This window comes from Anarhichas minor, unplaced genomic scaffold (genome assembly GCF_050575085.1).
Source record: "Anarhichas minor isolate MPS153535 unplaced genomic scaffold, ASM5057508v1 ptg000073l, whole genome shotgun sequence".
In the NCBI taxonomy this organism is placed as follows: Eukaryota; Metazoa; Chordata; class Actinopteri; order Perciformes; family Anarhichadidae; genus Anarhichas; species Anarhichas minor.
Genome location: NW_027466519.1, coordinates 6,991,304 through 7,057,608, shown reverse-complemented (window position 1 = coordinate 7,057,608; position 66,305 = coordinate 6,991,304). Strand labels below are relative to the sequence as shown.

At 42.3% G+C, this 66,305-nt stretch overlaps 5 protein-coding genes across 6 annotated transcripts; 1 reads left to right on the top strand and 4 right to left on the bottom strand.

Moving 5' to 3' along the window:
* Positions 1-13,356: 13,356 nt before the first annotated feature.
* On the bottom strand, positions 13,357-28,472 carry fech (ferrochelatase). Its single transcript, XM_076079782.1, has 11 exons — positions 28,275-28,472; positions 26,650-26,740; positions 26,235-26,354; positions 24,656-24,804; positions 24,083-24,217; positions 23,801-23,907; positions 23,338-23,436; positions 23,005-23,112; positions 20,583-20,747; positions 19,729-19,788; positions 13,357-17,031 (listed from the first exon to the last, which is right to left on the bottom strand). The coding sequence occupies exons 1-11, from the start codon at positions 28,312-28,314 to the stop codon at positions 16,894-16,896; spliced, it is 1,212 nt and encodes a 403-aa protein (XP_075935897.1). The 5' UTR covers positions 28,315-28,472; the 3' UTR covers positions 13,357-16,893.
* A 3,054-nt stretch (positions 28,473-31,526) lies between these two features.
* On the bottom strand, positions 31,527-42,011 carry nars1 (asparaginyl-tRNA synthetase 1). Of its 2 annotated transcripts, none has more exons than XM_076079779.1 (15): positions 41,837-42,011; positions 40,442-40,524; positions 40,173-40,238; positions 39,806-39,898; positions 39,557-39,646; positions 38,361-38,439; positions 37,591-37,661; positions 36,815-36,901; positions 36,402-36,623; positions 35,912-36,111; positions 34,606-34,741; positions 34,256-34,369; positions 33,611-33,742; positions 33,257-33,388; positions 31,527-32,201 (listed from the first exon to the last, which is right to left on the bottom strand). In XM_076079779.1, exons 1-15 carry the CDS (start codon positions 41,856-41,858, stop codon positions 32,070-32,072), a joined length of 1,659 nt encoding a protein of 552 aa, XP_075935894.1. In that variant the 5' UTR covers positions 41,859-42,011; the 3' UTR covers positions 31,527-32,069. The 2 variants fall into 2 exon arrangements, with proteins under 2 accessions (XP_075935894.1, XP_075935893.1); XM_076079778.1 differs by having other exon boundaries at positions 41,816-42,010.
* A 367-nt stretch (positions 42,012-42,378) lies between these two features.
* LOC142935411 (tripartite motif-containing protein 16-like) lies at positions 42,379-45,357 on the bottom strand. The gene has a single exon (XM_076079780.1). It carries the CDS (start codon positions 44,596-44,598, stop codon positions 42,967-42,969), a length of 1,632 nt encoding a protein of 543 aa, XP_075935895.1. The 5' UTR covers positions 44,599-45,357; the 3' UTR covers positions 42,379-42,966.
* Positions 45,358-45,619: 262 nt separating this feature from the next.
* txnl1 (thioredoxin-like 1) lies at positions 45,620-50,377 on the bottom strand. Its single transcript, XM_076079705.1, has 8 exons — positions 50,114-50,377; positions 48,882-48,978; positions 47,925-48,098; positions 47,540-47,662; positions 47,184-47,253; positions 46,851-47,023; positions 45,960-46,064; positions 45,620-45,874 (listed from the first exon to the last, which is right to left on the bottom strand). Exons 1-8 carry the CDS (start codon positions 50,209-50,211, stop codon positions 45,845-45,847), a joined length of 870 nt encoding a protein of 289 aa, XP_075935820.1. The 5' UTR covers positions 50,212-50,377; the 3' UTR covers positions 45,620-45,844.
* Positions 50,378-53,438: 3,061 nt separating this feature from the next.
* On the top strand, positions 53,439-56,168 carry LOC142935556 (L-rhamnose-binding lectin CSL3-like). Its single transcript, XM_076079987.1, has 8 exons — positions 53,439-53,739; positions 54,175-54,225; positions 54,374-54,512; positions 54,851-54,966; positions 55,085-55,135; positions 55,424-55,547; positions 55,816-55,935; positions 56,047-56,168. Coding segments are annotated over exons 3-8 (540 nt in total). The 5' UTR covers positions 53,439-53,739; positions 54,175-54,225; positions 54,374-54,384; the 3' UTR covers positions 56,048-56,168.
* Positions 56,169-66,305: the final 10,137 nt, after the last annotated feature.

Here is a 66,305-nt window from a genome sequence, read left to right as displayed (position 1 = left end):
ACTATTACGACTATGTTCCTTCCTAGGTTTTTGCAATATGCGATTTTTATTTTTTATTTTATGGAATTTATGTTTTCTTTTTAATTGTGAATTAATTTAAGTGAACATATTTGTTGCCAAATCTCCCTCTGAACCCTTTTTCCCTTAATGATTAGCTTTGCCAAAGTTTACATTGTATGTTCCCTTTTCTTTCTGTTCAATGCTGTATTTATTTATGAGGTGTTTTAGAACACGCTAGTTTTGTACTTAATAATTTAATGTTATTTAATTAGATGTAATTGATTTTTTTATGGATATTTATGAGTATTTAAGAATGTTAGTTGCATCAAAGATGCAGTGCTTGTGCCAGGCCTGTTAATTTATTCTTAGTTGGCTTTACTTTAAAAAGCAAATGAAATGTTGTTTTATGAATGTTTAGACTTAATGACAGAACAAATGTAGGAATGTCAGATTAGACTTGCGTACTTCTGAATGTCAACACTTGCTCTCACTTTTTAAACAATCTAGTTTTGTTTTTTTGTCCTGGTTGTGATTTTTTTTTTTTTTCGAAAATGAAAACAATCTCTTTAAGACAAATAGCCTACCGAATAATGAGCACTGCATCTGTTTTTCTTTTCCACCTTGGGATTTGTATGGCTAATTTATTGGTTGTTTTGCTTTTAATTTCTTTGCCTCCTGCTGACTATTGTTGAACAAGCAATGAATTTCAGACTGACGTTCTAGTGACACTTGATCAGGTGAAGTAATGGCCATGCGTTGACATAAACTGACTCACCAAAGATAACCGGAATCCTTGAGAGGCCAACAAACGATGTGTGTTTACATCCACGCAGCTCTACCCTGGTTAAGGTCTTATTCTTACATTGACATAGTAAAAATGGTATACAGTATACACATAAAAGCACCATTTTATTCCCCAAAAAGAAAGATTACTGCATTTTAGAATCAAACAGATTTCAGTTCCATGCGATGTCTCAAACATCTGCTAACTAAATTTAACAATATCAAAAATGCTCTTTGGAGGGCTAAAGAGGACATGGGTAGCAAAAACTTTTATGTGGACTGCGGTTTTTAAAGTCTGGAATTCAGCATTTTCTTGTATTTTGGGCCGTGGTAGCGACCTGTCAATCACAAGGTACCCCCGCCCTAAAGCATACTCTGCTTTATGGTCTATTTGACTCTAAATGGACCATCAATTACTAAATGAACATCATGCTGTATTGAAAAAGACTTGAAACTAGAGATTGAGACCATAAACTCATGTTTACAATGTTTACTGAGGTAATTTTCTAATAGACTTCTATACAATCAGACTTCTTTTTACAACCAGAGGAGTCGCCCCCTGATGGCCATTAGAAAGAATGCAACTTTAAGGCACTTCAGTATTGGCTTCACTTCTCAGAAGCAAAGGTTGCCACGGTGGTCCATGGTGCGCACCACAAACTTTAAACCGTAGCTTAACACTAAATTCACTATTTCGAGTTATTCAATTACAAGTACTGTCACTTTATTACACTTTCTATCAATCCTGGTTTCTTTTTTTTTTTTTTGCGTTTATTGCAACAAATAAGTATTTTCCTTTTGCCAGAGCATTTTGTGAAGGGGGTGTATTCAAGCTAAAACAGGGTGTTTAATTGCTCGTTAGTGTCTGGTGTACACTTGGGGACTCAACAAGCTGTTTCTGACAACATTTTGATGATCACCAAATAATTATGTCAAGCTACCCAAGCGATTAGTAATGGTAAGAATATCCTCTCCAACATTCCGTAAAAACAATGCTCATTCCCAACTTTTTCTACTCTGTGTCGGTATAAGAGCTTATCCAGGTTACTGTAAACAGAACGTGATGTTAACACACACCACCTCGACAGGAAAAATACCTGCTGTGTTTCCCAATTGTTCCCCGAACATCGATGTGTGTGTGTGACTGCGTGAATGCAAACACACCGACTTGGTTCACTCGTTGAGGAAGGAAAAACTGAGGAGTCCCTTAAAGCTATAGCTGCTTCCAAGAATGACTTTGTTTGTGTAAAAAGAAAAAAAAAACCTTTCTATTTCAATAGTGAGAACCAGAGAGGCTACCTCGCTGACTTTCCATTTGTCCTTTTAATCGTGTTGATGAAACCAAAGAAACCAAAGATTTTTTGTCCTCTTCAGTGCGGTCTGCGCTCAGCTCCGTGCGTTTGCGCTCTCACCTCTTAATGGTGACGCCTCACGTCGTCCTCTTTTCTACATTCTCCTTTTCTCTCCCTGTCCTCTTTCTTTCTCTCTTCTCCCTCCTTCTCTCTTGGCCTTGCACCGTCTCGTCTCTTCAAAAAGAAATGTGTGTGAAAGGGTGAGAGGCAGGTGTAGCGCGGGGTCCGGCTGGATGCTGGATATCAGGGAGTGCATAAGCATAAATACTCAAATCTACATTTGTTTCTGGCTAATGAGCCTTAGAGCAGAGTTTCAATTTGTTCTGATCCAGACACCCACATCCCGTTTCTTCATAAACAAGAAGCTGTCACTGGGCTTTATTCCCAACAACATGCTCCTCTTCTTTTGTTCTGTTTGTACTCATCTTGCTACAGCAATTAGACGGCTGATTGGTACCAGCTCTGTGCTGCGTAGCAACCACAGTGATCCAGCGCTGCTCTGACCCTGTGAGTTCACGGCTGAACTTTTCCGTTTGATTGGTGGCAAGCCTGATAAACTACTCGTGGCCCATATAACTCTGTAAAGTCAAATCAAATTGGAAGAGGAGCGTGGCTAAAAATCCAAATATGACTTTGATACTGTATGTCATTCCAAAGGGTAACCAGCACAGTAGAGATCAGGGAGGGCCACGACGATTGTCATCCGTTGTTGCAGTGCAAATAATCATCATCCCCACAAAATATATATTATACTAAAGATACTCTATGGACCTTATACTTAGCAGACACGCCTGGCTGTAAAAGATTCAAGAGAAAGATTGCCGATTCAATCGTACCCAAAAAAAAAACACCCGCTGTATAAAGACCTTTACAAGCATTTGACTTAAAAATCAAATGGCGCAAGAGCAAATTTGTGGCTTGTTGGGGTTAAAGTCTGTTGCCAAGTCAGTTTTCGGACTTTTACTTTTCCAAAACCGGGTCAAAACAAAGACGTAGAGAGCGCTTTTGTTGCAAAGTATGAGATAACCTCGGATGAGTGCCTTGCTTGAACCAAAGCGACGTCTAGACCTCTCGGTTCTCTGCTCTCTGGTACTTTGCCATGCAATCAACGCAAAGAAATCCAGAGTGATTACCAAAAGGCTTCACGTTCTGTTTGACTTTTTCACTATCCCTTCCCTTTTTATTTGTCTCTTTTTATTTCCAAGCTGGGTTTTGATCTTTTTTTTTCATTTTTTTCAGCTGGTCATCTTCTCACAGCTGTCCAAAGGAGACACCGAGTCCGATCTGATTTCCCTCGTGTTTTTACACAGACTTGAGATGATAAAACTGCAGCTACATTGGCTGAAAAAAAAGAAAGTAAAATGCAGAAATTGACGTTTGGCATTTGAAAAAAGAAATGGAATAATACGAATAAAACCTGCGCTTAAAAAAAGACTTTTACAAAATATTTACTTTTATGATTTCAACATAAGTATATTTTCTTTGGATCACAGGATAGGCAAAACAAAAGTTGTTCTCTCGAGATCTGGAATAAGCTAATGTCTCAGGCTCACCTCATCATCATCTTTGTCCGCACAGAAACCAACTGTATTTAAAAACAAATAGCTCCTTGAACCCAGCTCCTTCCCTCTTCCTTCTCTTTCTTCAAACGGTCGGAAAGCTTTAAATGATGAAAAAACCACGGAGGCAAACTTGTGCGAGTTGTGCGCAGACCGCGCTCTCTTTACCAAACTGTTGCAGATATACCTCATAGACACTAGTGTTAGGATGATGTAATAATAGCGTATGTCATAAATTATTCACTTGCTCTTCTTCCTTTTTTTTTTTTGATGGTGACTGTAACTTTAAAAACCAAACAAATGTGGGGAAAAAAAGCTTTACACATTTTTAAGTTGTTTTTGTAATCGTTAAAAAGGTGCGCTAAAACCAAAAATGAAAATTGCTTGTCTTCTTCTATGCTCTCTTTCTTGTTGATGTATTACTGTTTTTTCTCTCCTTCCCATATGCCGAGGATTGAGGGATTTATAATTTCAAATCTTTTTTTTTTTTTGGAGGGGGGGTGGGGGGGGGTCTCTTGGTTGTTTTGAAGGGGTCATTGTCCCCTCATGTGGAATCTTTTGGGATTGGGAACATTGTTGGAACGACGCCCAGAATAATACAGGCTTCTTTGATCCATCGGTTTTGTTTAAGATCCAGCCACGTTTCAGTTGATTTTCATGCATCATTTGTTTATTATTTTAACTCTAGTCTTGGTGTCCTTTGTCTCCTGTTCTAAGGCTAGCATCGCCGTTACATTACCCATACAGCAGTGCTATAGCCCAGATTTTATGCATGAGTATATTTACGATTAGCTAGCCGTGTAATGCATTGTGATACTTATTATTAACCTTATTATTATCATCCTCTCATTTCGTTTCCCACAGTGTATGCTATACACACGGAACTTCGGGTTGCATCCGGCATTAGTGTGACGTTTGACCTGCTGATATAAATCTTGCAAACTGTTTAGATCGGATTCAGAGGGCGAGGCGTCAGCGTCTACACAGAATCATCGTCACCGTGAGGTGCACCGCGAGCTACCGACAGTTTACGGGTACATTTAGACACCAGCTGTTGTTGCAGGGGAAGCACAAACGCTTTTGACTTAACTGAAAATGTGAGAAAGGAAAGATGTTGTTCGCCGCCGACTGACAGCAATCTTAAGCGCAAGGCGGCGGCAGCTTGGCTCTGCTCTGTCGTACTTTCATTTAGCCAGTCCAAGCTTTAGCCAGGTTATCTCCTGTTCATACCGGCTCCCAAACAAACAAACACAACTTTTTGAGCGATTTTATTAATTCATGTTCATATATCTGATCTTTCCGGTGGCTTATCAAAATATTAGCAATCGATTTTAAACCAACTGCCCGACTAAAAAATACCCTATGCCCCTAATACGATGGACACTTAGGTGCTGTTTGCTAGTAGTAGGACACTTTGAATGAGAGTGAGAGAACAAATGGCCCAATGAACAAATTGAGAGTAAAGGCGAAAAACAAAGAAATCAACAGTTTCAAAGGTAAATATCAACTCCACAAGTTTGAAAGGCCAAAATAAATGTTTAGTGTTCATGCGGTGTTAGTTGAGGGAAAACCAAAGTACCTTTTAGAGCCCTTCCAGTCCTGCTCGTCTTCCATTCCTGATTAGCTTCAAAGCATCAAGCAACTTGAAACCTTGTTGGGGTTTTTTCTGATTGGAATATATTTTGAAAATGAAAAAAATGGGCTATCAAATTGCATAATTTTGTAGGCTTTTTTCTTTGCTGTAAAGCAATTCCTGTACATTATCATCAATATAATGTTTCAGGACTTTCGTTACCGGGGCTCCGTACTGAACAAATCAGATTAAATGAAATATGATATGCAGTTACAGTTAGAACAAAACAAACATTTTGATTCCTGCAACACCAACAGTGAGGTGTCAAAGGCCAAAGTGGCAGATCCATCAGTATTTGAACAAAATTACAATCAGTGCACTTATGAAGTTTCTATAGGCATCCAACACGCTACCCCTCAACTGTATCGGATTACTTATTCAAGCAGTTTCCACCCCAAACATTAGGCTTGACCTTTGTTTACTGACCCTTTCTTCTCCTTTTCTTTTCTTTTTTCTTTTTTACCATTTTCTTACATGGTTGTCATACAGTAATCAAAAATCAAATGATGCATTTTTATTTTAGACATTTGGTTAGAACAGAAAAAGAGAGGTGACTGAAAAGTTGTGGTGTGGAATAAAACGATGATCAAACATGAAGGAGCTATTGGGAGAATTACTGTTGTTCCACTCTATGTATAAAAGCAGAAAAAAAAATCAATAAAGAAATCACGATGGTCTTATCCATGTACAACTCATCCTCCTGTTATTTTTTTCTCTACTAGAAATATCCTGATGGGGAAACACAATCGCGGGTTCACACGCTTAGATTTCACATTTGGGGATTTTAATAGAGAATAAAAAAGTACATTTCCATCTGGAATGTGGTGGAGAAGAAATATACAATAATATGAAATGAAAACACTCAACCAAAGTAGAAGTACCTCAAAACTGTACGCACAGTACGAGTTACTGTATTAAAGTAAACACAGCAGAATAGCCCTCTAGAACTATTTGGCTAGCATGGCTACGTCCATCGCTCCCTCGAGCCTCGTCTTGAACACAGTCCGAGTCTTTTGGGAGTCTTGTTGGGATGTTGACATTTGTGGCGCTGTAGAATGTTTTCATATGCAGGTATCGACATTGTTCGTCATTTCCTATTCTGCCATCAGCAGTGCCACCAATATAAGGGGGAGACCTGATGTTAAAGAGACAATGTGTGTAGGATTCGGTGTCTTCTAGCGGTGCGGTTGCAGATTGAAACCAACTGAATACCCCTCGGCTCACTCCTCCCCCTCCAAGACTGCAGTAATGTGAGCAAGGAGGGGCAATCCTTACCATAATAATACTTCTTCAGGAGCAACGGAAGTCAGACAGCGGCTGGCAGTACCTCGGTTTTGCACTCTGTGGCTCACTTTACCGCAGTTTCGAAAGCTGTAAACAATGAGCAGCGCATGGAAAAGTCTTGGCCCGGATATCTACTGGCTACACCCAAACTCCAGAGGTTTTGTAGGTGTCCATATTGCTTTTTTATTAGAATTTTCGCAACTAAAATTTAAAGGATATTCAATCAAATTAAGGGAAAGATCGTGGTCCACAGAGACTTTAGACACAACGTGTTTATTAACATTGAAAACAAAAACCATGACCTTTTCCTCACCTCAACCATAGCGCTCATTTTGCCTCGACCTACTTGGGGGAGTCCAGCCCGGTCTCATTCCAAGGGCGTGAAATACCGACATTTTGTCACCGTGTCTGATATGAATGTACAAGGTTCCTTCCAGGGATTGTATTTGACGCATCAGGCTTTGAAGTTACTCCAATGTAAAGCCATCCGCGGCAATATCAGATGCTCAGAGCAACTGCGCTGGAGGTCAGATGACGTAGTATAAAGAGCAACAAAGTCCATGTATAGAGGTGGACCGGTTGGATGGATGGGTCAAACAAACACAGGACTTACACCCAGTGTCCAGTGTGAAATCAAAAGTTGGCTTATTTAAGTTACGCAATGTACTGAATTTACATAACTTAGGCAGCTGACCGAAGTAACGTAACAAACTCACTTATTTTAACCCAAACCACGGACTTTTACTAAACCTAACCAAGTCGATTTGTTGCCCAAACGTAAGTGACGCCAATTGGTACCCAGAGCGAGAACGGGTTGGGGAGTCAGGATAAGAACCTCTGTCTCTGGTGTCAAGATACTGTCCTTTGTGTGCCTGCCATCTACTCTGACCACCCTCCTGTTTGTAATTTTAAAAAGTGTCAGATTTTGACACCAGAGAACACAATTCACATCCTGTCTCCAACCCAACAATCGATGTTGGTTTGTCTGAACCATTATGACTTTATCTATTTCGACCTCTTGGTCGTCCCAGGGTTGTCGCCGTTGGTGCAATACCATTCAAGTGCTTTGAGCTCAGTTTAGATGATCTCTTTTTCCCTCTTGTTTAGTTGAAACTTAATAAAATGAAATCCAAAACACAAATAGACAAGGGCAACATACTGGTTTGGTCTCTGCTTCTCCTTGATATCTCTCTACATTTGCTGCAGCAAACTAATTTCCCCGCAGAGATGTTTAAAGTAAAATTTTCTTTTATAAGTCCAGTCAGTCTCTCTTCTCACCTGCTCATTTTCCCTCTTTTCTTTTCAACCAATCTATCCATCAATCTATCTAGTTTGTCCCGTCTCTGTCTATCATGACTCTCTCACCCTCTGTCTCTTTCTACATCTCTTGCCCCCTTCATTCTTTCTCTTCTCGCCCTGTGTGTAATCATCCCAGCGTCCATCTCCTCTCATCAATCCACCTCGTCACTTCTCTCCTTTAACCTCCCCCTCTCCTCTTTTAATCACTCCGTCCCATCCTCCTGCTCCTCTTCCTCGCACCGTTGCCAGGGAAACAGCGGCCCACTCTGTAGCTGTTAATCTGGTGACATTGTCTTTCTATTACCCATGGGTCAGATGCCTGATAAGGAGGACAAAGGGTGGGAAACCAAACGGCGACTCACTTTAAACGTTTGTAAAATGTTGGTCTTCATTAACGCAAGTGAGTTCTGCAGGGGGGGGGGTAGTTACTGTGTTAAACAGATATCTTCCTCATTGCTCTGAGTGCACGCATACAAACTCTGCAGAGATATGAACAAGCTAATCCAGTACAGCAGACCTGCAACAAATCCTGTCTTTGTGAAGCTCACAATGTTCAGTTTTTTTTACCCCATCTGATAAGAGTTGATTCAATCTTGTGCTCATTTTGGCCGATGTTGTTGTTGTGTGTGTGTGTGTGTGTGTGTGTGTGTGTGTGTGTGTGTGTGTGTGTGTGTGTGTGTGTGTGTGTCACTTTAGCCTTGAAATATCCTGGCACCCTTCGCGTCCTGTCCACACGCACCACCTCAAACACTGGAGACGTGGAACCATTCATTGGAAATTTTATCTTGAAAATAATGCTGGCTCTGGCCACCCCTGCTGTCAAAGGCTGGCTTGCATACTGAAAAATGAAACCGGTATTTGATATATATACAGTATATATAATGGGATATATCTTGTAATGGGACAATAGACTGTATTTAAGAAGTGGACGTAGTCATGGTGACGTCATCCATTGGTTTGTGGACTGCCGTTATGAAGCCTCAAGTTCTGCGATTTTGCCGTCGCCATCTTCGATTACGGCCGTCGCCATGTCGGCTTTTTTGCAAGCAATGAATGGAAGTTACCATATTTGGAATGCAGAGCAGTGACGTAGACTCTGGTAGCGACCTGCCAATCACAGTTAGCCCCGCCATAAAGCATATTCCGCTTTATGGTCTATTTGACTCTAAATGGACCATCATTTGAAACTAGAGATTGAGGCCATAAACTCATGTTTACAATGTTTACTGAGGTAATAAATCAAGAGAGAAGTAGAGTCATTTTCTTATAGTCTGCTGTACAATCTGTCTTCTTTTTGCAACCTGCTGGTCAATAGAGAGAATGCAAGTTTTTAGAGACTTCAGCATCGGCTTCACTCGGCAGAACTGGAGGTTGTCGCCTGATTGGGACAAACTAAATCTTTCTCTAACATAGTAAATATTATGGCAAATGGTTATTGAAATGTTCAGTTAATCTACTTCAGTTCCCTTTACACTCCGTCGCCAGATCATTGGGCCTCATGCAAGAATCACCCGTATGAACAGATTGGTTCTTTAGCTTGTGGTTGGCTTCGCTATGATTACGTAATCCGTATCTGCCATTTTCTTAGTCAAGTCTAGCGGGGACACAGAGAAACTCACGTTGGCTGAGCTGGCAACAAGCTTGAAAATGTCTCACTTTAAGCCAAAGAGACAAAGTTCAAATCTGTGATAATCACCAATTGAACCTGTTTCGCTAAAGCTAGCTATCAAACTAGCTTCTAATAGGGCAACCTACAATCACAACGACTGTAGAGATGTCTCACTCTGTCAGATGATTTGAGCATGAATGTGGTTTAAACGTTTTAAATGTTCATTTTCTGCTTGATTGTCCACATGTTTGATACCACACTTCCTGATTCCTCCCCCCCACCTTTCCCCCTCACATAGAGATGTGAGGGAGGGAGCTGGAGAGCCAGCTCCCTCCCGTTTTTTTTTTTTTTTGCTGAGTTAGCATGTAATGCCCTGATCTTTCCTTTACTTTCTCTTTCCTATCCTGAATTGTTTTTCACATTCAACTGTTTAATTACTGTCCACTCATCCTTCTCTCTCTCCCTCCTCATCTATCATCTCTTCTCCTCCTGCAGTTTTTATATTTAACATTTTCTGTACTTCGTCTCCTCTCTGTTGGTCTGCCTCCTCGATTCCTTCCTTTGTCTCCACCCTTCTTTCTCTCCCCGTCTTTCATACTTCCTAGTTTACCTCTAATGCTTTGCTTCAGTTTTGTATCTACCTCACCATCCTTCTACCCTGCCCTCTTGCAGGGTAGGGTTCTTCCTCCTCTCTGTTCTCCCATTTTCTTTTCTTCTAATTTCTCCTTTTCTTTAGCCTTCGCTCTGTCTCTCTCCTTCTGTGTAGAAATCAATGGTTGTTCTCTCAATAGGAGGTCAAGGGGGTTGCAGTCGCTGGCGTCCCGGCTTTTCAATTACTAGCAGCCTGCAGTCACCACAACACACCCAACCACACACACACACATACACCGTTTTGTCCTGAACAGCCCTTCCCCCATTGAGCTGACCGGCCGCCAGACAGAGAGGACGGAGTAAAGATTTCAAAATGAAAGGAGAACAGTTTGGATGTTGAAAAGAGAGGGAGAAAGAGAGGGGTGGAAGTCAGAATGAAGGGCAGTGGAGAGAAAAGAGTAACAACACAGAAGAGCAGGAGGAGAGTGAGGAGAAAAAAAGTGGATGAGGACGTCCCTGAGTCTTCTTATAGGTCCTGTCGTCTAAAATCATCTGTGAAGGCTAGGGCCTTTAAAGGTACTAGATACCAACCAAAATAACCTATTACCAAGTAGCATTGAAAATTTTCCAATCAAAAAATACCTGCAAATTATTGTTTTCGTGCCCAGATCTAGAAAAAAAAAATTACAATTTGTCCGGTTTTCCTCTAAGCCAATCAACGCAAGCGTTAGTCAATCCAATGCAAGGTGTGATTGGTCCACTATCACAGCAGCACACAGGGAGGTTGCCTGCCCGCACACACCCCTATGAACGTGGAGATGTCTGAGTCGGCGGCTTGCAGCTAACGGAGTTAACAACAGCAACAGTGCTTAAAGAGCGCCGTGGGTGTTGGGTAATCAGCGGTAACCGCAGTGTGAGCACTGCGTTGCCACGATCAGCACACACAGCGGGACACACACATTAATATGATGGGTATTGAATGAAGTGCTAAATCGCAGCAGAACAGAGCCACTAAAACCTGACAATTGACATGAGGACCAGGGGCGGAGCCAGTCGTAAGCATTCGGGGCTCAGTCCAAACCTAAGGGGGGTCCGAGGACATCCTTCCTCAGGCTGATGTTTTAGACCTTTTACCGCAGCTATATGCATTTTTTAAGCCATTTGAGATAATAGAATGCCGTAAAATCTGGACATAATTTCGGGAAAAAATAAGAGTGAAGGGAAATGACACACATGTTTAATGTGGGTGAAAACAAGGGAAAAACAAGGCAAAAAGCCAGTAAGTTGATTTGCCACACAACAAATGTACAGGTGTGTGATAGGGGAGGAGCTCTAAGACCAGAGGGAGGGGTGAGTAAATGTGAGTACAGAAGAGAGAAAACAAAAGGTGAGAGGAGAAAATAAATGGAAGAGACAAGAGGTCAGAGGAAACGAGAGAGGGGAGGAAAGAAGGAGAGAATGAAAACAGGAGACTAGAGGATGAGAAACAAGAGATGGTGAGAGAAGAGATGATGGGAGATGTGGAGGAGGAGACAAAAAGACGAGAGGTAAGGAAAGAAGCAAAAACATGAGACGAAGAGAGGAGAGGAAACCAGGTTGAGAGAGAGGAGACAAGGATACAAGAGGAAAGGGAACAGATGAAAATAAAAAAAGGTCAGGGAGGTGGACGTGAGGAAAGAGAAGGTGCGGAGGAAAAAAAAGAAGAAGAAATTAAAATGAAAAGGAGAGATTGCAGCTGGCTCAGATGCAGGGGGGAAGAAAGGGGGAGGAGGAAAGGGGGTGCCCAGCCCGGCAACCCTCAGGGGTTATTGGGTCGTGGACAGCCAATCTCTCTCAGCTTAATCAACAGCAGCAGAGGTGATTGCAACACCGCAGGGGGACTGAAGAAAAAAAAAGATGGCGGGAAGGGGAGGAGGAGAGGTTGAGGTGGAGAGAACGAGATAGGAATGAATGGGGAGGTGTGTGTGGGGGGGAGATGAGAAAAAGATTGGAAAAATAGGGAAAACGGGGGTGAGGACGGCAAGACAGGGAGGAGGTTGGAGAGCGAGCAAGACGAAGGGGGACGACTGAAGATTGGAAAGGATAAGAGGGAGGAAGGTGAAAAGGAGGGTGTTTGGGGGGGAGGAAAAAAATAGATGCAGGAGGAGGGAGGGAGAGGGAAGAGGTGGGAAAATTATGGGATGAAAGGGGGGAGAAAACGGTTGAGGGTGTAGAGAACATAAATAGAGGGGAGAAACAGACAAGAGCGTTATGGTAAAAACTCACTACAGTGATAACTATTTATCTTGAGGACATGAATGTATTGTGTGAACTCAAAACCACATATCTCAACCTCAGTGTGGCACCAGTGGAAAAGTCCATGGATCACTAAAGTCAGAGGGCCTCTTGGTCTGGGAACATGAAGGTCTATACCAGCTTTTGTACCAATCCACCCATCCTTAAATGTGGATACATTTCACAGGATTCGTATTACAGTAGATTTGACCTGCTGGTGGTGCTAGAGTTTGGCAAAATTGTGTCCATGATTAAAACAAACCAGGGGAGGTTGATGGGTCCGTCTGTGGTCTTTCAGCCAAAAGACCGCAGTTCGTTCTTAATGTGAAACGAGAAACCTACGTTCATTTGTTTGTTGCGGAACTTGCGTACTTCAGTTACGGCACTTCCGTAGTTTTTTTCAACCCAAACGTCAATCTTCCCTAAACCTAAGTAATCACCATCTTTTTCCTAAACCTAACTTAGTTGTTTCCTGTGAACACAGAAGTTTATTTTGAAAAGACTGTATGCATGTGATGAGCAACAATTGACACGTGTAGTAGAAAGCACGAAAAACCAGTAACTTTTCATGAGATATCATACGAAAGGTTGTATGAGGATACTTTGCCAGACCTTAACTAAAAGGTCACTTATGTTGGCGGTGAATGTTAAAAACCGTGGTCAATCCATCCATCCACTTATGTTTGGGGTTTAGCAGGGGATTCCAGATGTCTCTCCCCAGCAACGTGTTCCAGCTCTTCTTGGGGAACCCTGAGGCGTCCCCAGCCCAAACCAGATATCCAATCTCACAAGCGAGTATTGGGTCTACCCCGGGCCCCTCCCGCAAAAAAAAAAAAAAAAAAAAAAAAGAAAGAACCGTCCTGGTCTACTCTGATCCCCCCCCAAATATTACTCTCACGATCAACCATCCTAGATGACATTGCATTTCTTGTATGTAGGGGCTTAACACAAAAAAACACACAAACACTTACACCAGTTTTTTGTTTTTTTATTGTATTTTATATTTGAGGAAGACTAGTCATTATGTGTAATCGCACTGCTAATACTACGTGTCTCAAATATACATATAAAAAAAACGTGTTGTAACAGCGGAGACGAGATGATTTGTGTGGTCTGGAACACAATCAAAAAGACAAAAATAAATAATTCCAAACAACAAAAAAAGTATGCTCGAGCTGGAACAAATCTGTAGCGTCTTTATTATATGTACAACGCAAACTCTGCAAATTGCATTTGTAGCTACAGACACGGAGCACACAGATTCGTCAAAACAGACACAGAAGATAATTAAAAATAAATATGAAAACGTGTTGGTGGAGAGAAAACCCGCCCGTCACAGACATTAGCATGTGTTCCTGCCTTGACCTGAACATTTTGCCATCCCTGGACAGATTGGACTATATAGTATAGTATAGTATATAGTTGTATTAAAGGGACAGTTGAGTTTTAGAGGAATTGTACCTTTGTCTCACAGACATGCAGTTTGACTGTATCGTATCACAGCGAGGTTAGCTTAGCTTAGCTTAATGTCTGTGGGATCAGGTGGCAGCTCTAGACAAATGCTCCTTTAAACAGAGTTGCCACTTGAACACACAAACATCCAGTAATTGAGCTAAGCTTTGCTAATACCACCATTAGAATACCTTCAGTTATGCATACAGAGACATAAAACAAAGAACTCTGGGTAAAAGCATTCCTCGAAGACAAAACCATCCCCTTCAAACCTGTGGAAGAGCACTGAAAGCACAAGGTAACACTGTTTGTATTGAGTGAGAATATGAGTTGAAACATCAATGGCAATCACATCCAGAAGCACCAATGTACGCTGTCTGTACTGACTGGTAAGAAGGCTGATCCGAGTGCGACAAGCTCCTGCAAAAGCCAAACACAAGTTAGCAAGCTAACTAGCGAGTGTTATTTTTGCAGATGTATTTGCGCACATTCGGAGGAGAACTGGAGGAACGGGAATATATTCCGACCTGGGAGTGTTTGTGCATTATTCCAAAATGGCCACCCCCATTGTTAGCCTTGTACTCAATCCCGACGTATAAGTAGCCTATATCAGCTACGTTTTTAAATCAAGTTACTTATTTGTAGCATTTCCATCCCATGTGACACCAGATGTACACTTCTTGTCAAATTTGAAGCCATTACGGTTGTTATCAAGTGGCTAAATGAGGCTACAGAGGTTGTCTGGGACATTGAACTGCGTTTTTACGTCGACTAGTTCAGAATGTGTAAGTATCGTAAACGTTTGCCACTTATTTTCCGCAATAATCCCAAAAACCCGTGGATCCCACTGGGGGAACCGGGACGATGCTTACTCCAGGTTAACCTACAAAAGAACGTCATCCCTGCAGGAATCTATATTGGATATTTTCTTTTATGCAACTGCAAGTGACGAGCGGTTCAACGCGGAAAGAGAGCCTTCGATGGCCAAGTTCACAGCAGGGATATGTCAATTCAGATTTCGGGGTGGATTCTTCCCGTCAGCATTTTGGTTAAGCACATGAAAATATAACCATAAAGTCCAGTATTTCTATATAGCCAGTGTTAAAGGCACATCATCATGGCATAGGAGGACCAAAACAGTAAAGGGGAAAAAGGGCCAGAGGTCAAGTTACTACCCACAAAAAGTGTACTCTTAATGAGGGAGTCTCATCCCGAAGGGGATCAAACTTGTTAGCTTCAAGACATTTAATGGAGCTGTAGCACCTGATGGCAGAACAAAACTTAAAAAAATGTATTTAGTTAAACCTATGAACCTATACGATTAGTTTTTTCATATTAAGTTGCTGCACTTTGATCAGGGAAGTGTGAGTGGATGAAAAGAAGACTGTGTTGAAGGTCTAGGAAGACCCAAGTCAGAGTCAATCTACATTAAAACTAAACTCTTATCCTACACTTATATCTGTGCTACTTCTCTACACGGAACACATACGGCATCTTGCTATTGAAGGACTATTACAGCGTCATTGTAGTTTTATGCTCTTCTACGCTCTTCCTGCAGGGACATTGTTTCCTGCTCTTATCACACCTACAAGGACATAATATTATCAGCATTAAATTGTACTATCACTTTAAATTGTACAGCCTATACAGTACATATACAGCAGTTAACAGTTAACGGAACCAAAGGTTCCCGTTAACCGCTAAATATATCTAAAAATCAGACATCTATTTAGTTGAATCAAAGTCTTGGATCAGTGTTGAACAGTAGTATCTGCACACAATTAGCTCAGAGCCTCAAAATGGCTTTCAGTAACTGGGCTGCATATTTCAAGAGGTGAGAAGCAAAATTTTCCCTTTTCAGTTTTTGATTTGTTACCAGAGGCAGATAGAAAGCAAAAACAATTAAAACAAACATTGAATTTGTATAGTAACTACATTTTCTCCTAGCTTGTAAACCATCATAACCATCCATCATAAACCATGTAGAAATCACACTACGTTCGGTTTTTGTTCGCTCTGTAAAGCCCCGAGATAGAATAGATGCAGGATTAATGCAATAACTGATACTTATTCCTTAACTTAAACCTTAAAGACAACTCTCCTGATTCCCTAAAGTAGCCGTGCACTTCCCTCTAGATGGCGCTGTTTCCCTCTCTAAAGCTCAGTGGTATCCACTTATCAGGCAGCAGCGTTTTGAGTAGCACCATCCTCCTCCAATCACATTGCGAGGATTGCAGCAGGACGGGCATGGGGGGGGGGGGGGGGCAATGGCGGGTGAGAAGGAAGGGGAGGGAAACAGCCGTCCGACCGAATCCCTTGTGAGTGGTGTTGTCGTCGTTGTCGTAATGGCCGACCGTTATTTGTTTAGCACTAGCATGAATTGAAACAGGGTCTCTGATGGGGGTTTGCAGGGGCTAAGCGAATGGAATGTAACCAAGGGAACTGCAATAAGAAAACAAAAAGAATAAAAATTAAAGACAAAAACTAGTGCAAAGCACTTTCCCTGAAGCTTTGATGCGAGCGGTTTCTGCAGTGTCAGCACTTTTATCGGCAAAGATTTTTCAACAATGGTATCTGCAAATCCTTATTTGTGTTAATGTGTGTGTGTGTGTGTGTGTGTGGGGGGGGGGTATTTTCAAATTGATGAGCATTTTGCGTATTATTGATCATATTTGCATCTTTCGACATCCATTGAAATGAATCATCAATCTCAATCCGTCCATTTTTTTTTCTCTACAATGTCTATTCCTCTGATTATTAAAATATGATTTACTAAATGCTAACTTGTGTTTGAGTGACGCATTTTCTGCCCTGTAATTATTTCCCCCATAAAGTAAAGTACTTGCTGTGGTTAAACGACACGACGAAAACAAACGTCACCATGTATTTGCAGAAACCATTTTGTCCCGTTTACGGTGTGTGTGTGTGTGTGTGTGTGTGTGTGTGTGTGTGTGTGTGTGTGTGTGTGAGTCATCCGTTTATCGGAGAAGGCCTCAAGTTTCTTCACAGGTAGCTTTGCTGCATGCAGGAAGGGCACCTGAACGTGCGTGTTTGTTTCTATGAGAGCGGCTGGTTGGCGAAGAAAGCCTTGGTCTCTCCACAGGTGGGGTTGGTGCACAGCGGGCAGCGGAGGGTCAGCTGACGGGAACAGGGCTCTTTGGACTTCAGGTGGGACTGGACCAGGTCCGCAAGAGCCTGGACAGGACAAATGGCATACAGTTAGTATTGAGACAGAAATAATTAAGAGAGTTGCTCTCTTCTTTAGCTCTGTGAACACCGGGTTGTTTTGTCAGACAAACCGGTTTAAGATCGTAAGTTGAACCGGAGTGGCAAACCCGGAAATCAAACCAGCTCTAATAAGCGCGTCCCTTTTTTGTTTTTCTCATGCACACGCAAGAGGGTGATGTGATACACAGACTGTACGTTAGAAGTGGATAAAGTCACCGTGACGCCACCCATTGGTTTGTGGACTGCCGTTTTGAAGCCTCGAGTTCGGCATTTTGGCCGTCGCCATCTTGTTTTTTTGCAACCAATGAACAGAAGTGACTATATTTGTACGGCGGAGTGACGTAGAGACATCGTATACGGCTCTGGTAGCATCCTGTCAATCACAAGGTAGTCCCTCCCTAAAGCATACTCTGCTTTATGGTCTGTTTGACTCTAAATGGACCATAAATTACTAAATGAACATCATGCTGTATTGAAGAAGACTTGAAACTAGAGATTGAGACCATAAACTCATGTTTACAATGTTTACTGAGGTAATAAATCAAGAGAGAAGTTGAGTCATTTTCTCATAGACTTCTATACAACCAGCTTGAAGGCATTTCAGCCTCTGCTTCACTTTTCAGAACCAGAGGTTGCCGCCTTGATACACATTCCCTCCAATGGTGTCACATTAATCCACTGATCTATAGGAGAAGGTAACAAACCAAGATGCACAGTAATGGGCCAGCAAAAAGCAGGAAATAAGAAGACTACTTTACCCACTTTTGTTAGACCTCAAGGATACACATTATGTACCACGGTGATTTGCACTGAATATAACTTTAGTCTGTTTCCAAGAAAACTGCACTTTAAAAGCCTTCCAGTGGCTCGAGGCGCACGATCCCTCGGTTTCCTAGCGGGCTTTTATTTTGAAATATTTGCAGGTGTTGAGTTTAATTTACAGAAATGTAACCGTGTTCAGAGAAACTGCTCGAGGTGAAACAACTGGAAAGAAGTAGTGAATAAAAACAGTACTTGTGTTAAAAGTAATAGTCTGGCATTTTGGGAAATAGGCTTCTTTGCTTTCTTGCCTTAACGGTTAGCTTAGCTTAGCATTAAACTGGAAACAGGGAAAAAAATGTGTTAATCAGTGAGCTTTAAAATGTGCTGGTAGGCAGATGACCATTGGACAGATTCAGGCTAGCTGTTTCCCACTGTTTCCAGTCTCCACGCTAAGCTAAGCTAACCAGCTGCTGGCTGTAGCTTCATGTTTACCTGAAAACAACTGACAGTGGTATAAATCGTCTCATCTATCTCGACAACAAATTGAATAGAAGTTTTTCCCATTTATGTTGAAGTATTCTACAACTAAGAGTATGACATGACTTTTGTTGTTCTGATGGAATTACTACTACTGTGGATATTTGCATTATTCTGAATCAACTATGCGGGCTATTAGAGTGCAAACAATCCTCCACCTCATTGTTTTTTACCTGACCTTTATTAGATTCGACCTTCATTTGTTTGTGCCGGTCATGGCTATTATTCGATTCATATAATTATTATTCATATAATAAATGCCTGTACTTGAGGCTCTGGCTTTTGTAAACACGTGTTATCTTTGAGTCAAAAGAATAATCCGAGAGAATTCAAAGGTAAGAATGTCTAAATAAAAATACAGTTAGTAAGCTGATCGTACAAGATAGCAATCTGAGCGGGGGGGTTATCAGAAAATAAACTCTTGACACCAGCCGGGCTCTGCAGGTAAAAATTGTGGTGAATGTATTTTGCTTTATTTTCCAGCCGGCTGCTGCTTGCAGACGGCTGCAGACTGATGCTGCTCACTGAGAAACTAAAACCACACCAAGGAAACCATCCTTCAGTAACTACCAACTAATCATCCTCTGGATATTGATTTATACACTCTCTCTCTCTCTCTCTCTCACTCTCTCACTCTCACACACACACACGCGCACACACACACTCAGAGACTTGGCGAGGGGTCTCTGAGCGCAGCGGGTTTGACCAGCCAGCCAGACGGGCGGTTCAGTTCTACTGTAGTCAGCTCTAAAGGTTCCCATTGATCTGCCCCCTTCCTTTAATAAACTCTGCGCGCACGCACACACACACGCACGCACGCGCACACACACCTGGAGGAGTTGCCTGTTGTGAGAAAGGTTGCGGGGTTGAGGATGAAGGGAAGGAGGGAGGTTGGAAGGGAAAGGAGGGAAGGATGGATGTAAGAAAGGAGACGAGAGAGAGAGAGAGGAAAGGAAGTAAGGAAGGAGGAATCCATGTATTGACCATCTCCTGCGCTGGAGTTCACTTACTTCACAGAACCTTCTGCTGCCGTCTCCTTTTCTATTATTAGAGCCCTTCCTGCCTTCGTACAGTCTTCCCTCCTTTTTTATTTCTACTTTCTTCTACTTTTCTTTTTTGTGTTTTAATCATCTTTCCCGTTACCCAAACTTATTTGAACATTTCACATTCTGTACCTTCCCGTCTCTCTCTAGCTGAAAGTCTGTTCTTGTTTGTTAAATACAGACATGCTCTTTCATGAACAAACTTAAACCTGCCGCTCCATTTTAAATCCCATTTACATGAGTTGATAGTTAGCTACTTCATGCTTCGGCCCTTAATGTTTGTAGACATGATGAGTGAGCAGAGTGTGTGTGTGAAACGTACCCTCATAAAGAGAGGGTTCCCATTCAACGACTCCGCTCTCCTGATGTTCTCCACCCCGCACTGAAGACAGAAAACAAAGGCAGAACAAGTCGTTGGCACACATGTTTATAACCGAACCAAACATGCAAAGGCACCACAGTTCATATGAATTAAATCAAAACGCGTTCGGTGTAACAAAGACCTCTATATCTGTACTGGAAAAAAATAGTCAAGATAATGATTTTTTTATTTATTTTTTTATTTTTATTTTTTTTTAAATCGGGAACTTCAAGAAACAAAATAATTGTCTTCTGAGTGTTCCAATTATTTTCAACAGCGAGTTTCATTTTGAGCGAAGCTCCTCTCGACTGTGGAAAAATGAGAACATGTTTGCAAAGTGAGTACACTTTGGACTGACTTTATATTTTAGATTACGGTTAAAAGCTTGGGAATGAATTTTGAATAATGTCACGGTTCTCACAAGTATAGTAGTACAAACGATTGTGTGTGTGTGTGTGTGTGTGTGTGTGTGTGTGTGTGCGCGCCTTTGTGGCACCGCTCACATTGATTGGTGGTCACCTCACTGGTGCCTTTACACACACACACACACACACACGCACACGCACACAGGAGACATTAGACACACACACACACACTTTTGCAACATCTGGAGTTAAAGCATCATTAATTGATCCCAATACGAATTAACTCAAAACAAGAAAACAAAACAAGGACTGTTTCCAAAATGCTCGCTGCTGGTGCATTCACGGTCGCTCAGCTGAACAGCGTCCCCTTTTTTAGATGCAACAAACAACCACATTATCTTTTCGCAAAACACGCCTCTTGCTCATTGTCCAGTGTTGGCTCTTCCTTACCTCCTCCCCCAGCACCTGTCCGTACTCGATGTCCAGCTCGTGTAGAGTCTCTATGTGGTCGGAGGTGAAGGCGATGGGCACCAGCAGGATGTTCTTCTTCCCTCTCTCACACAGGCCTTTGATCACGTCGTCCGTCTGGGGGCCGAGCCACTGCATGGGCCCCACCTGAATGACCAAACACGAGACATGACAACCGTTCAGGTTCACTGTGGTGGAGATTTGCGGCTCCCGTTTTTGTGTCATCGTGATGCAACGGTTCGTCCATTTGTTTCTAACTGCTTTGATTCCAGACCTGGTCCCTTTTGATCCTTTAATGAACGCATGACCTACCGCCACCTTGAGGACAAACTTTACAAATTGAACTCCACTACTGGGGAGGCTCTGAGAATAGCTGAATCATCAGCGGCGATGGGCCATTAGAAGGACTGAAGGATCTTAGGGTGCTTTCACACCTCACCTTTTTGTTTAGTCCAAACGAACTCGGGTCCGTTTGTCCGGTTAGCTTGGGCTGGTGGAAAAAATGCAAATCAAACCCTGGCACGGTCCAAACAACCGAACCGAGATCGCTTGAAAACATTTCGTTTGTGGTGTGAAAGCAAAAACTAACCAACTACAGGATTTTATGATGCCAGCTATGAGATTTTAGCATGATTTCAAAAGCTAAACTACTATAATTGATCTGTGTAAGGCCGTGTACATAACCTATTTATGCAAACACGTATGCATGTCAGCGCTGGTATTTCCCCTGATTGATGGGTCAAACAGCTGTTGAAACTGCTCTGCTTGTACACATCCAAAGCATTCGAGTGCTAACCTTCTGTCAGTCACTGGGATTTGATTTGCTCACATGGGTCCTGATGATGCAGGATGACTATCGGCACAACTGTCCAATAACCGAGTTAACTGGTCAGCCTCGGTTATACTGCGGCTGACCACCGTCATATGATGAAACTTACGTCACGCAGACCTTCTCGCACTAACAATCGTGGAAAGTACACCTTTGGCTTTAGTCTCTACAACTGCATGTTTACTCCTCTTGCTTTATTTGTGAACTATCCTTTTTTTTTTCTTGGTCCAGACCAAATGAACTCAACCACAGGTGTGAAAAGTCTTGTTAAATCAAGCTTGTGAGGTGTGACTTCACACAAGTCACACCTCAATTTAACATGACTGCCCCATAAAAGAATTCCACTGGAAGTGTCTCATTTTTCAACGAGCAAAATGTTCGCCTTAAAACATAATGTCTGGTTTATTTTCTGCTTAACGGGTAGCCAGCAACACATCCCAGTCCTCCTCACACAATAGAGACCTGATGACTAAGAGCTGTGAGGTTCCTGCTCTAACGGTTCACAGTATTAGATGGACCGGTGGCTCCATCTTGTGGCTTTCCAAGCAAAGAAACATCGTGTGACAGCAGCACTGAACTACACTCGAGTTAATCATCCTGACAAAGTTGTTGGTACATAATTATACATACTGTAAAGGTTTCTGCTCACCTGCAGTGATGTGCAGCATCAGAGTTTGTGAATTATTAATAAATATAAATACGTGGCTGCAAAATCCTTTCAACCCCTGCTGTCTGATACCTGCAGATTTACTTAAAAAGGTCAAATGTCCGGTGATGTTGGAGCCATGACACTATAAATGTCTTCCTGGTTTCAGCTGGTGCTTAACTTTACTTTAGAGGCACAGGAGGCTATAATCAGTATTTCTATAATAACATTGTGATTGTGATCAAGTGAAAGGTGTGGCTTGTACTGACGAACCGACAGATAATTATCAGCTTTAAGGTGAGTTTCAGCTCATTGTCTAGACGTCTGATTCGCTCTCATCGTGTCGTTATCAGCCGCAGCAGGCAGGTGAACAAACAAACATACTGTACACTACCTGTTTAGCAGAGACTAGCTGGTGGACATAATGCATATTATATCATTAGATATGTCCCTCACTTGTAAATCACCAACTGTTTGCCATGAATTATAAAGGTGATGATATGCCAACGTTGTGTTCATTACTTGTTTTTACTGCCTCCTGGTGGCCAAAAAAACATGTTACTGCAGCTTTAAATGCAGGGTTTTGTAAATACTGCGCACTCTCTGCTGTGGTACTGGGAAACAAAACCGATAACAACATTTCAGTACCAGTCACAACTGGTGAGCGTTTTGTTGGTACCTAATTCATACAGTTAAATGACACTGTGGACAGCAGGCTGTATTATATAGTGTGGCCCAATAAGGTTAGGACAGATGCAGCATTACACACTGACTGTTCTAGTACTGCTGGTTGTCTTCGTCACGGTTCAGTTTCAGCGAACAACCCTTCCCCGCCCCTTTGCTCATGTCTGTAGGTCCTGTTTGTGTGTGTGTGTGTGTGTGTGTGTGTGTGTGTGTGTGTGTGTGTGTGTGTGTGTGTGCACACTCACCCTGGACTGCCATACTAGTCTGTAAGGGTTACAGTGTCCCAGTCTCTCCATGACTCTCTGAACAGTGGCTCCCACTTCCTGAGGATACGGATCGCCTCTGTTTACAACCTGCACAGGGAACACAGCAGTAGCACCGTCAGTGGGAGTCATAGACGGTGTATAAGGAGTGGACGTCGTCATCGGGACGGCACACATTGGTTTGTGGACTGACGTTTTGAAGCCTCGAGTTCGACAAAGTCATTAGTCGCGTCACTAGTCATGCAGGCTTGTGACAGGCAGGGTCTTAATATATTAGTACCAGTAGTGTCAGCACGAGTACTTCATTGTACTTACAGCCATTGGAAGTGAGTGTGCTGAGAAGAGAATGACAACATCGTCCCTCTTGTCTTCTGGAAACTTCAGCAGCTCGTTACGGACGTGATCTGCAAAACACTGCACACACACACACACACACACACACACACACGTTGTATTAAAGGTATTTTTTCTTATTTTCTGTTTTATTGACGTACTGAAACTATAATCATTTTCCTCAACTGATTAAAGAAAAAGTTTCTGACTAATGACTGTTTCCCACCATGGAACATGCTGAGATCTAAAAATACAGACAGACTTGTTAGTTGCTCTGATGACCAAGCACGGCCACTTTCAGCTCATTAGTTGCTATGACGACTTCTCGTCCTCGTCAATTAATTATCCGATATATCTTTTTCTTGGTTGTCTCTGAGAGGAGGAGGAGCCTGTAGGGCACTTTGGTGTGTGTGTGTGTGTGTGTGTGTGTGTGTGTGTGTCTAACCTCTACCAGCAGAGGGTGTGTGGGCCAACGGTCGATCACACTCCAGCGCATCTTTGGCATGTCGCCTCTGTTGCTGTAGTAGCGGTAGATGGCGTTCAGACTGCTGCCTGTTTCCAGGACAAACAAACAAAACGCACCAATATTAGAAACGTGTTCCATTACGCAACAAGCAGTCTTCTCTTTGAGAGCGGGTTTGGGATTAAGTGCCTTGCTCAAAGGCAATCTCATTGTGTAATTGGTCATAAATATGGTGATATTTGATTTTCTGTGTGCGACTGTCACCTGTGGTGGAGCAGCTGTACTGAGGATACTGTGTGAAGGCCACGGCTCGCTCCACTCCGTCCTTCTCCATCTCCTCGATGGCTTCCTCCGTCAGCGGCTGAACGTACCGGAAACCGATGTAGAACTTGTGAGGAGCTGGACAGAGAGACCGTCAGTCAACAACTTGCAACCAGGTGAAATACACTCATTACTGCGTTAAAAACACAAACCTGGCACTTGCAAATGAACTGAAATAATCAAATAGACACAGTAAAGAAAGTAATAAAGGGAAGTATTTAGTCGTTACTAGTTGTGATCAGTTTGGGTCGTTATCAGCGAGGTGTGTGCAGGCGTGTGTGGTGACACACCCTCACTTTGTCCCTATCTACACTTCACACCCTTTCGGCTTCTAACAAGCGAGTCCACCAGCAGGAAACACAAGAGCTCTGTTCTGTTGTCTATTTTGAACCATGATGGTCTATCCTCCCCTGACGATTAGCACCTACTCTACACCTGGACTTCCTAAAGCCTACGACAGTGAGGAGTGAGAGCTCCGACAGGCAGCGGCGTAGAGGAGATCTGCGACTGTCTCACCCGTCTCAGGACTCATCTCGTCCAGCAGCTTCACCATGCCCTCCCCCTGCATGGAGGTCCAGTGTTTGATGGGCGAGCCTCCTCCGATCTTGCTGTACTGCTCCTGGATCTTCAGCGTGCGGCGCTTGGCGATGAACGGGCCGAGCTTACTGCACAGCAAAGGACAGATTGTTGACGACAACACTCGTAGACTATATGACAGTACATTACTGCCTCAATAGATGTGCAATGCACACGAGCTCAAGCAGCCAGTTGCTCTTTGTGTACGGTGAAACAACTCATGTGAAATTAACAGTATGTGTATATTCCTCTCAGTCTATGAAGCTAACGTTAGCTCAAGCAGCTAACAGTATAGAACTGCCTCAATAGATGTTATTACAGTAGATTAATATACTAATAAACTAAATTAAACACACCATATACCGGGGAAGCATTGGACAAAATCACATGTTTGACTGACGATGGCGTTGCGATGAAAGGTCAGAGGATCAAATTGAAATTTATCCCGAGGGGGGGGGGGGGGGGGGGGCATGAATGTCTGAACCAAATTTCACATTTTAGCAAGACAACAACATCTTTGTACTGCTGGTTTACAACCACAGAGGGGAATTACATGCCCAGAGATCTGATCCCTCTAACATCAGCATACAACTAAAAGTTTCAGTTTAGAGTCATATAGAAAAACCATATGTGCTCATCAAACCATTATTGTTTTGAGTCAGTCAGGGGCATCATGTGACCGAAGGCTGTCCAGAGTCACACCGACTCACACGATGATTAAACGGTATAAATAAATGTTTTTTTAAAAACAGAAACGTTTCCTTTTTTGACAATAACTGCTCACAAGAAAATATTGCTTCTTTTTAAAAAAGGAGCCCAGAAAGGTTGGAAACGAGTGCTTTATAAGGACCAGTGTTCATAAGACAGGTTTTCTTCTCAGCAGGAACAAGAAACACGTTGTTGGTTCACTGGTCAGTTACTATGAAACAAACGAGCAGAGAGGCAGCAGAGCATGTGAACTAACAACCTTCCCCCATTTGTTCTCTCTAGTGTGTGTATGTGTGTGTGTGTCAACTTTAAAAAAAGAACATGTAATATGTGACACCCTTAACTAGTGTCACAACTACATTTTCAGCAAAAAACACATTGTTGAACTGCTCATAGTGTGTGTGTGTGTGTGTGTGTGTGTGTGTGTGTGTGTGTGTGTGTGTGTGTGTGTGTGTGTGTGTGTGTGTACACCCTATGATTTATAGAGGCCATCAGCTGTGCTTTCCAGACTGCATTTGCAATGTTATTTTTAGATGTAAAAACAGCTAGTGCAGGTCCCTGGCCAGGTTTTGTATCCTCAAACACACACACACACACTAAATGAATATTACACATATTAACTACCTGCTGATAACTGTGATGTTGTTTGCAGGTGTTGAAGTCTGGCCCTCAGTTTAATGGTCCAGAGAAAGATATCAACTATGGTCAAACGGTCAAATAACTTTTAGTCAGATAAAGACAATATTCTAACTGTGTGTGTGTGTGTGTGTGTGTGTGTGTGTGTGTGTGTGTGTGTGTCCACGGTGCTTACCTCTGTATGGGGAGTTTCATCAGGTCTGTGTCCGAGAACAACCGCAGCAGGAAGTCGTGCACGTCTTCCAGTTTCTCAGGTCCTCCCATGTTCAGCATCAAGATGCCCGTCTTAGGTTTCCTGCAGGCACCAGGGATTCCTAATCAATAATTCATATTTAACAATACCTCGACTTCCCTAAAAGAAACTGTATCTCATTGATTAGAAATGATGTTTAATCAATGAGTCTTTCAAAATCTATATCTCACAATATATAGATTTTTCTTATCTTCTACTTTATCCGTCTCACTGCACAGATTATTGTAAACTATTGTTCTCTGAAGCTGAATCGATGCTACTAAAGCGTGTATTAATGTACGTCTGCGTCCACTCAGTAGAAAACTGCCACAGAGTGTGTTGTTCGTGTGAGTGTCACCTGTTGTCCTGTGTTTCTGGAGTCGAGGTCTGGGCTAAAGCTGCTGCAGTGGAGCGCCTCCTTACAGCCAGACTGACGCCGCTCCTGGCAACTAAAGCAGAAGAAGGAAACGTGTTTATCAGTCACACACACACAAACACACATTATTTTATCCGGGTGAGTAAATATTACATTGTTATTTAACAATGAGACAGCAAAATGCTGTTTTTCCCCCCATTATTCAACGGTTATTCGTTATCCAAGGAGGGAGCTTTATCCAGGTGTGAACAGCTACTTCATTACAACTTACATGACAATATAGTACACTAACAGCACACTCAAAGGTCTTTTACCATGCACACGGACTGCTTTGAATATACTACATTTTTATTTTATTTTATTGTAATTTTTCTAGTGTGAACACACTGCATCCTCAAGCCCTTCTTATAATTAGTGGTAAGTCTGCTTTTGTCACACATCATTGGTAATGATACCTCGCACCATTTCATCAAATTAAAATATTCTAGGGGTCACGTGATTCACTTTACACCAAAATTCAGCCGGGTGCATTTGCTATTTGGAAAGTCTGTGATATTCTCCAGAAATGCATAAAATAATATCCGGTAAACATGACTTTGGATTGACAGGTGCTACAAAAGTAAAGTAAAAGTAATGTGTTACTTATTCTATAACGTCCTCTTACATATTGTCACACTAAGTGCCCTTAACTTTACTAATTAGCACCAAACCAGTTTGTGAAATAAAAAAAAAAGACGCTGTACTACAAGCTGCACAGGACACCGAAACCCATCTGTACTGATTTATGTAAACACGGTGTGATAGCTGTAGTGACTTCTACTCGCCGTCTTTACGGTCGGCTTTACTTTCATAACCTGAGCTGCAGTACCGCGAAACGCCGCCAGGAGGCCCACTGTGATTATACAAGTTCACAATGCTGGAATTGTGTAACTCCGTGCAAATGATTAGTTCCTCCTCACTCACCGTGAAAAACATGGACCGTAATGACGACGGGCACTGTTTACGGATCATTTTCTTATAATAAACGTAGCACAAGTACGGGATAAGTCCATTATGTAACATTAACATTAAACTGTAAACTGTAACCTACAGTAATGTTGGGCTTAGCGACTGGCTAGCTACGGAAACGCCGCTATTTGTCTGGAAAATAAAAGCACATGAATGGTCACCTTTCAGCAAATATTATGATTTCGACCTGACCAAACGACAAACATCGAAAAGGAATACAATACGTGACTCATTCGAGTAAGAATAAATGGACATGGACGATATAAGAGTAAACAATACAAATAATTGCACATTAATATTACAGCAAATATGTTATTGTGAAACTCCTGACAGGAAGTTGGACTTCCACCATCCTTGCTAGCTTAACGCCCCATTACGAAATGTTGACGGCAATGTCAGCGTGTTGTTGAGTTTACACGCCGTTGGACCGAGCAACGAAGCTCCATCACTCAAAACTGCCTTCAAACTGCCTCAAAGAAGCGGAGGAGCACAGTTTACTCCGTGACATTAAATTCTGAGCTCAATCATGAAACTTGATTGAGCTCGTTGCACAGCGTTGGCCAGGCTAAGATATAACGTTAGCTCATAGTCACACTCACATTGGATCAAGCGACCGGCGCTGCCCAGGACTGCCATCATGGTCAATTCCTGTTTTCACCGCCGATAAAGTCTCCGTTCCCGCTGTGATGAAGGCTGGATACTTGTGCTCTCAGTGGCCGAATCCACGAGTGTTTCACTTCACTGAGTGACTCGCTGGCCACGCCGATGTGTGTGTCAGCCAGATTCCTTCAGCTACAGCAGGCTGGCCGTACAGACTCTGTCAAGCTCCACAGCTATGGCTACAACACTTCCGGTTTTTAAATTCAAAATAAAACCACTGACGACGAACCTAGGATAATGCAACATTTTAGAGACTTTGATTAGTGGTATAGTTCCAGGGAGTCATCACTTATTTTATGAATATTTTATTCACTTATTAATTTCTAATTTCTAATTGCCATTGTCATATAATTACTGTTTTAAATAGGCTAATGTTGTTTTTTATGTGTTCTCTGTCGTCCAGTGGCGGGCTGTGCATTTTCTACCTGGGCCTTCTGTGCCATCCTACTACAGTTGAACCACCACAGCTACGGGTTATTGTTTGTTTCGTGTAAACACCTCATATTCACAGAACACTGCAACATTTGACAGGTGAAATAAAATGTTACATGAAGCTCAACACCTACAAATACACTGACTGCAGAGTGCAGATACATGAATACGCGCATGACGGGATGCTTCGTCATTAACGGACAATGCATATAGTAAAATCAATGTAATTAACACAATGACCAGAACAAACTCACAAGAACCAGTCACATTTATTTACAACAAAGCATGACAAAACAATCCAGCAACACTGCGGCACTAAAACACCGCACACTCAAGAGCACGGGCCATTCAAATATTATTCACATCAGAGGGAACGATATTAACTATATAATAAAAACAACACGATAGACAAATTAAAGAATTAAAGTCTTTTTAGTATGGGTATGCAATTTTCGAGCGGAGGCCTAAAAATAGGGCTAGGATTTAAAAGGTTAACACAACGCTACTGCAGATGTAAAAACGCACATCAGTTCACTTACCAAATGCTGTTCACTATTTACAGACAAAGTCCATCCTCCTGTCTTTGTTTACAAACAGTTCAATGACGCGGTTGTACAGAACATCCGTGCGTCTCAGTTCCAGCAGTTGTGTTTCTGGAATATGTTTTGATGCGTTTGAGGGATGAAAATGAGAAAATAAGCATTTAATAAGTACAAATAACATCTAATACAAAAATATTTAAAAGAAAATCCATTCTAAAAGTTGCGGGACTGAAAGTAAATTCAAAGCCGTGGCTTGCGAGTAGTGATTGTATGAATAATTGTAATGTATTTTGATACATATTTTTTTGAAATATGAATAATTTTATGCTCTTATTGTGGAGACCACTTTGCTATATTTCCGGTCTAGTGTGGTTTACTTGATGCAGGGCCGCTATTTTAGTATTGCGTCACAACTACGTTGGTCGACATTGCAATATAACCACGCCCCCGCTCGTGGCGGTCACACCCCCTACAGAGACGTGTGTGTGTGCGTGTCCTGAGATAGTTTATCAGCTATAAACACCGTGGTGGTAACAGTCACTGTTTAACCCGCTTTCTGGTTCCAAGGGAGGAATTTAAGCAGCGTTATGAGAAGAGAGATTTGAGAGCATCACTGAAGCAACAGGAACCACTATAATGGCTTGCTCAAATACAAATAAATAAAAGAATGACAAATATATGCAGCACGATCAAAACTTAAATCAGCGCGTGGGGAGAAATCATTGCGTCTTCCTGGAGAATACTTGTTTGCTCAGTTTAAGTTTAAGTGTTTTTTAAACTACTCAGGTTCTTATGAAATGAGACCAGTTTTTCTCGATCTGAGGTCTGAGGTTCCTCCTTCCCTTTCAAAACCGCTTCGATGGGAGGAAGCAGGGATCCGAAGAGGAACCAGGAAGTGGATTTAAAGAACACACAAAGCAAGAAAACACACACCTGCTCCTGAAGAAGGGAGCTCTCTCGCACAAGCTCGTCTTTGTCTCTATTGTTGTCTGTTATTAAAGGCAAATGCTAATAATGTTAACATGACTTAGGAAATGATTTATCAAAACATACATTTTTTTATTCTCAAGTAGGAACTTTTAATTCCTTTATTGGCCAACTGAAACATTTTTAATATGATAGTTTATATTTGAAGCACATCACACAACGCTGTTCCTCTCACTTCCTTAAGGTTTTAATAATTATACTTCTACCTATGTAAATGCACTGTTTATTACTTTGTTAATGCTACATCATTACATAAATAAGTTTCTACAGTGATATTGTTGTTGTGCTTTTACAGTGAATTTATGTTCAGTTTACTTCAACAGGCACTTTCGTGGCACTTGTGTTAATGCTTGTATTTTTATACAGGCCTCATTTTATTCTTATACTGGATCAAACTTAAGGTTTCCTTGAATGCTTTCATAGTTAGTGTCGAAAGTACACTTAGCTTGCCTGTACTGGTGTTACGTGTAACCAAAGTGTTGAAACGTAAATTTCCTTTTTGCATATTTCTACCAGTTATACTAGAACTAGGACTCAGTCATTTCAATTTGTTTTTAAAATGTGAATTTTCTTTTTCATGTGTTTAACCGTTTGTAAAGTACTCTGAACGCCTTTAAAGGGAAAAATGTGCCTTAAGTTTAGAGAGAAAGCATGAAAATGAAAGTTATTTACAGAATGAAACAGTCAGTACAGTTCAGAGACAAGGTAGCAGTGTGAGAAAGTCCTCAAACACAGAGGTCATAACAGATTAGCAACATTTTTGTGACCCAAAAAAATCCGGTTAACGATATTACATTAACTATAAAAAAATTCCTGTAATGTATGTTTTTAGATATTTCTCTTCTTTATGTCCTTTGTAAAGTGTTTTTGAGCTTCTTGAAAAGCCCTTTCTAAATAAAATGCATGGTCATCAGAAAATACAAATGTAGAAAATAAAAAAAGAAGTACATCAGTAAAATTCATCTAAGCTTATTGTGCACTTTGCCTCTTTTTTGCCATATTAATTACACTCAAAATCCATATGTAGGGAGATGAGTCTGTAACCATAACTGTAGATATAAAGAGATTTCAGAGGGGCTGATTATTTATACAATATTATCACATGTTCATTATTAAGATGATACCAATATTTCATTATCAAAATCAAAAACAATCAAAAACAGTTATCAGTAGCGGTATATCGCAGCGACCCTGAATACACCCAACCTAAAGGAAACCCTCACACAGCCATCTGTTTGAGTCACATTTATTGAGTTCAATGGATCTTCTGATGGAAACACGACACAGAAACACAAACATGACGAGTCCCCGACGTCACATCTCTGAACCACAGCGATCATTTCACTGACTACTAACTAAATAAGTTGAAAAGAAAAAGTGGAAAAGCTATAACTGAGCGATTTCTTTCCCCTCAGGTGAAGAATCACAGGAAACTATATCTAGAAGCAGCCCACGAGCACGAGCTGAGGCGGAACCATCGGATTCAGGTTTGGAGTCACAACGAACAAGAAAGAAGCTGTAAAGTGTGAGGCGGAGCACAGCAGGAGGCATCTAACCATCCGTGGTGAGACATCATGATCTGAACTCTTCACCACCGAGTGTTGACACAGAAACCAGCCAAAAAGGACGGAACATAGAAGTCCTTTTGATTTGATTTAATATTCCAACGACACATTTTATGGCTGACAGGGTGCTGCCACATGCCAGGGTCCAGGTATACCAGCAGAGTGTGTGTGTGTGCGTGCGTGTGCGTGCGTGCGTGTGTGTGTGCGCTCAGGGTCGGCAGCGCTGGATGAAGCGTGGGTACAGGCAGACGTCTCTGATGTGATGTCTGTTCAGCAGCCAGGTGAGGAAACGCTCCAGGCCCAGACCGTAACCGCCGTGAGGACACGTGCCGTACTTCCTCTGAAACACACACATACAGCAGCCTGTTAACACACTTCTGCTGACGTGCGTAGGCCTCGTCCACATCCCGCTGTTCCTCAGATTCAAACATCCTCCACATCATTTTTTTGCATACAAGCCTCACGGTTTCCTCTCCCCGGCTGGGATTGAGGTAACGACTGCTCTGTGAATCACACTGTATTCCCTCTTAAAAACATATTTACTCGCCACTACCGTCTCGTGCACGGACTCACAGCTCTAGTACGAGACAGTAGTGGAGGAAGTGCTTTTAAGACCCAGTGAAATGAAAAATACATTTCCCCAATTTGAATCATTTGTCCCTGTATTCGTTCTTCATTATTATTTAAATATATGTCAAATAAAAGCAGTATCAGAGTATATGTTGCACCAAATCTGTCTTTTCTCTTCTGGTTTCAAATGTTGGAGGACTCATGCAGCACTTGAAAAATCATCCAATCACATGAGACTTTGGTCAGCGAGCCGGCCACACGGGTCAGAGCAGCTTAAAGAGCAATCTGGAGAGAGACAGGAGGACGTGTGTTTGATATCAGTGTGTGTGTGATCTTCTGTAGCTCTGTTTCACTCTAAGCCCGCCCACTTATTAGCGGCCCAATCAACAGCGAAGGATTTGATTGAAATCCCTCTTGTAACTGTACATCGCTCAAAAGCACAGAAGCCAAAGACGCTGTAACTCCCGCCTCCCTGGGACTTTGGATAGTAAGGTGTTAGTGACGATGCATTGCTTTGTGAAGTAGTGAGCATACGACTAGATAAATGAGACTTGGATTGAACTGCACCAGTTGTGAGAGTCTGTAAACGGACGTTTTGATAAAGTTTTGCTGTCGTGGAACTCGGCCCCAGTTTACTTTGATTCAGGCTTTTTTTTTTTTTTAAAGAAGTTTTCTTCAAGAGTTCAAGGGAACGCCGGGTGAGTCACTGACGTACAAATGGTTGTTTTGAGGGTGGAGCGATTTTCAAATGAAGTAGTTTGAGCTCTTGTACAGAAGTTCTATTCCTTTCCGGGCCGAGATGTGACGCAGTGAGTTTTGTGTTACCTGGTCGGTGTACCAGTAGTACGGGGTCGGGTCGATCCCCTCCCTCTTGTATCCCTCCAGCAGCTCCTCAGCGTCCCAGATACGCATCGAGCCTCCAACGATCTCGCCCACATTTGGCATCAACACGTCGACCTGCGGCACACAGACACACACACAAGATCAGACAGCTAATCGGTTATAAAGTAACTTCAGGGCTTCCTGCACCCCAAAACTGTGTCTTTAGGTGGAGAGCTCTCATCTTGGCTCCACAAGACATCGTTATCTCTCCTATTAGCCCACAGCAGGAGGGAGCCACGCAGCACCCTGATACACCTCCAGGTTTCACAGCCAGAGTTTGACCCCTGAGGTTCGTACCGACTCGGTGAGGCGTCTGTCCTCGGGGCAGCGCTGCATGTAGAAGGACTTGATCTCGGCCGGGAAGCGGCAGAGCAGGATGGTCTCGTTGAAGGAGTCCGTCATCATCCTCTCTGGAGCCTCGGGGATGTCCTGAGAGTGGGAAGATTAACAAATAAATAATAAAAAACACAGAATTTATCAAACAATTTCCCCAACAAAAGTTATTTCAGAAACTTTTGGTAACTTAGTTATTTCAACAAAAAAACTCCACAACGAGAACAAATCTGTTTTCAATGCCGTCTAAAAATGTCAAAATAGCTTTTAAAATGAAATGAATATAATTTAACGTGGTTTTTCAAAGTAATACGACTGTAGACAGAATACTGAATGTGGCGACAGAAACATCTTGAACACAGATCAAAGCAGTCACATGTTTCTGACGTACAGTCACGTTCTCTACAGGCGAGAAAAACCAACACCATACTCTTACAAGACGACTGCTGGTGTGAAATCAAGGGGAATTCTGGGCTAATGAGTCCCGATGAGAGCTCTGCGCACAAGAACTCATTCGTAGAACGATGTGTGCGTTAGATACTCTGACACGTGTGTGTGTGTGTGTGTGTGTGTGTGTGTGTGTGTGTGTGTCTCGTGTTCAGTCGTCACCTCTCCAAACTCGTAGTAGGAGCCGTCGTCCTTCTTGACGTCGTGCTCTCGGAGCCACTCGATGGCTTCGGTGTAGTTCATCCGCTTGAACGGCCTCTTGGGGGGTTTGAAGTTCTGGGGGGGGGGGGGGTAAAAATACACCATCAAAGAAAATATTAACACTACAATGACATTACAGACATCAACTCCATGTTCTTATGAAGGGCGTGTGATCAAAAGCTAAACAGATCATGTAATGGTTGAACTTCCTCCATGTGTTTCAGCACTACGTACCCATCAATTAGGATGAAAACTGTGATGCAGCGTCTCGAACGCGCCCCCACACATACAAAATAAATAACATGACGTACGGGGTTGATGTCGTAGAGCAGCTGCGCGGCGGGGGATTTGAGCACTCGGTCCACCACGTCACACACCAGATCCTCCAGTCTGCTCAGCAGATCCTCAAACGACATGAAGGGACACTCGGCCTCGATGTGAGTGTACCTGAACACAGACGGAACATCAACCAATCAACATGCAGGAGGCCGACACAAGGTGTTGTGTGGCTCTGGTGTGATTAACATCACTCATTTGCGTATCGGGGGTTTTTATGCATATATACTGTGCTGTCCTTTGTTTAAAGTTAAAAGAAAAGTGTCCACCTTTTATGTGGACGTCTGATCAAGGTCGATTGAAGCAATAAACTCTTCAGTGCAAAATCTGTTCTTCCTGCATCCGGCGCCGCCATGTGACATGACAGTGACGTAGCTGGATGCAAGGAAGAACTGCTGAACATCCTTTTTTCCTCTTCACTTGTATTTCAAACCAGCTAGGTTTCCAACATCCCAAAACATGAGTGCAGAGGAGGGGGGATACATGTTCAACAGTGTTTGGGCTCATTGGGATATTCAGCTGTATTTATTGGAGCGGGCTGAAGAAACGCAGCGGGACAGATGAGGATACGGCCGGCGGGGGGGGGGGGGGCCCTGGGCATCAGAAGCTCGAGCGCAATGCATCTGTGGTACATGCACTGCTGGCACGGCAGGAAAACTTAGCATTCTGGGTCAACATAGCACGCACTGAGGAATGTATTGCTTTATTGAACTACATTTACCATCAACACTGATTGGACATTCACAGAAAAAAAGTGGCGAATCTTCCCTTTAAGCTACAGTTGCAGCACTGATTAATGCCCACCCCCCCCCCCCACCGTTGTAGAGAAAATGCCACATCACACAGTGCTGCTATCTATAACGCCTTATAATTAGAGGGCTCTGGGCTTACACACAGCTATGCCCAGGTAAACCCACTACTGCAATGTTGTTGAACACCCAAACGAGCCGCTGCTTTACAACATCACCTCTGCCTGCTAATCATTTCGTCTAGTATGCAAGTTCAACCCTGCCACGCCCTCTAAACATGTTTACTGGTCACACCAGTTCACCCAGATCAGCTGAGCTGATTGACAACGTGTCTCTGTGTCTGATCTCAACCCTCTAAAGTCTTTGTAGTGATGAAAAGAAAGCGTACTGTTAATTAATTGTGTGGCTTCAGGGCAAATATTTGAAATAATTCACAGCCTTAATAAGTATGTATCTACTCCCCCTTGTTGTGTACTTCCTACATGGAGGCGACCTGAGTGTACTTTGTGAATGTGTCGGACGGTTTGCTCACTCGGCCAGGTGTCTGCGGGTGCGCGACTGCTCGGCCCGGTACGACTGGGCGATGCAGAAGGTGTCGCCCAGGGCGGGGATGCAGGTCTCCAGGTAGAGCTGAGAGGACTGCGTCAGGTACGCCTCCTCGCCAAAGTAGTTGAAGTTGAACAGCGTGGAGCCGCCCTCCACCTGCGTCTGCACCATGGTGGGAGGAGTGATCTACAGCCAGGAAGAATACAACAAAGACAGATATGGTGGTTACAATAGGAGATAACGCTGCACACCATGAGCGCTGTTGGTTTATTAAAGTGAAGGTCAACACTTTGAGAAACCTGACACCTTATTTTTTCCAATTTGAGCGCTGGCTACAACTGATATAATCTGCCATCATTTAAACAACAGTCTCACTGGATAAAATCCTGGTTTCATTCAATGCTCTTCGCTAAGAAACTAAAAAGCAAAAGCCTGGGCGAGACAAAAGATTTCCCCGTGTTGCTGGCGTGCGTCACCTCGCAGTATCCGCGGCTGAAGAAGTGCTCCCTGAAGCACTGCGTGACGGTGGATCGGACCCGGAGGACCTTGGAGACGTTCTCTCCTCTGATCAGCATGTGTCGGTTGTTCAGCTGGACGTCCACGTCCGACTCCTCGTTCAGCAGGTTGTCGGCGCCGCCCGCCGGAGCTAAGCCGATCAGCTCCCAGAAGTCACAGTGCAGCTCGTGGCCTCCCGGCGCCTGGAAGAGGAAGACAGGAACTCACTGAGCACCCTCGTCATGTTTTTATACTGCAGTATGACTGCATGCATGTCTCTCTCTCACACACACACAGGTTGTCTGATTTCCTGCACAACCTTATTTCTTCTGAGCTTCTGGTGTGCATGCACTCGTACTGCAGGTTCCGTCTGTTACGCAGCGGGTGTGTTTACCTGCTTGCCTTCAGGAACTGGAGTGACGGTCCCGTACAGAGCGACGGTGCTCTCTGTGGACAACACCAAGCCGTTGTAGCACTGGCACTGGAGGCGAGAGCGAGGAGACAAGTGTTAGTCAGAGGGAAGAGTACAGTACGACCGTCAACTGGTAGCTTGAACAATGCGTCTTGAACTTCTGTGACATTGATTACTTGAGTTTGAAGCGATAATCTGGCGATCAAATCAAGTGCTCCCTGCTCACAGGTAATCTGCCCGATGAATGGTGCGTTTGTTTTGAGCATATTCTGATAAAAAGGCGCTGTATTTTGATTTAAACATGTGTAGGAGGTTTTGAAGTTTTCAGAATTATATAAGTGTTTCTCAATCACTAAAACTGAACCACCTAATACTTTATGTATTTACAAAATCTATCTTGTATGCATCATTATATCCAAATTAATTTCATCTCCTGTCAGTTTTGTTAGCTGAATTTCATCCTGCGTTTCAAGATCATTTAATTTCAGATTAAAATCACTTGTTACGGTTGTCTAATTGTACATTTAAACACACACACACACACACACACACACACACACACACACACACACACACACACACACACACACACACACACACACACACACACACACACACACACACACACACACACACACACACACACACACACACACACACACACACACACACACTTTTGAGATGAACAACTTGTCCCAGTTTGAATTGCACAATGATGTAACACGTAAAAATAAAATAAAAGGGTTGTAAAGCTGTACCAGTTTATCAGACAGGACACACTGCAGGAAACCAGTTCCGTCTCTCAGCACGATAAACATCAGGTTCTTCCCTGTAGGAGAGAAAAGGTTCACAGTGAACGGAGATACGGTTAAAATAGGAAGACACTCTGAATTTAACGGCCTTTACACACCGACACCGCCAGCGTTACCAATGAACTACGTGAAAACCTGAAATACTCGCCTGCCGATATTTTGCATTAAAACAATTCATAACGGCAGTGATGCAGATTTTGCGACAGTAACAACACTATTTAATTGAGTTTTATTGAGCTTCCTTTAAGAGAAATGCTCTGAGTGAGTTTAAGTTCCCTCTGGCAAACAGACTGTGTAAGTCTCGGGCTTTTATTCTGAAAGGTTAGAAGAGAAGAAGTGGATCTGGATCTTTGTCAGGTTGAAAGTAGACATAAAGTTTACCGTCTTGGTACTACGGAGCTCCTCTGTTAAAAGTGTAAGCCTTGAATATGTATGTATTGTGTATGTTTTACACAATGTGATTGGTTGATGCCTTTACTCTCGCTGCATGAGCTCAGAATAGTCAACCTTGTTCCGGGAAAAAATAATGTTACTTTTTTGTCAATAATAATATTTGCATTCTGTGTGAAAGTATTCTTGACAAAAATAACAGTTCTAAAAAATATATTGAAGTGTGAATCAATCGCACAACGAAAGAACAGTGTGTAAAGGCCTTCAGTGTTGAAGACCAGAGACAAACACAGCAGTCAGATTTATATCATGTTTTGTTTCCTCACCCTGTCTCCTCAGGCGATGAACCCATCCGAACACTTTGACTCTCTGCCCTCTCTTGGCCTCCAGATGATAGATTTTAACCTGCAAAACAGTCCACGCTCACCTTTAGCTCACTAGCACAATAGGACACAGCTCGATTTAGGGTTGGGTACCAACAACTGTGAAGCACTGAAAGCTGTACTGAATATCTGGTCAGATCTGTAGTCTCCTCTATATATTCTTTGCTCACACAGTTCCTGATTAAGAACTTTATTTTGCTCATTTTAAACGGCTTGCGTACCTTTAGACAACATTTAACACTTAGACCAGCCCAGTGCTCACCCTTGTTTTAAAAAGGACCTACGTGGCTTCTTGCCAGACGACTAAATCCTGGTTTAGGAAAGAAATGCAGTCTGAACTGTCTCCATAAAATAATTCATATCTAATTCCTTGTTTGTTGTCCTTCTTTGCACGTTCAGCATCACTCCTTGTCTGAGATACAGTATGTGTTGTCATGGTAGCTTTGCGACTGAGTCACAGCTGGATCACTTCCGCCGACACAGAACAGGTTACAGACACAAAGTTAGCTGCTAAAACAGGAAACATTTAAAGGATAATTCCTGCTTGAGCAGCGCCCGTCTCCAGAAAAACGATCCACCTTCTAAACGACATGCAGCGCTACGTAAAGAGGAAGTTCTACAACGCTGACCACCACGACTCACAAACTATCTGACCTGGGTCTTCTCAGTAGTTGAACAATAAATGGCAAAATACAAATAAAAAAAGAGCCGGATGATGAAATCAATAAAACACTAGCCTCCTATTAAAAAGAGAAATGTTCTAGCTGCTAGTGTGCGCTCCAAAGCAGCCGCCTCGGTAAGTGCAGGCAGCTATCCCAGGATGGCCTATTTTATTGTGAACAAATATCATTAATTTAAAAAAATGTATAATTAAATGTGAATGTATCTAGAACTTGATGAGTGTTTGATCAAATCAACAGCTCACTTCAGGCTGTGATTTGTTGATATGAACACATTTATTAACTATGTTCAGTAACTGTTTGTTCACCAGTTACCACTACTTTATGTGATTAAAGACAAACATGGTAATTAACCCTGAGAATGCAGGTTGTTACAATACAAGTGTTTCAGCGGTTACTTGAGCAAACATCCAATAAGTATTATTAGATGAATACAACAGTGGAAACAATATGGCTGACCGCATCAGGCTCAGGCAGGCTGGGGTCCTTCTCAATCTTGATCTTCTTGGCTTCTTCTAGGTTCTTCTCTCTCCTCTCGGTGTCCTCTGCCTGCCACACAAAGCAAACATTTAAAGACACTACACCTGCTTCTTGATCGAATAGACGTATGAATTATAGCTCAACTATGCAAAACTGCACAGACAGAGAAAGAAACACCCTGAATTTGCCCAGAATTGCTTTTAAGTGAAGTAAATGTTACACACACACCTCCTTCTTCTCTTTGGAATCGCACTTCGTCTGCTCACGGTTAAAGGCTTTCTTTGAGTTCTTCATCTGCGTCTTAGAGATCACCGCCCAACGCTGAGGAAGACAAAGAGGAGGAACGCATATGTGACGGGATGAGAAAAATAAATAAAAGCAACGTATAAAGTGCAGTTTATGAGTTTCTAATTCTGCAGGTTTTTACTGTAGTCAAACTCTGCAACAGCGAGAAAACAACAACATTGGGGTGAAAGACGGTTAAAATAATTAGTTAAAATAACAGACGCTGCAGCTGTGGTTGGAATAAAACCACAAAAAGTAAAGAGTTTCCTGTGTAAAATTGAAGACATTAAAAAACATGTTTTAAACCGACCTCTCCCTCCTTCTGTGATTCTACGTAGATGGTCGGGAACGGCTCCTTTCCAGCAAACATCAGAGCCTGTGAGGAGATTTGCACACAAACACAATGAGATGCTGACAGACATATCACTGCAAATCAAACAACGGAGCAAATATCGATGATATGCCCACTATTTCTCCTGCTAACGCTACATCCTGTAGGATTAAGCATATTAAACAACACACGCCTGAATAGAGTTAAGGCAGACAACAGGATGTACTTTAAGCTACATGACCGTTTACCTTGAGGGGAGTTTTGAAGGGTTTCTGCTCCGTGCCATCTCCGTCCTGGTCGCTGCCACATTTGTCCGACACATACAGCTCCCCTGTGAAGCAGAGGCAGAGTGAGACGCAGCACTCCCTCCCAGTCCTATTAAATACCTTGGATTTAAAGCTACTACGAGGAATAGCTGGTGACTATTTTGATTTTCCTGAAACATAAATTCCATGAGTTGGCCGTCTCTCACACACACATTGAAGCTCGTGGCTGATGTCCGGTTGGTGTGCTCTCTGAACGGTTGAGCATCGAGTCAAGAGAAGTGTTTGCACACGGACCCTCCTGATGCTCGCTGAGACAGCAACATCCAGACAAGTCTATTTCCAGTGAACCTGCCATCGTCTTGCTTAAGGATGAGTCAGGTTTTGAACTTTTGCCTCCTGAAGCCAAATTGAAACTAAAGAGCTTAGTCATCTGCAGCTTTACTAGACTGGACAGAGATAGACAACTTGGACATAGTGTTGGTAGGGCTGGGCAATATCCTATGACTGCATTATATCAATATTGGATCAGACTAGATATCGTCTTAGATTTTGGATGTCGTAATACGGCATAAGTTTGATCATTTCCTGCACTTAAAAAATACACTAAAGTGGTGTAATTTACGTAATTTATCAGACTGTTTTAGCTGTTCTATGATGTGCCTTTACCCACTTAAGTCATTACATCCATGATATTTGAGTTCTCAAAGCTCTGATTGTTGGCGAAACAGGAGTCTGCAGGGAGGTTTGCTGCTCACCAGCATTTCTTGTCCACATGCAGAAGTGTCAACAAACACAACCATCAATTAAAGGCAAAAGCCCAACAGAAAGCATACACTACATGGCAGAAAGTACGTGGACGTCTGAACACTCCTGGACAGCCTCCACGGTTTGAGGCTTACAAGCTGATGTTGCCCCCAGGAGAGCATTTAGTGAGGCCCAACACTGATGTCGGCCGATATGGCTCGTCACACTTAGACTTTTGGCTTCGTACACAGACATCAGAACAGATGAAATGTTTTAATAAGAGCATGCGTGTGTGCGTATATATATATATATATGTCAGTCTGTCAGTCTGCTGCACAGCAGACTGACAGCTGTCATGGCTAAACGTTAGCACACAATGTCCTTTCTCTGACTCAGTTTTTATGTTCGACTTCGTTCGGTATCCACACAAAACGTCGGCGACTGTGTAATCCGGCTCCGTATATCGAACCTGACACCTACAGATTCAGATATCGGCGTTAGCTAGCAAGCTAACTGCTAACATCACTGCAAATGATGCAATATGCAAGACACACATGTCTTTGGGAGCTAGCTAACGAGCTAGCTCTGGCTAGCTGTTTATTTCTAACTTACCCACTGATACTTGCTCCACACCTTTCGTTAACTCCGTCGCCATGTCTGTGCAGGTGCTAAGACAGTCCGCTGAGGAGGGGAAACTAAATATGTTTGTATTGGGAAAATATGGAAACGAAACCCCAGAAGCGAGTGTCGGCGGCGTCTATTCAGCTGCGGAAATGCAACTTTACATCAGCCGGCCGCAGCTCGCTGTCATTGGTTGTCGACACAGGGAGGAGGAAGAGGTGAGTAGACTCGCCTATTTCTTTCGGCACATTTCACCAGCGCTGATTGGTGAGCGTTGGGTACGTCACTTCCTTAACAGCGAATCCGATTGGTTGTCTCACTTGTCAATTATCTGACTGGCCAATTTGAAAAAAACTAATCTAAAAGCGTCAATCAGCACTTGAGACAAATCAGTTTTTGCTAAAAAAAAAAAAAAAAAAAAAAAAATGTACGACGCAATACTATACAAAAATACAACGTTACTAAACTGATAATGTTGAGTAAATACCAGTTAATTTTTAAGGTATTTGGGGAAGTGATGGGATCAATTATTACAAAATTGATTGACTCAGAAGGGGTTTTAATATGTTTGATTTATTAAAATGCAGTGATAAGGAGAAGTGCTTCAAGGCTCATGCAGCTGAACTGAGAGAACTGAAAACATTACAACAATACAAACAAACATCAAACTATACAGACCAAATAACAGGTGAGGGGCTCAATCATCACAACAGGTCAATGTTTGTTCAGAGAAGTCTATATGGCAATATCAATTATTCTGTTCAGTTATTTATTGGCAAAAATATGATTTTTAAATCCCACAATGCTGGCCTCTCCTTAAAATGTAGAGGTCTCCCACAATCCTTAACTAATTTACAGAAAAGAAAAATAAACATAACAAGTTACTTCTTATTTCCCGACACATATTTAAAACAAGAAATGTGCCAATATCATATTTTTATCACTATCCCTCACACAATGTTCTACTTATCTGTATTTAATTACGACAATTTATTTTTAATTGTTTACTTAATCTTTCATATTTTACTTGAAAGACTAATAACAAAAACGTTTTTTAAAAGATGAAAACTCGCTGGTCATCATGAGCAGTGATAACCACCATGGCTGAGAAGAGAAAGAACGCTACATACAGAAACTCTACATTAGTTCTGTGTGTTTGAGGCTCCACAGATTTGAACAGAGGCTCCACTAAAGTGAATACCAAATCCAGGACAGAGAGGCTGAGTGAACGTGGTCTGGACTCTGTGGAGGAGAGTCATGGTTTCAGAGACGCTGTAGAAACACAGAACACCTGCCCTGTGGTCCAGGTACACTCCTACTGTGGAGGAGGGAGGGCCTGAGAGGGAGGTTGTCATGTTGTTGTGTCTGAATTCATAACCGTCGAGGAAACATTTTAGTGCCCACGACTTGTTGTTGTTTCCAAATGCACTCTCTCTTCCTGCCCTGCTCATGTTCTTGTATGCGACTGCTACAACAACGCCTTGCCCATCCCACTTCACCTCCCAGTAACAACGTCCAGACAGACTTTGTCTACACAAAAGCTGACGCCAGTCAGTGAAGCTGTCTGGGTGACCGCCATAGAAATATGAATTATAATTGCATTCTACCTGTAGGCTATATGTAACGCTTAAATATTTATGTGCTGTGGTGTAATCCAGTGTGATTTCACACGAGTATTTGAGGAAATCTGTTCTGGTCTCAGGCTCTGCTTGTGGCGGTAAAACATCTTCCACCCCTGCCAGTGAGATCCTGCTCCATTCCTCGCTCAGAATGTCCTGTAGTTTCTCTCTGGCCTCCGACACAGCCGCGGTCACATCCTCGGAGTACCTCTGGGAACGGATCGTGACGCTGGGCGACTCTGTAGCCTCGGCGAGACGCGACACCGAGGCGTAGCTGTGCAGAAACCGGGTGTGATCCGCCGCGCGCGAGAGTCGCTCCAGCTCGGCGTCTTTCCCGCTCAGCTCGGAGATCTCCTGCTGCAGCTTCTCCTGAAGCCCGTTCACGTGACTCACTTCCGATTTCTGACGAGATCTGATCTGTCTCTTCGCGTCCATGAAGATCTTCTCGCTGTCCCTCACAGCTTCATCAGCGGAGCGATTGATAGCCTCCACCTCCAGCTGAAGCGCCTTCACATCTTTCTCTCTGTTCTGGATTCTCTGCTGGATCTTCTGTCGACTCGCCCCGAGCTCTTTCTGCCTCTTGGCCATTTCTGCTGCAGCTGAGACTGTGTCGTGGCCTTTATGTTCGTCCATGGAGCAGAGAATACAAATACACTGTTGATCAGTGCGGCAGAAAATCTTTATCACCTCATTGTGACGAGTACAGATGTTCTCCTGAAGCTCCTTAGAGGGGTCGATCAGCTTGTGCTTCTCAAAGGCAGGGGATTCATAGTGAGGCTGGAGGTGCTGCTCACAGTAAGAGACCACACACTGCAGACAGGACTTGAGAGCTTTCAGTTTTCTCCCAGTGCAGACATCACAAGCCACATCTTCAGGTCCGGCATAGCAGTGATCAGCTTGGAGTCCCGTCTTCTTCAGTTCCTCCACTAAATCTGCCAGCATGGTGTTTTTCACCAGGACAGGCCTCGGTCCAAATGTCTGTCTGCACTGAGGACAGCTGTGGAGCTTCTTCTGATCCGTTTCATCCCAGTAGTTTTCAACACAGCTCCTACAGTAGCTGTGTCCACAGGGAATAGTCACTGGATCCTTCAGGAGGTCCAGACAGATCGAACAGCAGAGCTTGTCCTGGTCCAGCTGAACTCCTCGCTGCGCCATTTCACCCCTCAGAGACTTTCGCTCGAGAGCAGGAAGGAGGAGGAGGAGGAGGAGCTATGAGGTTAGAGTCATTCCAGGAAGAGGAGTGATTTCAACGAGGCTGTGTTTACAGCACCTGTTGCAGTGAAACATGCAGTGAGGAGTACGACACTGACCTGGACAGGATCAGTGGGCTTCGTGATCGTCAAACAAAGCTGGTTCACTCACTAATGTTGTATCAATTGTGAAGAGTGCAGAAAATAAAATGGTTGTGCTGTTAGTTGACAGCTTTTGAAATAGTTATTTCACAAATCATGAACCTTCGGAAGCCCAGAGAGAAGTGAAAAAACTAATATACCGAACAGGAGAAAAAGGTTTTGTGCCTTCTATCTGTATTTAGTTTACTTTACAGAACTTGATAACACAAGATGTAGCTTATATTTAGAGTGCATGGAGAAATTAAAACGCACCTGGAAGTAAACACGAATGCTCTGAGTCCTACTGAGAACACGAGGTGGAGGTGGGTGGTGCACTCAGCCTCTTGTAACCGAAAGGACTATTACACAACTAACAGTTAAAAAATGATCCCGACAGAGAAAACATTTGTTTCACCTGTTTTTATCTGAAAGAAAGTAATTTGTAAAAATGATTCTTTTCTACTGTTTCACAGAATAAATACAGATTAAGTAGTTTAGAGAGATTACCCTGGCAAAACCATATTTAGAAAAACTGTTCTCAAATCATAAACACAGGAGAGAAAACTATTGTGATCACTCAGAAATGATTTTTTCTCACTTGCCTCATATACATATAGACATACATGTATATATATACACATATACATATTGTGTATATATATATATATATATTTATACATACGTATTGTATACATATATATACTAATATATATAACGATGTCCATGCTGCTTCTGTCTTTATTGCAATACTAGACCTGTTACCAGTGCCACATTCACTGCTACCCCCCCCCCCCCCCCCTCCTCCTCCAGTAGTTCCCACAGAAAGCAGACACAACTCACATGCCTTTGAAAAAGGATTGTTTTATTTACAGTCATATTCATCAGAATTACAATACAAACGATTTGTAGACTGAGTCTCCACAGACGGAGAATTCCCTCAGAGCTTGAGGAGGTCAGCTGGAGGCTGTGTGTGTGTGTGTGTGTGTGTGTGTGGCAGCTTTGGCAGAGGGAAAGTCCTTGGATGTATCCGCAGCCTCCTCTTCTTCCCGTCCTCTCCTTGGTTCTCCTGCTCAGTGACTCTCTCCTTTCTTTCCTACGACCTACATGGCGACAGAGTAAAATGATGAGTGAGTCACAGACAAAGCTGAACATAAAGGAGCCCGGGCGGCTGTAACTGGTCCGTACCCTCTTGAAGTCGCTCATGTTGGTGGCCTGTACTGGAGTGCCTATGAACGTCAGGTAGTTGATTTTTGTCGTCTCCTCGCCTCCTTGGTTTGACTTGATAAACAACTGGTGAAAAAAGAAAGGAAGACAAATGGCATCAATAGACAGACTAACAGGCTGCTCTCATTACTCGCTGTAATTGGTAGACAAAATCAAAACGGATGTAATCCACATAATCATGGACCAGGCCGCATAAAGGCCCACACAGGGCGGGCGGGTCAAACGAATAGCGATCTTTCACCCAGGAGGCCGCTGTTCGATCCCCGTGTGAAACGAGAAGTCACGGTTGATCTATTTGTTGCATAACGTCCGTACTTAAGTAATGCTACGTCCGTAGTTATTTTAACTTAAATGTCGTTTTTTTCCTAAACCTAAGTAGTTTGGTTGCCTTAACCTAAGTAAGTGTCCTGTGAGGTTGGAAGTTTATTTTGAAAAGACCGTATGCGTGTATCGAGCGAAAATTGACACGTGATGATAAAACGCGTTCACTCTTAGTTCTATAAAAGGACCAGAAATGTCTAACTGTGAGGTTTTTCGTTCAGTTATCTCCAGATTTCCTACTCAGAACCGCTTGATAAATACGGGCCCCTGGTGTTCTGCCCCCCGGTTGATCATTCACTCATTAAATCAGAAACTATTCTTGTGGGTTCAAATACGGCTTACATGATAAACTGTAAACACAAAGTGCATAGAAAGAAAGGTGCCAGACCTGCTGCATGACTGATGCGAGCGTACGTCTCGCCTGATTGAAATACATTAGCCGGTGCATTTCAGCACATTCAGCATGACATTTGGTCTACAGCCTGACCATGGCTTTGTCTCAGCAGTGTGTGTTGGCAACCTGGCCCTCACCGTGACGCTCTGTACGTTCTGAAACTTGACGTAGCGCAGCGGGATCAGACCGTCTTCTTTGTAGTCTTCCTCCGACAGCTCCAGACTCTGAGTGGCTTCGCTCCGCTCAGCGTCGTCGAAGCCCATCGACCGGGGGAGGTTGATGAACACCTTCACCACCTTGGGGGCTTGGGCTGACGGGCGAGAGGGAGGGAGACAGCAAGAGGAGGGAGGAGGGAGGAGGGAGCAACAGACAGGACGTTAGCTATCGGAGAACAAAAGTGTATTTTCATCACAATACCTCCAGTTGGGAGATTACGATTATTTAAATGTAGAGCGGCATTAAAAACTCACCAAAGTCTGAGGACAGGAGCTTCATAGAGTAGAGCTTCACAGGCTGGTTGAAGGCGATAGTTATCAGCAACTAGACAAGATTAAAGGACGGCAACAAAACAGACACATTACCATCAAGTTCAACTTATAGTTCAGTACAATTAACTACCCACACGTGTTTAGCTACGAGTACGCAGATCGACTGATCGACCAACACGGTGTGCTGTGTGGCGGCTAAGGTTGACACGGGCTCTCCTTTAAGATCATTTTTCGTTGTTTTTTTTTGCACAAATATTGGGAATGGGAAAAATGACGGACTGAGTTGTCCGCCGTTCTTGCGATTGCGATACTGCACATTCTGAGTGAGCAGCTCGTACCTGCTCATCACAGTCGGACTCCATGTAGGAGGAGTCTTTGATTAGGCAGTTATCGAAGCCGCAGTCGTCGCTCTCGTTGAGGCACTCGCAGCCATTTTTGCTGACAAAAGGCATGAGGTCCATCTGCAAACAGACCAAACGAGACAAAGAAAACACTTATACATGTGCTTTTGAGGCATCTGGCTGACTCGCATCCTCTCCGGTTCACACTAATTCTGCACATGCTTATGTTCCATTTCCAACATTGCAACACATACTGTGTGTCGTCTTGTTCATTTGTTTTCCCTTCAGATGTCATTTCTTACCCTCTATGTCTAGATTCCTACAAAAATAGCTTATGGGGTATTTGGGACTATTTAAAAAAAGGCAGAAATGGTCAACTCACGTATCCCTTTGGAATGTCGGAGTCCTCGCTGTTTCCCGGGTCGTTCTCTGTGTGCTGTTTGATCTTCTCCTCCAGACCCGCAGAGTCTGCCCCCTGATACTGGTCCACCCGAACCCGGTTCCTGAAGAACAAGAACGTCGGCGTGGCTGAGATGTTGTTGGCGGCTGCTGTTGCCTGAGAAGGAAAAAAAACATTTTTTACATTTCTGTTACAGATCAACTTTCTGTTGCTTTGACTCAGTCTGCAACACACGGACACACAGGAAATGAACAGTTTGTTGGTCCAAATTTTTCACAAAGCCAACTTCACACAGAGTTTGAATTCTAATGCCTAATGGCTGGTAATATCTTGGTAGAGTAACGACTTCCTCTGCCATTTCAAATTGAAGGACAAGTCTGGTGAAGTTCTGGATTTGTTGTTACTGTGACCAAATCTCATGAAAAGACCAAACCAACATTGAACTGATCCTGCTATCAAGTTTCTGTTTGTGTAGTTAAAGTCTGATGTACAGTATCTTCTTCCTCTGTGCCAAAGAGCTCTATTGTTACAAAAAACTATAAAAACCACATCAACGAGCCCCCCTGGTTCACTGGGTGACATGTGGCCATGAACACACCCACATACTGTAGTTTCTTTTGGACTCAATGCCACACCCTGCTGCCCCAAATACTCACTAGAGCACCAAGCGTGGATTAATGCGCCGATGAAAATAGTCCCCAACAAATGCTCTATTTCCTCTAGTTTGAGTGACACTGGCTACAAACTACAGTGACCAGCTGTTTTAAGAAATGACTGAAAACAAGACTCTATATTTTTCCGGCCTGGCTTTAGTCTGGCCTGACACTCAGATAATCATCTAATAAACGTGAACATCAATGCTACACCTGGGCTTTCAGAGGAAAGAGATTCAACAGCCATCGCTCTCCTTAAATCACTGACACCGTGCGGCGGACTCACCTGACAGACGTGAACATCTACTTCGAGGAAGACGACCTGTGGGTACTTGTTACTCAACGTGTTGAAGGCTGGAGCTATTCTGACACAGGGCCGACACCTGAAGGGGAACACAGGACGGTGCGTTAGCTCGGGTAGTGCTGAATCGGCTAATCGACAAGTCAATTAGCATTAAAGAAACCGACAACACTTCAGTAATCAATGGTTTATATGACAGTAACTACTGAATAATGCACTGTTGGCATGATTTACAGTACATCAGAATCTGATCATGGACAGTATATACTGATATTTATTATTATTATCTCCAATACTCTATGCTACAGACACAACTTTGTAACTACACAAAAAGTACTTGTTATAGATATATATTACATATTGTATGTATAGCCCGACTGACACTGGCTTTTTAAGGAGTAGTTTAGAAATGTAATATATATATTTATTTTAGTCCATAAACAAACATCTTTGTTAAAGATTACTCAATGTCTCTCTGGTGGACTGTGTATGGGAGACAGTTGTCTCTAAATTAAAGATATCTATAGCATGACTGGAAGGTTTTGCTCGTGCGTTTTGCTCGATTCAACCCGCAATATGAAGACATCTTTGATAAAACGCCCATCACAGTATTACCAGAGGTCAACGTTGGATCTTGTAATCGCTTTACTTTCTCGCATACATCCCACAAGGTATTTAATTTACTATATTCATTACAAGCCAACAGAGAAAACAGAAAACAACGTCATATGTTACAAGCTGTATATAGTTGTAAGTCTCGTACAAAAGTCAACCATCGAAACTCATTTAACGCTAGCTACTCAAACTAAGTTAACGTTGCTCGCCGCACTAAAAGACATAATACCTAACGTCACAAGCACAGTGGCGAGTGAAATGTTACAATGTTTAACATGTATATTGGTGCTACTGTTGCCCTTTTTCATCATTAAGTCTTACGAACCCTGAGCAGCCAAGTTACTGTAATACTGCTATGTCATTGTAAGCAACAGAGCTAACGTTATTCAGCTAACAGTTGCTAAAGATAGCATGCTAACCTTGCTTTCCTGGCAATAAAGACGTTACATCTGTCAGATAACGTGGCTATCCGGTTCGTGTCAGCGCCACAAAACAGCTGACCGACGATCTGTGAATGTTTCCCAGTCTTACGTTCATGGGACAGACCAAAGTGCTAAGCGCTGCAAGCTGCTGGGCCTCGGAAGCCGGGTTGGTGAGCTTACCCAGCCATTGTGAACTTCACTACGGCGAGCCTGGAGCCGGCCGCCGCTAGCTCCGGTTGGAAGTCCGGGTCACTAGCGATCACTTTTACACCAACCATGGTACCGTTTGAGCCTGCAGTGTGAGCTAGTTATCCGGGGGATGTTTAGGACAGGAAACTGGGTAACCTAATAAAAATAAAGTGTTGTGTTTTTAGCTTTCTGACAGTATGCTAGCTGACGAGCTGCTTTCAGAACCACACTACAGGTACAGTGAGCTGCTTCCGGATGTGGACTCCTGATTGGCCAATAGACAACCGGAAAGTCGGGTTGTTTTCCTTCTTCTTCGGTGTTTTTTTTGGCAGTTTAGACGCTTCTATGCGTTTTGCTGCCCTCCACAGGATAAGGAGAAAAGAAAAACTAAACCACCATTTCCAAAAACATCATCTGGAACTCCGAAAATTTACAATATCTTCAGTAATGTACTGATTTCCTTGTTATATTTACTACACTTTAGAAAAAAAGACATGTTGGACTGTCTCAGAAAAAACCAAGCAGCACAACTCAGCTGGATGCTTTCTTTCCTATTATCTCTAGCCTGATCATTTGTTTTATCTTTATTATATTAAATTATTTTTTAATTCAATTTTAATGAATCCCAGCCAGCATGTCCAGGAACCCAGGATAAATGCACTTTACAGGCCATCATGTCTTAACAAAACAGGGAAAATCTCATGAATATAGTCTGATTGAACTTTGGATCATTTTATTTCTTCGTTTCTGGCCGTTTGACTATTATGACAACCTTCCATAAAAATAAGATGTCCAAAAACTACATCTGTTTTTTATTTTATTTTAAACTTACTGTAGAAATTGGTAATGCTCTCATGCCTGAATGATTTAGTACTGCACTTCCATAAAGTTGCGAGACTCACAAAAGATGGATCATAAAAAGAGAGGTCTAAATTAAAGCATAAGAAGTGCATTATTATCTCTTGTCTTTTGGTCCCTAGTATGGGTCATTAGATCCTACATTTCCCATGATGCAACTTGGGATGCTAGGCCATAACATCTTTTAGGAGGCCTGTCTGGTAAATGCCCACTGTGTGTAAAAACTCCAAAGTTTGGGGTCTCTGTTAAAAATGTAAGGCTCACGATGAAGCAGAGATAACCCCGACGACAGACTGGACAACGCTCTCTCCGAAGCCACAGAAGACAGTTTTACAGGATGAAAAGTACTCCTAATGGAAATAAACTGAACTTGATGTGTACAACAAGTGGGGCGTCCCTTTAATATTCAGGGTTCAGCTGTTTTGTCAGATGTTACAGTAAATAAGCAAATATATTTGTAAAAATACAATTATATTGTAGCCTAACAGAAATCTTTTCATTTATATTAACAGAAGTTTATAGTTGTGAGATTTTGAAGACAGTGAAAGCAGTTTTTCATAAAGCTACAAGTGTAAATTGTTAAATATCTGTCTGTCATCTAAAAAATCTCAAATAACGTTTAGTTTATTGTACCTGCAGGCTTAACAAAAAATAAATAAAGAACTCAGAACCCTTTAAGAATATTATGGCATATAGGCATATCGGCCAGTTCTCAACCTTTTGTAGCTTAAGGTCCAAGAAAAAAACATAGCATGACAAAAAAAGAAAAGAAATCAATAAATCAACTGGGCTTTAAATACATGTTATGCCACTAATATCCAAAAATAAATGATGAATCCAAATCTATACAAGGTCATATTTCCTCACCACATCCTGTTGAGCTTTAACTCGTGCAGAGTTCCTCTCAAAAAACGATCCATTTTGTGTCACAGCATCCGAGGGAACGTTATCAAGCCAACAGTGGAAGAACCTGATGATGTGTCGTAATTGGCGGGGTGATATTCTAATGTAACTGGTCATGCATTTTAGTTTGATGCTTTTGTTGATGTGAATTCCTGAGCATTTGAAAAGATTTTTTGCACGTGTTATGTATGTGCGTTTTCCCCTTGTCTACACATGCTGCTTTGACTTTTTAATGATTTTAACAGTGGCTAAATATCTACACAGTGTTGTCTTCTGTCTGGATTGTCGGGTGATGTGATGGTTCACTTTTTCACTGTGATCTGTACGCTTTAGCTTCTAACTTTTGAACCTTTTTCACTGCTGAGTCACTTTGACATCCTTCAAACATATATTGTAGACCCTTCTATCTGCTTCTCTCTGAAGTCCATATTTTTGTGTGAGTGCAGTTTGTTTGTGAATTGTCGGTATTTGCTTAAGCCTGTATTCCCAGTTTGCTAAAGGCATAATGTGTTCAAACTTGTCTTTAACAAGCTGTTGTACCCTGATGTGTGCTAACGCTGAGCAGATACAAATATTGTTATACTAAATACAGTGAACTTTACTGTATAGCCAAAGGTCATCAAATAGTATTAAGTAACTGTGGATATGTGAGTCATTTATCTCTATATTTATCTTTATGTGAATAAAAAGAGCTCAATTTGTTTGTGTAGGGGAACTGAGGGAGACGAGTGGAGACTAGTTGACACTGGTTGACACTGGTGTGAACGTTGGTGTGACTTTAGAATGTAAAAATAAATGAAGCTTCAGCTGAAACCTCTTCTGGACTCCTGATCTGCTCATTTTCCTCCATGGCCGCTCGGGCATCCTAACGGTGTGTCAGCGTGCACGATGTATCAGAGGGATCGACACAGTCGGCCTGAAGTGAGCCGGCCGGTACCTTTAGGTAATGCAACTGAGCCCCAAACGCAGACTGGCAAACCATCATCAGCCAGCTCTGACTATTATATTATATTAACTCACGCAATAGTTTCACATGTTTCTGTTACCTTGAGAGGTCGGAAAGAAATATACGTTGTTAAAGTGTTACGTTTCTACGAGGTGAAGTATTTTCATAAAAGCACTCCCTTGTTGCAGAGTGAAAACCAACGGACTTGAGACTGAGAGCCACAGACAGGAAAAGGAAGTCAGAAAGTACTGATAGATGGCCTTTAGAACTTTTCATGAGATTTGTTAAGATATTGCAATCCTCATTCTTTGTACTGGAGTAAATGTGCTTTCCATCACTGGTCATTAGCTGCAAATTAAAATTACTTTTCAGAATATTGAAAACTAATTCGGAGAAACATGATCACTCACTGGGATTGTTAGAATTCACTCTACAAAACTGCCACATTTAAAATGTTTGCCTCCTATTGACAGACTGACTGAAAACTAATTATATAAGTTCTGTCATTCAGTGCATACAGCAAAACTCCTCAAGCAACAATCTCTATTTGTTTCTGTACTGTATGTACAGTGATGTCGGTTTACCCCCCAGGGATGTTGACTGTTGGGTTTAGGGGCCCTCTTATTTCAGGATAGCGTGTGTGCTTATTACGCAAATGAAGAAGAAATTGTATAAAACGCGGTGGTTTGCTGTGTCACCATCATCGTCTGCAACGGCTGACAAGATGCTTTCCACAAGACTGACACTCATCGCCTGTGAGTACACGACCTGTCCCGTTGTTTTTAACGGTCATTAACTGTGACTGTAACGTGGGACCAAACCATGTTCCACGTCCTTTATAGAATTCATTATATTTGAAATGCTTTATATCTTTCAGTCCTGGCTGCAACTTGGTGTTTGACATCTGATGGTAAGTTATTGCAATTTCTATGATCCTCCGATTTATTTCTTTTTTTCTGATTTCCTTCCTTTACTTCCTTTTGTGCCTTTTAAACTTCATTTTACCATATTTTAAACTTTAATTAAAATATGTTTCTACTTGTTATCTATTGTATACTGTATTCACTTTATTCTGTTAACTTTAATCTGTAAAATATCTTTCATAATTCACAAATCCTTCATAATTTCCTGAACAAATCAAACTATTTTGTAATTCACAACAAAAAAAGCAAAGATTGTATGAAAAATGAAAAAAGAAACGGCAGGAATACTTTTTTTTCCTGCTTTCCAATCCTGTCAATAATCCCCAAACCCCTCAGATTCTCCTTGCAGCTCCATGTCGTATCCCTGTATAACCTTTACTAAGTGTGTATAACCTGCTTACATACACAATATTTCGCTGCAGGACTACTCTACGATGTGGCGTGTCCTGGTGTAAACAGCGAGCTGCAATGCCGTATGTATCTTACTGTTTATTTATCTTGATCATCATAAAATCCATTCATTAGCAGCACCCTATTTCCTCTCTCAGGATTCAGCTCCTCTCTTCCATCTCCTCCTGTCACCCATTGTTAACATTTGATCCATGTTTTGTGTATGTTCAGCTGCAGGACATATGATTGGAAGTATTGAAGTCAACTATGGTGTGAAAAGCGATGCTGACTGCGCTGACAGAAAAAAGCCCGCCAAGGTCTCCGATGGGAACTCCTTACACACGTCCATGAAAGGATGGATCCAGCGCATGTGAGAGTTATCCTTTTCTGTTGACTTTATTATCGTGGTTCATTTTGTCAGGTGAGTAGAAATGGACTCTAAATTAAAAACTCAGCATGTTTTATAAGACAGGACAGTTGGCATTATTTTGAGGTGGAAACTTCTTCAAACATGATCCCCAAATGCATATTTCACAAAAAAATGAAACATTTTAGAAAAGTCCAAATCGTTGAGACCCTTCGGAGGGGGCTTGAGCTCTTGTTTCAAATGCTTTTAAATACAAAATTAAAACAATTAAAATTGCCTGTGTGCAGACATTGTGTATTAAATCATCTTGACCGTGCAATATTTTTACAATATTTCTCCAGCTGTGATCGTAGGGAATGGTGCCGACTGCCCAAGCCCAATAGGAGGATGTTTGTGGACAATAACTCACAAGATAACTTCCTTCAGATCACCTATGACTGTGAAATCAGACCAGCTGGTGAGTATTTTTAAGCAGCGCAGAGGGCTTGCTGACATACAGCATTGTGATCCTGCAGATTTCAGTGAAGATGTCAGGATGATTTTAGGTCTGACCATATCTCCTGATGTTCTGACAGAGTGGCATTCCATTGTTGCATGTGAAAACCAAACTGCAGAGATCAAGTGTGGTAAGAGAATGTCAATAATCCTTCTGTCTGCATGGAAAAGACACATCTCTGCATTATGTTTTTGTTATAAATGTATTCCTACTAATCTTCAGTATGCCATCAATACAATCTGTATCTATGAATCGATACTTCCTGTTGACAATGGCCACTTTTTGGTTAGTTTATGAAAAAAAGATCTGTTGATACAACTTGCTGTATATCGTGAGGGGTTTCCATGTCTTGCCTACTGGCAAAATAACAAAATAACTTGTCCGTGTTATGACATTTCGTCTTCTGTGTCACCCTCAGAAAAAGGAGAAGTTAAAATTGTGAATGCCAGATTTGGGCGTTTCGACGAGAACACCTGCACCAAAACCCCCTCGAAAATGACCTTCTGTACAAGTTTCAAAGCTGCAGACCGTGTGAAAGACAAGTGTGTATTTGTTCAGAAGACAAACACGTTTTAGTGGAAGCAAAGGGAATATATTCGTACTAAAAAAAATAAATTCTTGAATAGATTTTCATATAATATTATTTGTGCTATACAACAATAACGATTGTTTTAAGTAGCGTAGCTGTAGTACTTCTCTGTTGTTACAGGTAGTACATCAAGATGACTGTTTTCTTTTTTCAATGTAGAAGTCATTTTTGATTTGGTTTTATATTAATAACCGATGCTTTTCTTTTGAATTAACCCTCAGGTGTAGCGGGACACCAGTATGTTACGTTACAGCCACCCCTGATAATCTGGGATCTCCTGTTGGGTGCGACAGTCATCCCAAGTACCTCTCTGTGGATTATGAGTGTGAAGAAAATGATTAGTAAGTGTGATAATAAACACATGTATTGTGCACAGTTGTGCAAACAGTTGAGGCATTAATAATCCAAAAAGTGTCATGTGATGCCTGAGGATGTTTTCTTGTAACTTTTAGGTGATTTGCTTCCCACATCAGCGTCCCAGAGAGGAGTTCATCAATTCATCCATTGGTTTCATCCAAACACATAATAAACAATAATGTGATGGAATGAATTATTAAAAGAGTGAAGCTAACAATTGTGTTTTTGTCTTTTTTGAAAAAGTGACATCTGACCAATACATTTTATGCACAAGTCGGTTCGGCTTATTCTTTTAAGATGATATTTTTAAGACATCCTGTGATTCCAAACGAGGGATGTAAAAATTAAATTTTCCAAACTATTATTAATGTTGTTTTCCTCAGACTGCAAAAATGACCCTGGGTACATCCCCGTTTCCCTCACTTGGGTCCTTTCCTTGGGTCTTAGTCCCTCCCACCAGGGATGCATGGAGGAAACCATGCGAGGAGAGAGGAACGAGGAAATATGTTTTAAGAGACATGAGACGTCCTTTCCTCAGTTGCGTCACGTGAAGCGACGTCTGTTTCTGATGACGGAGGATCAGCTGATCACAGCTGGATCAGCTGTCAGTCGGCTTTAAGCTGGAGAGACTTTTGAGAAGTTTGTGTCTGTTCACATGATCACTGTACTTAATAATAGTAACAAATAATACTAATAACTAATAAAGACACACAGTAATCACCACTGTAGAGGTGGTTTCTCTCTGTAGTCTGTTAACAAACTGTGTCCTGTGTTCTGTTTATAAGCGCAGGATCCATTTCTACCGGCGGAATGCGATCGTCTTATTTATGAATTATTTGCGTCTGTACGTTTTGAAATTCAGATTGACGTCGATATTAAATAACCCAGAATATGATTATTGTTTCTCTTAAATGATAAAACTCATCAAACCCGACAATCAGGAATGAACAGCCTCACGTGACTGAATGAAATAATGATGAATAGGGGGGGCTGCACGGTGGTGTAGTGGCTAGCACTATCACCTCACAGCAAGAGGGGCCCGGGTTCGATCCCCGATCCCGGGTGGTCCTTCTGTGTGGAGTTTGCATGTTCTCCCCGTTGCAGCGTGGGTTCCCTCCGGGTTCTCTGGCTTCCTCCCACAGTCCAAAGACATGCAGCTTAGGTTATTTGGAGACTCGAAATTGCCTGTAGGTGTGAATGTGAGCGTGAATGTTTGTCTGTCTCTACATGTGCCCTGCGATGAACTGGCGACCTGTCCAGGGTGTACCCTGCCTTCGCCCAATGTCAGCTGGGATCGGCTCCAGCGCCCCGCGACCCTGAACAGGATAAGCGGTTTGGATAATGAATGAATGAATGAATGTAAAAAGTGTTTCGTCTCTCCAGCTCTCTCTGACTTTAATTGTTTCCATAATAAAAGTTCAGATCATGAAAACACAAATCTTTCTAATAAATGAAGAAAGTTGTTTGTGGTTTTTGTTGTTCAGTCAACAATGAACATTTATTTAAACCAGATGTTGAAGCAGAAAACGAATCAAATATAAAGCTTGAGTTTAATCTGTGATCCGTCTTCACTGTTTACATGTTGAAAAAAATCTCATCAGTCCGATCGGCTGCAGCGTCCAATCACATAACAGATGAACAATGAGGGGGCGTGTCGGCCGTTAAAAGACTTCCTGTAAGTCTGTTCTCGTGTGTCCTCGCTCGTGGCTCCTCGATCCTTGCTCCTCGAGCTAAATAAGAGCTTTGGGACGGCCGTCAATATGGCGGCGCAGAACAACTTCCGGTTCAAGCGAGGAGCGAGGAAATGTCATTATTATACTCTTATTTGTCATTTGCTCGCTCCTCGATCCTCGCTTGAGTTTTGTCTTTTCATGATCTGATATTTCCCTTCGTAACTTTTATTATAGATACAATTAAAGAAACACTTTTTACATAATTTATCATCATTTCATTCAGTCACGTGAGGCTGATCATTCCTGAGTGTCGGGTTTGATGAGTTATATAGTTTACGTTTAACCTGAAACATGGAGCCTCATAAATTAATTCCAGTATTCAAGAGAAACCATAATCATATTCTGGGTTAATTAATAATGACGTCACAATCTGAATTTCGCATCAGCTGGATGCTAACTGCTGTTCAACAACACAAAGAAGAAGAAATGCTCCATTCGGTAAACAGGACTTGTGTAGTGACAGTCCACCGACCCTTCTGCAGTGTGTTATATGTCACTATAGTTGGCACTGCTAATTTAGGCTTTTCTACCTTTTTACAACAACCAAATGAACCGAACGGCTTAAAGTGGTGGACAGAAACTCAAATCCTCCCTGCGGACTTTTGCAGCTTTGGACTCTTCTTTGCCTCTCTGATTAATGTCCTCCTTGTTAAACCTGTGTAAGATATAATCTCACACAGGTTTAACAATTATTTTCATACAGTCATAAAGTAATGGATTCATGTTGATGATTATGAATAAACAGTGACAATCCTTTCGTTTCATTTTATATGTGTTTACTTACTTCAAACATGGATCAAGTAAAAACAAAAAAAAAAAAATAATATGAAATAAAATGAACAGTAAATAGCAAACTGTCAATGAACAAATTCTCATTCTCAATAACAAGAAGCATCAGTAAAAAAACAAAACAAGCTAGGACTATGATACATTATTCAACTGTTAGAAAGCACAATATAACCGAACTGTTGAATCTGCATTATTGCACAAAGGAAATATTGATATTGAACAGTTTCATTGATATTAAACGAGTGAATTGTTTCTACTGAAGCATGTTGATTGTTCAGTGTGACAGAAGCAGGAAGGAAGGAGCTCCGGTTCCTCTTCTTCACACCAGGAGTGAAGCAGCCTCTCACAGAAGAAGCTCTTTATAAAGCCTGCAGAAAACACTAATATATTTATGTGGGTAATGTTTTAGCTGCGCTTTTTGTAGTCCTTCTTCGTCGTAGTTTCACCATGGCAGACCTCCGTCAGTGACATCCGCCATCACCTTATAATTACAAAGTTTAGTGAAAGTGGAGTCGGATTCTGTGAACACCACGGTTGTCTTTTCCTAACTCCTCATGAATTCTTTCCTTGACCCCATGACTCTTTCCATAAAGGTCAAGGAAAAGTGGTTAGGAATAGACGTTAGGAGGTCATTTTTGGACTTTTCGACCGCAGTCCTGGTTTAATTAACAATTCAATTACGCACCTTTTACCTGTGCGTCACGTGACCAGAAACTCCTCGGCGCTAGAGCTTGCGACTTTGCTCACATTTTTTTTTTTTTAAAGGAGCTATTTATTGTTCGAAGCGATGGACGTGTCGAACCGGTTCGGCAGGTTCGGCTTGGGGCAAAGCAGGTGAGGCGGCGGAGTGGGAGGGGGCAGGAGAAGAAGAACAAGAAGGGCGGGGAGCCGCCGCTGCCTGTCAGCTCTCTACAAGCAGGAAGAAGAGGAAAACATGGTGCGGTGACTAAACCAGGACACCGACGGAGAGCAGCGTTCACCTCTTATTTTTTAAATAGAAATCTACCGAAGGACACGCGGTAAGTCCAGTTTAATGTGTGAATGTCCATGCGTGTTTTACGTTGAGTTTTTGAAATAAAAAAAGGCTTAATGGCGTTTAAAATGCACAGAGGGCAGGTGACGGCTTCACCTGGGCGGCTGCTGCTCGACTCACCTTCCCTCTCTGAGGAAGCCTCGCTGGTTTTGGGGTTAAAATGTTCGCTTGAAACGTTGACGTTGGCTTGTAACTTGTGTTTTAGTTAATCATTTTAGTGTCTCTAGTTTTAAAAAAACGTGTAAAGTAGCAAACTGTGTTCCAATAGTTTCTTTGTCCATCCCTGTTGATTAAGGAATGTAGACTCAGTCAATGCAATTCAACAGCAGTAGGCCACACACCTCCAACGTGATCATTGAGTGGAACCTTTCAACATTACAGCCTTCACGTTGTATCAGGACGGCTCCCTTATAAGTTATGAGACTGCCTTAGTTTTCGCTAGGTTTACCTGATAAACTGGCAACTGAATATACATAAAGGATTGTATTGATAAAAGTCGTGATGTAGCTGAACACCTCATTGGTTAAGAAGTCTTTTTTTTTGAAGTTACTGAACAATACACCCAAACTCATTTCCCTATTAATATTAATATGAATATAATATATATTCTTAACAAGGAAACACAATGCCACATTAACAATCACAAATTGTTTTAAACGATTTTTGGTTTTGAATATGCATCAGTTACTTTTTCAAATACATGAGTTACTTTTGGAAATTCACATTATTCACATGAGCATAAATGAGATCCACCGCATGAGGAAAATCTGTCTTTTTTTAAAGCTGGTTCCCGTTTTTACTCCCGTTAGTTCCTTCACCCAAATCATTGGTTAAGAACACCAGGAGCTAATGCCAGGAGTTTGAGGTTTTAATGACAGCAAACTTATGACAGGTGTGTCAACTGCATGCCAAATTAATCAGAGCACACATGGCCATACGGCCTCCTAAGTTACCACATGACCGGTTGCTGATGAGCAACGTGGCGTTTAAAAGGCTACGTTGTTTTTTTAGCGCGGTGCTCACTCCACATAAAAACACACGGGTTAACCCTACATCACGTCCAGCAAACTTCAGCTGATAGACTGTGCATTTTAGCATGATATTTGTCCTCTGTCTTTTTGGTATCGGTATTCAAGTGTAGGTGTCTTCAGCCCTAGTATTGACAATGAGGACACCCAGCCCCATAGTTCAAGGGCTGCCGCTCCCAGCTCAGTTGTTTTCCGGTCACAGAGTCAAGTCTTACCATGATGACTAAGGAAATCCTGCATCTGTGTTTTGTACTTTTGCATGGGCTTGAAAGGGTTAATCACCTTGCTTTGAGTTCCATCCCTTAGTAAATGACGGGGAAGCTGTTGGATGGGTGGACGGATGAGTCTCGGAAGGGACGTGGAGGAGAATATTTAAGATGGGGAGAAACCCTCAGAACCTTTTCTTTTTGTTCCTGCTGTGAAACGTCACCGATCAGTGTCTATTTCTACTGACATGAATCGACGTTGACCACAGATGCAGTTTTCTGTTCCAACTATAACTTGTTTTGTTTACAGCCGCCTCCCGGTCTAAGGGAGATCTTTCTCAGTAAAGAGAGAGAGATATTCTGGGTGGAGTGTAACTTTACTTTGTCACAACATAAACATGTGACGTACAAACAGAAGCCGGGCAGCTTGTGAAACACACCTGCACGGTGCAATAGCTGGTGTTGTTGCCTCTGAACACAGTGACGGCTCCGGGTGTTTTTTCCTTAAACAAGCAGCAGAGAGCCTCGGCCCTTTTTGCTCATGGAAATGCCTCCTTATGGAAATGGTTTGGACCTTAAGACCAGCGACTGAGAATTTGAATTGCGTCTTGAGAGTCAAATTGGATTCGAAGTGTTTAGCTGAGGTATCGACGTCACGGCCTCTTCTCTGTGTGTTTGGATACGTTTGGGGGCTGAAGCTGTTTGACGGCGATGTGTTTGTTGCAACCAGATTATTTTTGTTTTTTGTTGTCTTTTTTACATGTTAAAAGATCTCGGTTTCACCAGTCTGTTGTTTAATTTGTTTTTAAGTTAAAGTTCAGAGTCTTATGTGAATAAATAGGCAACATGACACAAATGCATACATCTGTGTACAAACGTATCTAAACGCGTCCCACAAATGCGTCCCCGTAACTATATGCGATTGCACGTGGCCACATGCATGAGACCCTACCCACATGTAGGCAAATTAGGAGTCAAATACAATTTGACTACAAAAGTAATGTTGGTGTAAGTGTTATTTGTTGGTGTTGGAGGAGCGCTGCACGAATTCGCTCCGAGTGTCATTTATCGTGACGTCTGTCGATGACCGTGGCTTTAGACTGACATCACCCAGAGAGGAGTTGAACCCCTAACTCCGGCAGTGTTGGTGCCTTGCTCAGGGGCTGTTCATGGATTCGTTGTCAGGACTCTCAGCTGTGAGTGAAATTCAGAATAAGATCAATGGAGACTCAACTCATTGGCCTTCATTAAGCTTCATTAACAGCCGACACACAGACACAGAACACTGGACTGAATGTGAACATGCTTTCAGTTCTGAAGCTACTAGTGGATTCATTGATGATGTTAACAACATGAATTTATTTTATTCCTCGAGCAGACATCCAGCTTCTCCAGTGTGAGGATTTACAACTATTTCTGCTCCCCTCATGATAAACGCCATTATAAATTGACATCTCTGACATTTTAGAGACTAAACATTCATTTCATTATTAATAAAAATAGCCAATAGATTAATTGTCAGATACAACCCTAAAAAAGGCTCTAAAACACATTTCGTGGGAGGGGGGGCAGGACAGAACAGGTCTAAATGCTCTTGCAGCGACGTATTTGTGTCATGTTGTTTTATCACCAGACGATCAGAGGACTACTATTTACTATGGTCTATTTAGTCGAGTTTCATGTTTGGGATGAAAGCTTCAAATCATGTCTGACTGTGCGAACGCAGTGGTGTCATTGAAATGTACCAGGAAGCTGCCGCTTGCTTTTTTTTTTTTGTAAGTGAGCACATCCTCTCTCTGATGCTTTTACACTTGAAAAAATATATAGAGTGGATAAAGCAAGAGAGTAGCAACTTGTGTGCTGCTCTATGTGCTGAGTCACTTCATCACGTGGTATTCCTGCAGAGAACAGGCAGTCTTTATTCCTTTTGTTTCCCACCTGTTTAGTTCTTAACAGACCCCCCCCCCCCCCCACACACACAAACTCACACTCCCAGGTGCCCCAGAAACCCGACTCCGCATTAACCTGACACGCTCAGTCACACACACACAATTACTTTCCCCATCACAGCGGGAGCTCATCCCGATGCATAACGAATAAGTGAAATATCTTTCACTCTTACCAGCTGCAAAGGACGTTTTGCTTTCTGTTTGTTTTTTGGCAGGATATATCAAAAAAAGTCATTGATTTCAATGAAATTTCGTTCAAAACTCCACAGCCACCGACTGATTAGTTTTGGTGGATCAGGTTTGGTGTCCTGGATCAACAGGTTCAACACGAATCTGTCCATGCAGGCTAAAAATAAATTAGAAAATATACTGTATCAACTTTATCTGCCAATATCAATTGATAGAAGACAAATATGCCCTGATTGGTTTAAAAACCCCTTTGTCTGTTTTCTGACAAGAATTATTTTAATTCGGGGGGGAAGGAAATTCCCGAGGATTTTTCTTTCTCTCTCCAAAATGTTCTACCGTGTCCCGGAGAAAGTGCCTCTGGGACACTGATTTCTGGTGATGCATCTGCTTGTGTGTCTGGTCACCTTTTGTGTTCACGAACTGAAGACGATACTATGTACTGAAACAAAGACACAAACCTTATATCACGCAAGTACCAGGTAAATATTAAAGGAATGCAACAACCTCTTTGTATGGTAGTTGTTTGTTACTGGTGGAGTCCGCCATTCCTTTGTATGCTTCGCACTACATACCCAAGACACTGACTGACTGTTCCCTTAAATAACGACCTGCTTTTTTAAATTCACCTGCTTTCAATGAATTTTGCGTTTGAACAGAAAAATGTAGCTTGAGAAAAGATGAATTCCATGTCATGGAATTTGAAAAATAGCAATTTCTAGGCCTGGAGAAGTTGTTGGAAAATATGAATGAACCCTTTGGGAATGACTTTGGAAAAGTCCTGGCTATTTGATTCACAAATACCTGTGTAATAAATGTGTTTGAGTTCAGATCGACTGAGAAAAATTGATATTAGTTAAACCATAGTTTTATGTTCGGACAGATCGGTGACGTCGCTGAACGTTTCCCGGGATAATGTCAGACTGTGTGTGTGTGTGTGTGTGTGTGTGTGTGTGTGTGTGTGTGTGTGTGTGTGTGTGTGTGTGTGTGTGTGTGTGTGTGTGTGTGTGTGTGTGTGTGTGTGTGTGTGTGTGTGTGTGTGTGTGTGTGTGTGTGTGTGTGTGTGTGTGTGTGATTAGCCAGTAGGTTTGCTCTGGGAAGATAAAATGCAAAAACTGTGATCATAAATGTAAAATAATATTTGAAGAGTTGATCTTTTTCTTTAAGACTGTCAGAGCGTTGGAGCTGGACACTGAGTCCATAAGCGAGGACAATGGAAAACTAAACGGTGTCTTCAGGGTGTGGGTCACCAGTGTAGAAACAAAGTCCCTTTTCCTTTATTATTTTGCTTGAAGCGTCCTCCTCACCTCTGAGCGAGAGCTGCACCTCCTCCCTCGTGTCAGGTTTCAGGTCGTCGCTCAGGTATGCTCTCCTGTCCCACTCCCCGTGACTCCCTCCCTATCTGCTCTTTGTTGTTGCCATAGCGATGTTTGGCACGAAACCAATTAACCGAAAACCTGTTTTCCGAGTCGAGCGATCCTCGCAGCCCTGCTGCTGCTGCTGAATCCCCGGTTCTCTTTGTTTAGATGAGGCTGTTTTCAGGCTGTGTAGCTGTAGCTGTCACAGAAATGTCTTCATTCACTTCAGAACTTGACCTCAAAAGTAGTCATTTACTTCTTAAACAGTTAATTATCCTGAAAAGTCCTCTATTGAGACTGTAGTGGCTCTCAGACTTATTCTGTCACACCCCTGAGCGCCCCCCCCCCCCCCTCATGTGCGAGTGGCGTGGGCTGTTGGGTGGCACTTCTGGTCCTGAGCGTAACAGTCTCATACATTTTTGTTTCTGTACGTGACTCACAGCTAGAGCACTCATCAAGTTTGTCAAATGAATAACCGAGAGAGAGAGAATCCGGCCCTTTGAAAAGTCAGAAGCCAGGAAGAGGTTGGGGTAGAAGGTAACTACGACTCCCAAGGTGCTTTTGGGGTAAGACACACCCAATCATCAAGCTAAAAATTCTAATTTATTAGAGCTGCAACGATTCGTCAGACGATCAACAGAAAAATAATCGCCAACTATTTTTGATTAGTTGTTCAATTTTCATACAAAAACACTGTTTTCAGCCTCTCAGATATGGAGACTTCCTGCTGTTCTGTCTTCTCTCACACTAAACTGAATATCTTTTGGCTTTTGGACACACGCAATGAGACATTTAAAGACGTCACCTTGGAGAAACTGGGATGGACATTTTATCGACCATCTAGAAAAATAGTTGATTGATTATGACAATAATTGTTTGTTGCAGCCCAAGAATTTAGCAGCTCCGGCGCCATGTTTAGTTTAATAAATGTGCTGCTGCTGTGATTCACGCCTCAGACTCGCTTCTTCTTCATGAGCTAATGAATTAAGAGTATTGTCACCTGTCTGCCGTGCGAAACTGACAGAAAACCCACGATTCCTTAGAAATGCAGTAGAAGAAATTTCAACGGGCGGCCATAACCTAAATATGTGATCGTTGAATCGTCCAGGAGAGTCCTGTGTTGAAGATATCACTTCAAGAAAAACACTTCTGATCCCAGCGGCTCCTCGCACTTCAAACCATATCAGAAAAACGACTCTTATTTCTCTTTTCATCTGTCTATCTCAGAGCTGCCAGCACCAGAGAGGTTTGTTGTTTCCACATGGATCACGTGGTCTTTGCTGGTTGTCCAGACCTTTGTCCTTTTGAGTTATTTGCATGTATTAAGGGAGATGCTACATGAGCAGAAACCAAAGGGGATCTGAAAGGGGGGGGGCATTAAGCAGTTTAGGGGGGTATGGGGGGTGGTGCAGGATCCAAACTCCACACAGCCACTCTAAGACTACTTTAGAAGTAGTCTTCTCTCTAGAAAACCGTGCTGCCTGACATGTTGTGCCAATCAGATTTATGACTTGACTGTATCCTTACACCTCAGTGATTTAATACACAACGTATAATATCTGGAGAGGACACAGGGCCTCATTTAGACCATGTATTGTGACATGCCTTCAAACCATGTCAGTGCAAGTATGAAGTAGGGTTTCTTTTCTTTCACAATCAAGGAAACCTTTATTTTTAGCAGCGTGCGTGCCTCCAGCGATGACGCGTTTCTAAAAGACTGACGCGGGCTTAAGTGGAGGTTGTGTATTCCTTTGGTGTGGCACGTCGTTTGACTGGATGTCTCAGTCAAAGATGCCAGTCTATCCTCGGATGAAGACGTCTGATGTCGAGGTTTCCTTTAGTCCATCTGGACTCAAACTGCTGAAAAGTGTTTAAGACTAGTTTCAAGACGACCGGTGCTCATCTTGGAGGTCTTCTCTGGGAGGGCAATGATTCCTCTTTTATTTGCTTCATTGTTCAATGGAGAATCTGCCCCGTAAATCCACTTTTACTCCGTCTCAACTGCTGTCGCCAAAACTAAAGGATAAAGTACTGAAGACATTGTAATTCGTATTTGAAATACCTGCTGAGAG

What these genes read in the sequence shown, in the direction of transcription:
- txnl1 (XM_076079705.1), bottom strand. Translation starts at nt 50,211, where the DNA reads ATGGTTGGTGTAAAAGTGATCGCTAGTGACCCGGACTTCCAACCGGAG. An exon ending in GTGAAGTTCACAATGGCTGG is followed by an intron (nt 48,979 to 50,113) that starts GTAAGCTCACCA and finishes GTTCCCCTTCAG; the next exon opens with GTGTCGGCCCTGTGTCAGAA. An exon ending in ACATGAGCGACTTCAAGAGG is followed by an intron (nt 45,875 to 45,959) that starts GTACGGACCAGT and finishes GTCGCCATGTAG; the next exon opens with GTCGTAGGAAAGAAAGGAGA.
- nars1 (XM_076079778.1), bottom strand. Translation starts at nt 41,858, where the DNA reads ATGGCGACGGAGTTAACGAAAGGTGTGGAGCAAGTATCAGTGG. An exon ending in TGTGGAGCAAGTATCAGTGG is followed by an intron (nt 40,525 to 41,815) that starts GTAAGTTAGAAA and finishes TCTGCTTCACAG; the next exon opens with GGGAGCTGTATGTGTCGGAC. An exon ending in ACCCGCAGACACCTGGCCGA is followed by an intron (nt 34,742 to 35,911) that starts GTGAGCAAACCG and finishes GTCTGTGTTCAG; the next exon opens with GTACACTCACATCGAGGCCG.
- LOC142935556 (XM_076079987.1), top strand. Translation starts at nt 54,385, where the DNA reads ATGATTGGAAGTATTGAAGTCAACTATGGTGTGAAAAGCGATGCTGAC. An exon ending in CTGTGAAATCAGACCAGCTG is followed by an intron (nt 54,967 to 55,084) that starts GTGAGTATTTTT and finishes ATGTTCTGACAG; the next exon opens with AGTGGCATTCCATTGTTGCA. An exon ending in GCAGACCGTGTGAAAGACAA is followed by an intron (nt 55,548 to 55,815) that starts GTGTGTATTTGT and finishes ATTAACCCTCAG; the next exon opens with GTGTAGCGGGACACCAGTAT.
- LOC142935411 (XM_076079780.1), bottom strand. Translation starts at nt 44,598, where the DNA reads ATGGCGCAGCGAGGAGTTCAGCTGGACCAGGACAAGCTCTGCTGTTCG.
- fech (XM_076079782.1), bottom strand. Translation starts at nt 28,314, where the DNA reads ATGATGGCAGTCCTGGGCAGCGCCGGTCGCTTGATCCAAT. An exon ending in CACACCCTCTGCTGGTAGAG is followed by an intron (nt 23,437 to 23,800) that starts GTTAGACACACA and finishes GTGTGTGTGCAG; the next exon opens with TGTTTTGCAGATCACGTCCG. An exon ending in CACACTCACTTCCAATGGCT is followed by an intron (nt 23,113 to 23,337) that starts GTAAGTACAATG and finishes TTCCCTGTGCAG; the next exon opens with GTTGTAAACAGAGGCGATCC.